The sequence below is a fragment of the Lepidochelys olivacea genome, assembly GCF_965140295.1.
Source record: "Lepidochelys olivacea isolate rLepOli2 genome assembly, chromosome: 8".
NCBI lineage: Eukaryota > Metazoa > Chordata > Testudines > Cheloniidae > Lepidochelys > Lepidochelys olivacea.
In genome coordinates this window covers 102232949-102290541 of record NC_140418.1, presented here as the reverse complement: position 1 = coordinate 102290541, position 57593 = coordinate 102232949, and the positions used below count along the sequence as shown (strand labels likewise).

General features: G+C 46.5%; 1 protein-coding gene across 1 annotated transcript; it reads right to left on the bottom strand.

Moving 5' to 3' along the window:
- Positions 1 to 18515: 18515 nt before the first annotated feature.
- Positions 18516 to 40820, bottom strand: PDZK1IP1 (PDZK1 interacting protein 1). The gene is made up of 4 exons (XM_084636493.1): positions 40567 to 40820; positions 28704 to 28812; positions 21551 to 21652; positions 18516 to 19354 (listed from the first exon to the last, which is right to left on the bottom strand). Exons 1-4 carry the CDS (start codon positions 40631 to 40633, stop codon positions 19282 to 19284), a joined length of 351 nt encoding a protein of 116 aa, XP_084492619.1. The 5' UTR covers positions 40634 to 40820; the 3' UTR covers positions 18516 to 19281.
- Between the last annotated feature and the right edge of the window lie 16773 nt (positions 40821 to 57593).

Here is a 57593-nt window from a genome sequence, read left to right as displayed (position 1 = left end):
ATACTGCAAAGCCCTCCTCTTGTCACTGAATTCAAAGTGATTGGGCTAATATTGCATAGTTCTATAATCATTCATTTGAATTGTTAAATCAATTCATTGTGGCCTTCTTCATACTCTTCTTGTGCTTGCTTATGTTGTCGGAGTATTTGTGTGACTGCATTTCAATAGCAGAAATCCTCTTGCAAATCAAAATGTCAACTCAGCTATCCTAATGTTCCCGGAGCATGCATTTAAAACTCACTCTTTCTCTCTGAACAGTCATATGAAAAACCCCATTAAAGAGTTAACCCATGTCCAGTCCAGGGAGAGAAACAATGCGTGCGGTTGATGCGCTGATCTAGGACTACAGTAGATCACAGCTCAAACACAAGCAATAAAAGTGTGGTGGGAAAATGTGGTATAATTCTGAACAGCGAATCGATCTGAGAAATTTGTGATCTGTTTGTGGCCATGAAGAGCAACGTTTGTTCCTCTGTGATGAGCCAGCGCAATGCCTTCTGTAACTTATTTCTTATTTGCATTTCAGTCTACCCGAAGAGCCCTGGGCATGGATCAGAACCCCATTGTGCTAGGTGCTGTACAAACACAGAACTAAAAGACAGGCCCTGCCCCAGAGATCTTACAATCTAAGTATAAGACAAGAGAGAACGGACGGAGGCAGACAGACAGGGCAGCAAAAGGAAACAATGAGACAATATTTATTAGCTTGGTAAGTGGTGATCGCAGTCAACACTTAAGGCCCATTTAAGCCCTCTGCACAGAGGTAAAGTTCACCCTCTGGGAAGAGAACGAGAGGTGAAATTCATGAGATAAATTATTCATTACAAATCATTCGCTCAGCTCAACTATTGACTCACCTCCCCTAGGGTGACCAGAGCTGATTGACCAAATGTTAAATTGCCACGAAAACCTTTGGATCCTCTTGGATTGTTTTTGAAAGCCAATTTTCTGGGTTTCAGAGTATCAGCCGTGTTAGTCTGTATCCGCAAAAAGAAAAGGAGGACTTGTGGCACCTTAGAGACTAACAAATTTATTTGAGCATAACCTTTCGTGAGCTACAGCTCACTTCATCGGATGTATTCAGTGGGTGAATTCAGTTACTCGAGAATGGGAAGCCCTGGAGACGGTTGCCCTTGGCTCAGCCACAGGACAGGTCAGGGGGAAGAGTAAAGCTTCCTCAGCTCAGACTCAGAAAATAAACCCTCCAAGGGCTTGTCCTCACCACAAAGTTACCATGAAGCTCTGGTGTTTCCATCATCTTGACCCTTGTCCAGACACAAAACTTCCCTCCCTTATGTGCAAGGGGGCCAACGCGAGGTGGCCGGGACGACCAACGGTACAAGGCACACCTCAGTTGGACTCACCTCATCAGCTGCTAACATAACTTCTCTGTAGTGTGGCCACAGGCTTGTGCCATGACCAGCAGTTGAAGGCTGCCAGTGTCTTCCCACAATTCTCCCAGGGCCTCTTCCCCAGGTCTTGTCTTGCTATCTACACCTATTCCCTGCTTCCAGACCAGAAATCACCTACCATTGGCTTATTTTACCTGCAAACCACACACACCCTCACCCCCCCACCCACACACATACATTCAGATGTAGCCTTCACTCCCATCACTTGATGGCATAGCAAGCTGCCCTTTAGGAAATCAAAGGAGACCACTAACTCATTACTCATATGCCATCAGGCAGCCATGGGATTTGTTACTCCCGTGTGCCAGCTCATTCAGTCTGGAGGTGAGATGTGCTGTATCTCGCGCCAATTCCCTGACCGGCTCTCACGATATCTGGTGTTTTTCCTGGAAGGCCCAACTCCTGGAGTCAGGTGCTTAACTGAGAACCTCAACTAAGCTTCTAGGCTTCATGGTTGTGGAGAAAGCCTTGAAAACACAACCCCGAAAGGGCCAGAAAACAGAAGGCGAATAAAGGGAGCCCTCAATGGAATAGTTCTGAAAAAAATCTCATGCATTTTAAGGCTCTCATGATTTTAGAACTTGAGGAGTTGGGATACTGGCCATGATCCTGAGCCCATTGAAGTCAATAACAAAATTCCCATCTACCGTGCACTCTAGCAAGGATCTTAGTGTGCTTTGCAGTGACTGATTCATTAAGCCTTAGAGCATCCCAAGGAGAGATAGGTACTAGAAGTATAATAGCCATTGCACGTCCAGGGAAACTGAGGCACAGAGAGGTCAATGATTTGACAAGGGTACACAGCTAGTGTTGCAGAGGGAGAGCTGGGAAGGAAACCCAAGAGGCCATATTTCCACTCCTTTGTTTTGACAGCACTACTACGTAGCACTTACCATGTTCAAATTGATGCTAAGCCATTGTCACCTTCACTACACTCTGGTGTAGCTAAGGAAAGTATTATCTGTTATCTTCATTGTACAAGTGAGGGAAACTGAGGCATGGAGCTGGGCAATGACTTGCTCAACGCCACACTGTGCAGAGCTGGGGATTTACTCCTCAGAAGTGCCTGACTCTCAGCCCACTGCTCCTTCCACTAGGTCACAAAGCCAATACATTGTTCTTATTCCAAGTATAAAGTTCTAACTGCAAAACGACAACTGGGTCTCTTTCCTTCAATCTATTTAGAGTGTCTTGGCCATTTCTGAGCTACCTATGCTTTAGTATGTCAGCGGCACACATGCAATGTATGTCTTTTTAAATTATTTTTTTGGTAGGGGATGGGGGGGCAGAATCTGCCTTTTAAGAGTCAAGCGTGGATTCTGATCTCTCTGACCCCAGCGTAAATCTGGAGTAGCTCCCCTAAAGTCCTGGAGGTTACGCTGGATCTCAGAGATTAGAATCTGGCCCTTCCCCCCCCCCCCCCCCCGTCTGCAGCCTGCAAAGCAAAGGAAGGTGTTTCCATGAGACCTTTTGCAATTTATTACCTATTCGTCCCCTTTGGCTTGAGACTCTTTTCTGTCTCCTCCACCCCTTTGCACCACCCAAGAGGCCGCCTCAGAGTGAGTCAGCTGTGCTGATAACATGGAAACGGTTTCCCTGATGGACTGCAAGACTCCTGTCTCAGTGGCTACGGCAGGCCCTCCCTCTCATCCTGGTTTCTTTTCATTTTACCCAACTCTCACAGCAGGGTGGATGGAATTAGATAAGGAGGGGTAGATTTTCAAAGGGCTCAATGATGAGCAGCAGGGGTGGCTGAACCAGCTACTGGAGGCCTTTGAAAATACATTACTGGGTCGCTGCTTTGAAAAAAGAAAAGGAGGACTTGTGGCACCTTAGAGACTAACCAATTTATTAGAGCATAAGCTTTCGTGAGCTACAGCTCACTTCCTCAGATGCATATCGTGGAAACTGCAGCAGGCTTTATATATACACAGAGAATATGAAACAATACCTATTCCCACCCCACTGTCCTGCTGGTAATAGCTTATCTAAAGTGATTTCCAGCACAAATCCAGGTTTTCTCACCCTCCACCCCCCCACACAAATTCACTCTCCTGCTGGTGATAGCCCATCCAAAGTGACAACTCTTTACACAATGTGCATGACAATCAAGCTGGGCTATTTCCTGCATAAATCCAGGTTCTCACATCCCCCCACCCCCATACACACAGAAACTCACTCTCCTGCTGGTAATAGCTCATCCAAACTGACCACTCTTCAAGTTAAAATCCAAGTTAAACCAGAACATCTGGGGGGGGGGGGTAGGAAAAAACAAGAGGAAACAGGCTACCTTGCATAATGACTTAGCCACTCCAAGTCTCTATTTAAGCCTAAATTAATAGTATCCAATTTGCAAATGAATTCCAATTCAGCAGTTTCTCGCTGGAGTCTGGATTTGAAGTTTTTTTGTTTTAAGATAGCGACCTTCATGTCTGTGATCGCGTGACCAGAGAGATTGAAGTGTTCTCCGACTGGTTTATGAATGTTACAATTCTTGACATCTGATTTGTGTCCATTTATTCTTTTACGTAGAGACTGTCCAGTTTGACCAATGTACATGGCAGAGGGGCATTGCTGGCACATGATGGCATATATCACATTGGTGGATGTGCAGGTGAACGAGCCTCTGATAGTGTGGCTGATGTTATTAGGCCCTGTGATGGTGTCCCCTGAATAGATATGTGGGCACAGTTGGCAACGGGCTTTGTTGCAAGGATAAGTTCCTGGGTTAGTGGTTCTGTTGTGTGGTATGTGGTTGTTGGTGAGTATTTGCTTCAGGTTGCGGGGCTGTCTGTAGGCAAGGACTGGCCTGTCTCCCAAGATTTGTGAGAGTGTTGGGTCATCCTTTAGGATAGGTTGTAGATCCTTAATAATGCGTTGGAGGGGTTTTAGTTGGGGGCTGAAGGTGACGGCTAGTGGCGTTCTGTTATTTTCTTTGTTAGGCCTGTCCTGTAGTAGGTAACTTCTGGGAACTCTTCTGGCTCTATCAATCTGTTTCTTTACTTCTGCAGGTGGGTATTGTAGTTGTAAGAAAGTTTGACAGAGATCTTGTAGGTGTTTGGTTAGTCTCTAAGGTGCCACAAGTCCTCCTTTTCTTTTTGCGAATACAGACTAACACGGCTGCTACTCTGAAACCTGTCATTATGCTTTGAAAAGATTTTCCCCTAAGGCATCTGGTCTGCTGTCCCCTATGGGACATGCAGCTGGGACTGTTGGGTAATTGGCATGAAGCAGAGTTTCTTCACACAGTAAATGGCAGAGCTTGTTGGATCCTGCAGAAACAGCATTCTGCCACCAGTTGGCTGTTTGATTTAACCATTTCACTGCTTGTTCTGCTTTGCTCTTGGGGAGCGTTCACACCCCCGGGTGTGTGATCACATGACTGTCTGGGAGAAAGGCCAGTCTTCACATTCACATCTACATTCACCCCAAACCAAGGGTGTTCATTCATGATCAACAGAATTCATCCTTCTGCAATCCTTGTTCCCAGAAATAAGGAGTTCCAGTCACCCAGTCAGGGCGCAGAAATAATATCATGCGACATAGATGACCAATCACACATCGCGAACAGCAGAGGATCAAAGTTATCAGCGTGAGAGCAGTTTACTGGCTCGGTCCAAATGGTTTGGTGAATAGTCACGAAGAAAAAACATTCACCCAAGTTGGGCTCAGTTTGTGATTGATTCACAAGCAGGCTGTCCTACACGGTTCACATCCAGGCGTAGGAATTGACGGGTGCAATTCCCTAGCCTGTGTCCTGCAGAAGGTGAGAGTAGATGGCCTAATGGTCCCTTCTGGCCTTTAACTTTCTGTATCTGGATCTGAGTGCCTCAGCAATCATCTCACTCCATCTCTGATTCCTACAAAAGGCATGAAACACACATCTCGCTGCAACAGCTGGCTACCTAATAGTGAGGAGCTAACTTCCAACAGCACAGTGATGCCCTGGGTTGATTTTAATGGCAAGAATCAGGAAGAATCTCCATTCTATATCCTCACCTAGAAGTACCACCTGGGACTACAGTGCCCCAACATCACCCTAGGTTTCTCTTCGAGGCTGCCCAGCCAAATACTGACCCAGTCTGAGCTGGAGGGTGTGTTTATATTTCACAATGACTCAGTGGCCTATCATGATCATTTGCAGTGTTTATTCAGAAAGGACCCAGGCTGAGGGATCTCTGGAGATGGGACAGACACCTTCCCTAACAGGTAGGTTAAAGAAATTGACAGTGAGCCTTTGTCCGGAAAGGAAGCGAAGTACAAATATGCAGCTCTGCTTGGGGATGGGGCATCTAGACTCCAGTCAGTAGTTAGCAGAGAGGAGGTTACCACTCTTTCTGAGCACAATAACTTAAACAGAGGCCTGCTGTCACTCGCAGAGATTACCATCTGTGTCCAGTGGAACAAGGGAAGAATAATGGGCCAGATCCTCAGCTGAAAATCTGGCTCCATAAAAGGACTCTTGTGGTTTGGGTTGATCTGGGTACCTACAGATATGGGGAAATGCTTGCTGTGACAGGCCCCTCTGCCATCATTTATTTAGGGTTGTTTTCCCTTCACTCAGCCATCAGCTTCTAACCCAGCCAGCCCCTTTAATATTCAGGAGCAACAGCTTGGTTTCAAATGTGAAAACTAAGATTAAAAGAGAGAACTAAGAACTTCCTCGCGGTTCTTTCAATGTGGGGATGAGCGTGCAGGGAGGGCATTGCTGTCTGGAGCGTAGAACAGGCGACTAGGAGTCACGGCTCTTGAGTTCTGTTCTTGACTCACTGTGTGAACGTGGGTTCTTCTTGGTGTGTCCGTATTATCTGGAAAACGGCCAGCACTTCGCTACCTCACAGCCATGCTATGGGGCTGAGTGGATGCCTGGTCGTGAAGCGCTTGGAGATCCTCGGATGACATGCGCTGTGCGCCAAGATTACCGTGTTAACTTTTGTTGTTGATTGTTATTTTCAATGCTGCCATTGCATCTCTCTGGCACTCTCCCCCAGCCTTTGGATTAAAGGCGTTATATATAGAAATAACAGGTAATAAGGAAAGCCGGTCAGAGAATATTTTGTTGCACAACAATTTCCATTTGTGATCAACATCTTGAAAGTTTCCAGCCCACTCTGGTAAGCAGTGCCAGGTGTTGTCATTACTGCGGAAGAGGCATGAGGTGAATACCTTTTTAAAAGCCGATTTACGGCCTTTTCCTGCAGCCAACGTGGACCAAACTTGCCTTGACTTGTAGATTTGCCTGCAGCAAGATCAGTGCTTCTGGCATGACCTCGAAAAACGCTAATGTCTGGTTCATTGATGGGCTCAATGGAGGGGCAACTGGATGAAATTCTCTGGCCTGGGCCATACAGGAGGTCTGATTAGATGAGCCTTTTTCTAGCCTTAAAGCTGTGGGCGTCTGGATGCCTGCATGTTCACATGACATTAAACAGCTCTTCATCTCTTTCTGAAACCAACGTTCAACGGCTTCTAGAGGAGAAGAAAACCAGGGTGAGAAGCGGTCAGCGTGGCGAGATAAAGATCTAATCGCTCAAGTGTTCACCCCAAATGACTCCCTCTAATATGATGACATTTCTGTACTTTCCCGGCACTCCCTCTGCATTGCCATGACTACGACGACTGCACAATCAAATGGCAATTTATTAATGGGGGTTACGGGGGGGGGGGGGGCTTGGTGCCATAAATCCAGTTAAAGACACAGATAGCGCCAGCTCTGATGGCATTAATGAGATGGTAACGCGGCACTTAGGGAAACCGGGCTGTGTGTTTAGTACCGAATATTCCCCTCTCTTTTTTTGTTTTGTTTTTGAACCGCAACCAGTGGAGCTAAAAGGTTAGGTATCAGCCCGATAATCGCAAAAGACGTGTCATTATTACGTGCCACACATTTATTATCTCCTCCTCCAGCCGTGTCACAGGCGGCTGGAGGAGGGCAGATAACTGGTTCCTCCATGCAGATGGTTTATTATCAGTGTGCTCCAGGAGGAGGTTTAAGACAGTTAGTGATGCTGTTTGCCGGTTAAAGATTAGAGACCCCAGAGAATAATTAACAATCCCAATACGCAGTTTTCTGCAGGATTCTTATGGTTTCTCTCCCCTCTTCCCCACCCCCTTTAATCTCTCCGTTCTAGCAGGTGTAATAAAGTGATAAGGAACGGCTCAGGGGATGTTTGTTTGACTGCTGTGGGTATACAAACCAACACTAGATGGGGTTTTACTGCTGGCTTTTCATTGGTTTGAACCGAGACCAAAAACTTTTTGAGCCACTTTGCCACACACACTCCTGCGCTGGCCCCAGATACCATCCGGCCACGGAGGACGTGCCCACCGTCAGGACATGGGGAACATATACCTCTTCCAAACAAGCTGCAATGCTCACCTCAGGTTGGTCCGGCCATCTGCCAGAATTGCAGCCATGCATGGAAGCCAGGGGCAGTGTGTGGGTTAAAAAACATGCGGCTCCATTTCTCTTCTCTTCCGCCCGTGGTTCGGATCCTCCGATTTTTTTCCCCCTTGGGGAATTCTTGCATGCGCATTATTATGACAAAACAAACTTTCCCCCATCTTTATGTGCATTTGACTCCCAAATAGCCTCTTGAGATACAAACCTCATATCCACCAAGGCCTCAAGGCACCGCGATTGTATGATCATCCCCCAAGCAACTTCCACACAATGCAAAGACTATAATGCAGGATACTCCACCCTAGCAGCAGTGAAAACCCATCTTCATTTTTACAATGACAGGACTGCGGAACAAAAAGTTGCTTACAGAGATCATCGATCTATTTCTTGCAATGATCATTGAAATACAAGGAAATGTTCTGGTCTGATTCTGTAATCTTTGAAAAGCCACATTCCAAATTTCTTTGGGGGCCGGATCCTCAGCTGGTATGGACCGGGGTTGTTTCACTGAAGGCTGCAGAGCTACACCAATTTGCATCGGTTGCTAATGCATTAGAGGCAATGGGGCATCACCAGTTTATACCAGCCAAGTACCCAGTCCTTAGTACCAAGCAACATTTAAGCTCTTTGGGGCGAGAACAATTTTTCTGGTCTGTTTGTGCAGCGCCTCGCACAGCGAGGTCCTGATCAACTACTGGGGTTCCTACCTGCAGGGTAAGACCAATAATAATAAAACCAGTGTCACTCCTATGATTTCACTGGGGTCACACCTTATGTACGCAGCAGTCAGAATCAATCCCCATTGGAAATCTTGCCACAGACTCCACTAGCAGGCCCTTAATGGCAGTCTCAAGAGGAGAGCAGACTCTTAGTGACTGTGGCTAGGATATGAATATTGCCAACTTCCATACAACCCAAAGGCAAACGGATTGCCGTGTCCATGGGCAGCATGCCAGGCAATCCTTTCATCCAAAAAGGGTAGGATGGAGGTAGGACCATGCAAAGGGACATGAGCGGAAAGGCAGGAATGGAGCGTGACATTGTTAGAGGTCACTGAGTGGTGACCAATTTCACATTTCAAATTAGAGCAGCCTGCTCAAGTTTACACCATCCACTTACGGGAGTTCTCGCCCATCAGCCAGCCAGAGACTAAGGGCGGTAGAGATTTATGCGAGACTCATCCCTTTTAAATCAGCCTCCTGGAACATCCACTTCAGGTCACGCCACCAGGCAGTGTGTGTGTAACTGCGACTATGCTGCTCAAGGGGACAAGCAGCTCATATTCAAACTGGGATAAGGCTTCACACCCACTCTGCACTGATCCTGCCTCTGCTCTGATGCCCCAAAATCACGACCCTCTGGCATTGGTGGCCTCCTGCAAGGACTAAAGCTGCTGATTTATGAAAACATACCTGCCGTTCCTGTTACCTCGTCCTCTATCCCATCCCATTTGTCTGCCCATTGTGTCACATCATCATCGTAGACGGTGAGCAATCCGGGGCAGGCACTGCCTTTGTCCAGACAGTGCCTAGCACACTGGGGTCCTGATTGGGTTCTCTTGGTTGTTGTTATTGTTTTACGCAGGTACAGCTGCTGAAGCATGCAGGTGTTTACTACATGCCTGTCTACAGATGCTGTCCCACACACAGTGCAGGTGATGGTCAAATGGCCATTAGCCAAGACATACAGTAATCGGAACTGTTAGGGATAGAAAAGATGGGCTAGGTCACCTAGAGGATTGACCCCCACCCCCGAGCCCTCACTTAGCCAGTGTAGAATTATACCATCCAATACACTCTCCAGTCTCCTGACAGCATTGAAATGAGCTTCCTGCTGCAGACAGCAATGCTGTGGTTTTCACACCACAACCTGCGCATTGCAGGAGGAAGAGATGTGCTAAGAATCGCCCGTGTTTCACCCCTGAGGTGGCTGCATTTCAGTGGCACTTGGCAGTGGTTCCAGTACATGTCTTCTGCAGAGTAACTTTCGCATCCTTCCGATGACAGCCGCCGGCCAGCTGTAGGACATCATGATCGTTCAGCTACTTTGAATAGAAATGGTGACCACAGTTAGAGCAGGAGGTGGGATGCCAGGTCCATAGGGGTTCTCTTGAAGGATCTGTCATTGCCAGGTCATCCTAACCTCTCTTCATTTCCATTTTCCCATCTGTAAGGTGGCAATTACAGCTGACATCCAAGGCCTGGGAGGGGGGCATGCTGAATTTCTAGTTGTTTAACCTTTATAGAGTGCTTTGGGATCCTCCCACAAGCCTCGCTATAAACTGTACAGACCATTAGTCCTGGAGCTGTGACTGTCTGGTCAGGGGTACAGCACCTGTACTGTGAGTGCCCCTTGGTCTGTAACTTCAAGCCATCGGGACACTGGCTTGATTCTCTACCAGTCCTGTGTCTTGTCATTGCGGTTACAGCTGTTCCAGTTAAACCTCTTACCTCTAGGGGGCAGCACTGACACTGCTTAAGGGACCTGTATGTCAGGGAGTAGTAGACACAAATATACCACTGTTATAGCCGCGCTGGTCGGATATTACAGACAGAAGGTGAGGTGGGTGAGGTAATCGCCTTGATTGGACCAAGTTCTGCTGGTGAGAGAGACAAGCTTTCGGGCTTGCACAAAGCTCTTCTGTAGACTGCAGTTTAGTGACTTTCTCCCCCCTCGCCTGTGGTCCTTAAATAAGTATAATTGTATTTTAAAATGAGTGCTTGGGAAAGGGCTCTGAGGCCTCTCTCTCGTCATTACCGCCCTCATTGGCCCTTCTCCCACCGTACACAAAGTCCTCCATGCTCATCCCACGGTGAAGATTTCACTGGGCCCATGGATCAAATTGTAACCTGGCTGAAACAGTTCTGATTCCTTCACCCCTTACATTTTGGTTCCCTGATGCTGCTAAAGCACAACTCTAGTACAGAGTCTGCTACCCCCCGCCCATTGTTATGTCAGTGTTACCCCACTGAGTTCACACTGGTGTAGAACTGGAGTGATGCAATGCTGAATTAGGTCCTAAAAGTGTGGTATCTGGACCTCAGCTCTTCTTCACCATCATGGGACCAGGCATTTACTTTTCATCATAGTAGGGAATTATCTGACTGGTTGAGGGTTAAAGACGTGCCCTGATACTGCGGTGATGGGCACCTTACAATCATGGGTAATAATAACAACAAACAATAACCCGCTCCCCTAATATCTTTGTCCAAAGGACAATCAGGAATGACAAGATGTCGACCAGTTCTGTTAACCTCCCCTTCCTGTGTGTGTGTGTGTGTTAGACCCAGACTGGGAGAAGAAGGGTGGATGTCACCTACAAGTGCCGTGCTGGTTGGGCCAATGTGATTGGGATTGGTAGCACCTATGGGCCACACCTCCTTGTTACAGAGGAGGGTGAGAGAGTGGGCTACTTTGTGGAACCTGTGTGGGAAGTAGAAGCCCATCCTCTGCAGAAGTATAACACAGCCACTTCTGATTTGTTGCCAGATGTTACTCTCAACTTACCCGCCATTGATTTCCCTGTTCAAGCCCGTGCGGTTACAGTGAGCATGGGCTGTGGCTCGTGGTTTGTTTCCGTGTAATTGATGTGGCCTTTGCTAACTCAGCCAAGAAGTAAGTATAGAACCAGAGGGCTGGAGATAATGTGTTAAAGGCCCAGCTCTGCTCAGGGGAAGCAGGGCGTGGTAGTTTGATCACCCTGCAGCAGAAGCGCTAGGAGGGAGCCAGCTCGAATTCCTCCGGACTGCGGCCAGGCCTCTGACACCCTCTAACAAGAGAGAGCCAGGCTCATGGGTCTGGATGACCCTGCAGAGAATTCTCCATGGGACAACCTCCCCTCAGCCTGTATGGTCACTCCAACATGGCCAGCCTTGGCCTACAGCATAAGGAGAAGCCAGCTCCCCCTTTGCATAGCCAGATTGCAATGATGCTGCCAACTCATTACCTCAGGATGGACATGAGGACCTTCACAGAGCCTGCTTATCACCCACTGTCAGAGCAAGGGGTCACCTCAATGTTATCAGGATCTCTGAGCCGTGGGCCACAGTTCACTGGGTGCTCGGCTTTGGATGGCATTAGTGCCTGGGCACAGTGAGAAGTCGCCATCCTGTTCAGAGTTGTCAGCACGGCATTTAAACAGCTTGCTGGCCCTATCAGCCAGAGATCAGATATCCTCATTATGGCAATACAGCCGAGAACCCATTCCCTATCAGCCAGCATAGCAAGGTAAACAAGAAATATAACAATGAACCCTTAACACGCATTAGCTGTGTCAGATAATACCTCACTTTTCTCTCTTTGGGGCTTAAAATCCAATTAAGATTTTCCAGCAATAGATTCCCTTTGTTCTTTGTAGGACTGTGCTCAGAAATGTCGGTGAGCCATCTGATCAGTTGCTAATGTGGATGGGTGACTTTCTGTCTCTATCTGTATCACCACAGCACCTCGGTTGAGATCAGGGCTCACTGCCCGCGACTGTGCCAGGTGCTGTACAGACATCCAGTGAGAGACAGACTCTGCACAGAAAAACTTTACAGTCTCAATAGACAAAGAGAAAATGGACACACAGAGAGGTGAAGTGACTTGCCCAGGGTCATACAGCAATTCGGTGGCAAAGCCAGGATTAACCTATGGCCACACTACCTCCCAAGCAAGCAGCTAGAAAGCAACCTCACAAGCATTAAGTCAGGCCATTTTCACTGGGCCACTGCAACAAGTGACTCAGGCAGGCAAAGTTTCACGAAGGAGTGTGGGAAGAGAAGAGGAGCTTCAAGTAAGATTCCCCGTGTTCTCCAGGCGAAATGTGCTTATGATTACTATCCTACAGAACAGATCTGAAAGCAATTTCACACACAGGCTGCACCAGGGTCATTCTCCTTTTGTGTGCGGTGGGCTCTCATCATTCATTCCAGATTACACCAGTTTCTGCTTCATTCTGCATCAAAACCATATACTAATGAATGGAGCAATCACTGTTCCACGCCCCCTTAGCAGCCCAGCATTTGAAGAGCTCTGCAGAAGCTCAAAAGCTGGGGTTTTTTCACCGACAGAAGCGGGTCCAATCGAAGCTACGACTCACCCCCTCTTTGCCTTTCTAATATCCTCAGACCAACAGGGCTACAACACTGCAGACAGCATGTGACTGGTGCTTGGCCCATGTGTGCAAAGATGAACCAGTGTTATGGTTACTCATTACAGACGTGGTGTTTATAAGTTATTTTGAAACCAAGAAGTAAAAGGAAGAGGACCCCTCCTTCCCCACAACCCCTCCTCCCCGCGGCCCATTAACGTGAGCTAAAATGCCTACGCAGTGTAAATGCTAACCTGATTTGGGCAATTAATTGATCTTTGACTATTAGTGGTAAATAGGCCTAATGGCCTGTGATGGGATGTTCAATGGGATGGGATCTGAGTTACTACAGAGAATTCTTTCCTGGGTGTCTGGCTGGTGAGTCTTGCCCATGTGCTCAGGGTTTAACTGATCCCCGTATTTGGGGTTGGGAAGGAATTTTCCTCCAGGGCAGATTGGCAGAGGCCCTGGAGATTTTTCACCTTCCCCTGCAACGTGGGGCACAGGTCACTTGCTGGAGGATTCTCTGCACCTTGAAGTCTTTAAACCATGATCTGAGGACTTCAATAGCTCAGACATAGGTGAGAGGTTTATTGCAGGAATGGGTGGGTGAGATTCCGTGGCCTGCGTTGTGCAGGAGGTCAGACTAGACGATCATAATGGTCCCTTAAAGTCTATGAGTCTAAATGACTAATCTGAGGTACAGTCCATTGAGCAAGGAGTTGTCAATAAACTCCAGGATCTGGTTTCTGAAGTCTACCTAGCATTCAGTGCTTACGCTGCAATCTGTGAGCATCCCTAGGCTAGGAATGCTTGGGAGAGCAGTTCAGACTAGGGGTAAGAGCCCGGGACTGGGAATCAGGAGTCTGCATTTCCATCTCCGTTCCTACCACGAATTCATTATATGATGTTAGGCATGGCACTTAATTTTTGTGCATGACTCTTGTCACCTGTAAAGTGGGGAGCTCACCTGCCTCACTGCAGTACTGGGACCCTTAAATCTTAAACAGAGAAATTGCCAGACTGGATCAGCCCAGGGTCCATCTAGCTCAGTAGACTGTCTCTGACAGCAGCCAGTTCCAGCTGCATCCAAAGAAGGTGCAAAACACCCTGCAATAGACAGTTATGGGATACAAAACTGCCCTCTGGGAAAGTTGCTTCCTGACCCCCAATAATCAGAAGCTGGCTTAGGTCCTAAGGCAGTAGGGTTCACTTTTCCAAAGCTCTTGGATTTTTAAAAAATCTTTTCTTTGTTATACTAGTACATGCTTTAAGATCTTCAGTGTGGTGTATTGAAAATGGTATTGAAATTGCAAACTGTCACTTTAAACGCACAGGGTGGCGGGCTTCCTGCTCCTGCTTGCAGGCTAGGGGGCTCTCTAGAGAAGCTTGCAATCTAGACTTCACAGCAGCGAGACTAGAGTAAGGTGGGAGAAGTCATGCCTCTCTGTTTTGGGGAGCAGCCTGTATTCTTTCTCTCTGTTTTGGAGAGCAGCCTAAATTCTCTCTGTTTTTGAGAGCAGCCTGTATTCTCTCTCTCTGGTTTAGGGTTATAGTGTGTTCTGGCTCTGATTTCCCAGAAATAAAGTTCTGTTATGCTGCGACCTTCAGCAAGAGTATTTTTAAGTTGTTGACTTCTCTGTTTGCATCCCATGAACATAACATTCAGATAAAGGGCACTTTATATATTATCAGAAGTAGTACTGTTCTCTTGACACTAGCTAGGCCATGTGTTTATATTCTATTTGGGCCCCTGGATTTCCTGGCTGCCACCTACTGAAGACATCAGCAGCATCACCTGGGTGAAAACATTTCCTAATTCCAGTAACATTAGGTTCTGGTTTCGATGTAAGCAGACAGTATACAGGGAGAGAAAACAAGGAGATTTCAAGTTTCCTGCTGTCATAGGCCACAGGGATAACACACACTAAAGCTTTCCCTTTCTGTGTATCTCTTGCTTCTTCACTTATCTTGGCATCAGAGGTGCTGTCAGGGTGGGGGAAAGCCTGTTACCTCTCCACTGCTGGACGATACACATCCTCTAGAATTGGTGAATAACAAAAAATATTTGGTCTCGCTACAGCTCTGTTTAGCCCTTTACAAACATTCAGTGGAGTCACTCTGTATTAATAATGGCGTAAATGAGACTACTGCTTGTCCCTTAGTAATTCATTCTGTCAACACCCCCCTAAAGAAGGTATGATCCCTGTTTTACAGATAGGCAAATGGAAGCACAAAGAGATAAAGTGACTGGCCCAAGTCAGCATCGGAGCCGGGAGTAGAACCTCAGTGTGCTCCCGTCCTAGTCCTTTGCCCTAGCCAGAAAACTCTGCTGTCTAGAAAAGGAGGTGTGATCTAGAAACAACATGCTTTGTTCCTTTTCTGACTCAGCCTCCAGGTAGATTGAATCGGCTGCTCACCGAACAAAAACTTCAAATCGCTCTTGAAATAATGGCGTGGGGCCATGTAGCTGTTTTTGTTCTTCTGAGAACTGCTCTGATGCTGTGGGAAGTGGGCCCCAGCCAAAATTTCAGAATCACAGAGCCCTAGACTGCAGAGCAATTTGGATCTGGCTCTGAACACCACAGATCTAGAGCCCTTCTTCACTTAAATAGACACAGCCAAAAGGCAAGAGAATTTTACACACCCATCCAGCTTCCCCCCATAGCTACATGTGCATTAGTGCTCCTATACTTGAAATTTGATCCAATACAAATGTTTCAAAGCTTGCTTGGCAAATCTGCGCAGCCAGCGGAACACCCATGAAGTTCTTCCAGGAAAGCCCTGCCTTTTCACACATGTGTATACAGCTCCTAGCGCCAAGAGGCTGCGATCTTGACTGAAGCTTTTGGGAACATCTCAGTGATTCAACAACAGAGGGGGCACGGGTGAGGAAGTCCGTTTGATTTACAAGCACTCCAGAGGTTTCCCCTCTTAAACCAGAGCAAGGAATATCACAATTGGTCTGAGGTGGGAAAGAAATATTTTGAGGGTGGCAGGAGAGACCGTGTAAGCAGAGGCAAAGAGCCCTGGGCAGTTTAAAAAACTTCTCCAAGCCTAAGCTCGGTGCATTAAGGGAGAGGATTTCATGAAGCTGGAGCGGAATGAGTATAAACTAAACTAGATGAGGCTAACCTGGCTGTAGGCTCTTGTCTTATCATTAGATTAACAGAAGTTTGAGGTAGGGACTCTCCTTGATATATGATTGTTCTGTTTGTGCAGCACGGTAGGATCCTGGCTAGGTACCACTATTACTGAACGATCGGTTACTCCAAACCAAATCACCTTTCCCTCCTATCCCCAACCCCAGAGCTAGTCAAACCCAGAGCCACCCAAAATCCCCTCTTATAGTCCTTCCTTAATGGCATAATTCCCTGCAGCTGAGTCCAGCCCCATTCCCCACCTGAACTGAAAGCATTCTTCTCCAGCAGAGAGAGGTAACCAGGCAGTGGTGAAGGCTATAAAGGCTTTGTCCCTAAAGGATTTTAAGTGTTAATGGCCCAGCCCTGCAAACACTTGCAACCCTGAGAGGGGCTACTCCTGGGCTAGATGTTTGTGTGCTCAGGTTCTTAAGTGGGTGGGGCTGGCATATTGTATTAGCCAAGCATGCTTGGCAGAGGGTGTTCGGAGCCTCTCATCTGCAGCTAATCTCCCCAGAGAGTATCTCAGCTTCAGCAAAACAACCCACGTCTCTCACGTAGGAATGAGAAGCGTTCTGGTTAATTAACAGCCCAGCAGGAAGAAATCATTCTAACCTGCAGCTAACAAGGAAAGTGCCAACACCAGGCACTCTCAGGGACCTGATCCAACTCCCGCTGGAGTCGATGGGAGTCTTTCCGGTCACCTGGAGGGGACCTGGGTCCAGCCTTAGGAATATTCACATTAGCAATAAGGGAACCAGTTTGATGTGGGGCAGAGGATAGGGCACTAGACTGGGGCTGAGGAGACCCCATGGATCTGCCACTGGCTGGCCTTGCCACAAGCCATTTGCATGCGGTGCCTCAGTTTCCCCATCTGTAAAACGAGGGTAATGCTATTTAACTCTTTTCTGAAGCACTTTAAGATCTATAGCTTTTTCATCTAAGTATTATTGCTCCATAAAAAGCCATCTCCCTTCCCCATTTCAGAACCGTCTCTCCGCCAGGTTTCCAACCAAACAGGCCCTGACATCTCTTGTTTTGTTACCTTACTTTATTATTCTCTTTCCCTCATCTCTGCACAAGCAATTTCTGGCCCATTCTAGAGAGCAGCGACCATCAGAACAGAAATAACAGTGAGGCCCATGGTCCTTAAATGCTGGAAAACCCACCAAACTGATATGCATCAATAGATTATTTCAATATTTCCCCTGTGGAGGGTGGTTCAGGCTGATGCACATTGAACCTCCTCCAGTTTAGTTCTTGCTTTAAACCACAATCTGGGTGACCTCATCCAGAAATCCTCCAGAAATCCTCCAGAGCTGAAATCCTCCAGAAAAGGCTAGGGCATGTGATTCCCTTTGCAGCCCATTATTATCAACAGTATACCAGCAGCCCCTAGAGGCTCCAACGGAGATCAGGGCCACATGATGCTCAGGGCCACATGATGCTCGGTGCTGTCCACACACATAGCAAGATGCAGTCCCTGCCCCACAGAGCATACAGTCTGAACAGACAAGACAGACAAACAGTGGGAGAAAGAACGACGTGTTATCCCCATTTTACCGATGGGGAATGGAGGCCCAGATCCCCCAAAGGCATTTTGGCTCCTAACTTACATTGAACTCAATGGACGTCAGGAGCCTAAAATATCTTGGCCAGAGAAACTAAGACCCAGATTCTCAAAGGTACGTTGAGGGGTTGCAAGCCTGAGGGGGGACATGATTTTCAACAGTTTTCAAGTACATAAAAGGTTGTTACAAGGAGGAGGGAGAAAAAATGTTCTCCTTAACCTCTGAGGATAGGACAAGACGCAATGGGCTTAAATTGCAGCAAGGGCAGTTTAGGTTGGACATTAGGAAAAACTTCCTAACTGTCGGGGCCGTAAAGCACTGGAATAAATTGCCCAGGGAGGTTGTGGAATCTCCATCATTGGAGATTTTTAAGAGCAGGTTAGACAAGCACCTGTCAGGGATGGTCTAGGTAATACTTAGTCCTGCCATGAGTGCAGGGGACTGGACTAGATGACCTCTCGAGGTCCCATCCAGTCCTATGGTTTTATGATTTCAGTGCCTAACTACCACTGAGGATCTGGGCCTAGTGACTTGACCAAGGTCACACAAGGATTCTGGGGCAGAGCCGGGAACTGCACCTCGATTTCCTGTGTCTCAATCCAGCGCCTCAGCCACAAAAACCATCCTTCTCTCTCTCTTCCATCAATGCTCTGCGTTAGATAGATCCCAATCCTATATTCCTCGCTCGCTCAAAACTCCCACTGAGGCTGAGCCTGTAGGCTAGCCAGGAATGTGTGAGAGACACCAGGACTGAAGGTCTGATCCTAGCCTTCCTGTGGCAATCTCAGGCTGGCCCTGCCTTCTGCATGTTGCCAGGAATGTCATTTTTCACCCCGCATGAAGTTCTTTCCTGTTTACGAAATTCTTTTGGGCATCTATGAAGATGCTTTGTGCCTTGTAACTCATTGGGTGCCACCGTGACATTAAAGAATAATTCTCTTTATTGCTACCAGGAAAAGATGTTCACAAGAGGAGATTTTGGATCCGGCAAATTCAACCAATTGGCTTTTGTTCACAAAGAGGAATAAAAAGGAAAAGGGGATACCTCACCCTCAAAAGGATGCCCAGTTTTGGCGATCAATAAATAACTAGCTCTTGAGGGAACGTGTGTAGAATATTTGAGCTTCTTTGGCTATAAAGAAAGGCTGTTACACTGCACAGGTGATTAACAGAAATGCTATTACACCGGGCTAGGACTAAGAAGAAGAGATGTCATAGGTGACATTATTTTAGGCAAAGAGAAGGAAGGGGCTTCTGTACAAACAGGGCAGCATTGCAATCTTACAGCCTAGCCTGGAACGGCTTGTGATTCTGGGAGTAACAGGCTGGTTCCTGCTTCTCTCTTGCTTCAGTTGGCGGGGGGGAGGGAATGGAGGGAAATCTGAACCAGACCTTTATTCTCCCTCTGCATTGTATCTGGTTCTGAGCCATTGGAGGGGATGGCCTCTCCCATTCCCTGCACACCAACAGGGAATGGGGAGTAAGAGGCAGCCGTGGCTGTTGTCCTTCCCACCCTGCCCAGGTTTGGGTGATGCTGGGAGCAAACTTCATCTTCCGGGGCGTGGGTGAATCCAGGTGCAATGACTCCAGGCTATCGAGCTGACCACCGCACAGGGATGCCAAGTTAGAATTGGAGAGGAGCGAAAAAGGATGGCACGAAATGAGCGATCCTTGAAGGCGGCTCTTACATCAGAGTAGTGATGACTTTCCCCTCGTACTCAATGATATTTTCGTAGGCATGCTGGGTTTCTTTGGACCTGAAATGTTACAGGAAAGCCATCAGTTACTGTTACATTCACAGCATACACACAGAGAAGTAAATAAAAACATAAATACTCTTGCTGGAAGGTTGCAATGTAACATGACTTCATTGCTTAGAATTCCAAACAATAACACACAAGAACCCAAAACCAGAGAGAGAGAAAACAGGCTGCTCCTAAAACAGACCAGAACAACTCACCCCACCTTACTCGAGGCTGGATGGCTGCAGACTGACTGCTGCTAGACTCAGAATGCATGCTTCCCTATACAGCGCCCTAACCCACAAGAAACCCCCCTGAAATTTAAAGTGACAGCCTACAATTTTAACCAAGTTTTCAGTACACCACACTTACCATGACAGTAAAGGAAGGATTTATGGTTAGGCTTTTAATTCAATATTACTTAGTTTGAATGGAGCTAGAGGAATGGCCCGTGTGGTATTGTTGTGAACTGGTTTGTGTATATGTGAACCATTGTCCTCTACTGGATGAAGTCAAAACTGCTCGAACGTGTGTAACTTTTGCTTTCATGGAAATCATGAGATAAATCCATGCTGCAATTTTTCCAGCAGCGGGAGGTGGTGGCTACTCATAGAGGATTAGCAGGCCCATCCCAGAGGGGGGCGGGGAGGAGGCAGCAGGTCCTATCACAGGAAATGTGGGGAGTAGGGTGGCGTGGGCTAGTGGGCAGTGTCTCATTCATGGCCAGAGATTCTGGCCACTGCTGCTTATTCCTGTCCAGCCACCAGGGAGAGGGAGGCAGCACTGACAATGCACTGATTAGGAGCCTTGGCTTAGCCCTGGAGAAGCACCCCTAGGACCAGGGGAGACACCCCAGCACTGGCTGGCAAGGAGCAGAGGCATTATTAGCGCTGACCCCCCACCTCGCCCCATCAGCCAGACCGGAAGCAGCAGTGGCATCCTGGGATCCTGTCCGTTGGGGAGACACTGCCTTCCCGCCAGCCTGCCCCTAACCCCACTGTCTGGGACAGGGCTGACAGCTTCCACCTCCTCGCTGTTGGAAGAATCACAGCAGTTTGGGGAGAGGGACGGGGGAGACTCGGCAGCCGTGCAGACGCCATGAAATTCAAACATTTCCCTGGGACGTTACCGTACATTAACTATGTGTCATAGGGCCTGTAATGCTAACAGCTAATGCTCAGGTAGCAGCTTCTGGAATTCTGGATGGTGGAACCAGGACTTTCAGACTAACCAGGGCAAATCCATAACAGAATTTTACGATCTAGTGAAAATGCCTCAGCTCGGCCTGCACTAATGTCTACGCTGCTGCTGCCATCAATTATGGTTTGTCAGAGGTGGGAATTGCCAAAATGAGTGTACGGGAGGCCCCGATCCTGCAAAGACGTATGCCCCTGCTTAACTTTACGCTTCCTTGGGACTCCTCATAGCACATAAAGTTATGCAGGTGCATGAGCCCTGCAGGATCAGGCCCTATCTTTGCTAACCTGTAAGCCAGCCCTAGAAAGCCTAGCCTGGCCAGAAACAAAAGTGAAACTGACCGGTTTGCTGATCCAAGTGGGCTGAAGAACCTGGCAGCATTAAGGGTGAACACATCCGTTTGATTTTAAAAATCCACTTTTGTTTTCATAAACTGTTATTAGGGGAAAAGGGGAGACTTGTTCTGACCTTGTAATGTTTGTCACCTGGCAATCTCCCTGTTTTATGAAGGCAGATGTGGGCCCCTACACACATGTAGAGAGGAAAAGGACCAGAGGAAAAATTCTTCCAGTGCAAGCGTACAGTACAGCCAAAACTGACAAGAGCAGGGAGGAAAAGGGGGGACAATTGTACTGTGGCCCTGAGCTCAGGCCCCCCCTCTAATCGTTTGTAACTGGGCTGTAATAGGGGTGGGGCCCCAGCAAACATGATGTACCAGGGCCCTAAATTTTAATCTCAGTAGGCCTGCGCAGAGCCACCATAAGCAGCCCTGTGCTGTCCGCTCCTCCCAAGACTCGGCATAGGAGGTGTCCTGGGGGCAGAGGTAGGACTAGGGGCAGGTCTGGGCATGAGAGGAGGAGCTGCCCTACTTTACACTGGAGATTATTTTGGTGACCCGAACCCAGATGCTGAATGGCCCAAGTGTGACATCAAACCATTTCTGCCCCGCTCCTGGCATAGCACAGAAGGGATCCACTTCGGATGAACTCGAAAGTTCTTGAACGCCTGGCTCACCTAAAATCAGCCGCGGTGATCGAATACCTCCCCTCAGTCCCGTTGGATACGACATCCTCTTCCTTCTTGTCTCCTATGGTGACCACCGACTCCATATTTTCCCTAACAAAAGAAGCACATTTGAAAGAATTTAAGATAGAACCATGGAAGGACCATTGGCTGCATTGTATTTCTGCCTCTTTGGCTGACACACAAGTGAGCAACAGAGTTTCAGCTCAAATGATTTCACACTCTGTAAAGCTCAGGTATCATTTGAACAGTAACCCGAAGCTTTCATACCACTTATCAAGCCGTTGAGAGAGAGAAAAGGGGGGTGTGGCAATATCTTTGGAACATGCTTTTGAGCTGCACAGAGCTCTTCCTCAGGTCTGGAGAAGGTAACCAGAGCATCCAAACTAAATACAAGGTAGGACCGATTGTTAAGCATAAGGAGATCACAAGTTGTTGGAGAACTCTCACACTGGACGGTCACAATGTGCGCCTTCTGGCCTTAACAATCTGTGCATGAAATCTATCTATAAGGTGATCAGTGAAGTTCTTTTTCTTATGGTTCCTCCCTTGCTTTTTGTCTCAAGTGTGCGTCCTCCTGTAATGGAGTCCCACCAAGCTGTTTTTTTGATTTTCACAGTGTTGCCAACTCTCATGAGTCGCATGATAATTATTGGCTTTCTTAAAGCCCCAGCTCCTGGAGTCACATGACTCTGTGATGACTTCAGCCTTCATTCTTAAAGAAAAACTGAGAGTCTATCCCTCATGGCTGTGGAGAAAGCTTCCATATGCGACCCCATAGTGCACCCTAAAGGTCCAAAAAGCAGAAGGCCAATAGAAAGACCACCACATCTATGTTTACATCACCTCCTGATTAAGCCAATCTCATGATTTTTGGGGAGCCTGACTCCTGGTGTTTGAACATGTGGGGTTGGCAATGTTGTTTTCAACCAATGAATCCTTTCGTGCTCCCCTCACAAGCAAACGAGTGAACCTCAAACGGACCTGAGATGCGGTTCGCTTAATATCCACACACCAGACTATGAATGCTTGTCCAAGCTCCTGATAATCATCATCATTTTTCACCACAGATCTCAAAGCACTTTACAAAGGAGGTCAGGATTATTCTCTCCGTCATAGACAGGGGGGACAACTGTGGCAGAAAAAGAGACAATATGAGGACTAGAACCCTGAGCTCCATGCTAGGGAGCTAGCCACCGGACCACACTGCCTCCTTGCCACCATCAGGCAACATGACCCAGGGACAGTGTTGCAGACCAGGAGTCAGGCACATCAGCTGGTGTAAACTGATAGCCCCCTGAAGTCAGCGGAGGTCTGATCAGGTACACCAGCTGAGATGCCGCCCCAGGGCTCTATTCCCAATCCTGAAAGCACTTCACAAACAGTAACTTCTCAGCACCCCCGGGTCCTCATCCTTCTTTTCCAGAGGGGGAAACTGAGGTACCAAGCATAATTAAGGCCCAGCTCCTCAGAGGTATTTCAGCATCTAACTCATGACCTTGGCCTAAGTAATTTGCCCAAAAGCACAGAGTCTGTGATACAGCCAGGAACTGGTCAGCTAAACCAGGGTGAAGATTTCAGGATGAGAGGTTTTCTCACAAGTTGTTTAGTACTATGTGTTTCTCGTCAGGCTGGGACAACAACACCAACTCATGGCATTTCACTTCTTCCTCTGCCAGCTGCACCCCAGAATTGCAAAGATGCCGGAGAATAAAGTGGTTTGATGATCCCAGATGGCTGCTGGGGATCTTGACAGAGGTAAGTAGAGAGTTATTTCTCCAGGCTTCAAAACTAGTCCACAGCAGCTACTCTAGGCAGGGGTGTGGAACAGGGGAGGCCAGGGGTCCCTGGCCTTCCCACTTTTTACCGGCCATAAGGGCAAGTGATGGGGGGAAGAGGGCAGAGAAAAATGAGCGGGGGGGGAGGTCTTGGGGGAAGGCGGCACGAGGGCGGGGCTTTAGGGGGAAGGGGTGGTGCTTGGGGCGGGGCCACAGTTTGGGCACCAGTGGCCCTCCACTTTTAGGAAGCTTCTGCTACCCCTGACTCGAGTTACCCTGCGTGACCCTCAAATCCTTCCTAGGACTAGTTGGTTCTCCACCAGCCTCTCGCCTCATGCCCCAGTCCCCTTGCCAATCACCCGGGCTGTATCCAGCTCAGTTCCTTGAATCTTACACATTCAGCTCTCCACTGCAGATCACAGTGCTGACCACTCCCTGGTCATCGATCCTCCAGGACCTGCTGCAGCAGCTGCCACTAGCGAGCATTATGGGACAAGTGATCTTACTCTTGAGGGCACCAGGCTACTTGCTGCAGAGGTGGAGGTGGGACAGTTGGAACGAAGGGCTCCTCCTAACGAGGGAGATGAGAGGGCTCAGGAGGTGGTTTCATGGCCTATCTTTACAAAGGGGAACAAGGAAGACCTGGGAAATTAAAGGACAATCAGCCTCACTTCAATACCTGGTTTGTAAGCACCTGGAGGATAATAGGGTTATAAGAACTAGTCACCACGGATTTGTCAAGAACAAATCATGCCATACCAGCTTAATTTCCTTCTTCGATAGGGTTACTGACCTAATGGATGGGGGGAAGCAGTAGATGTGATATATCTTGATTTTAGTATGGCTTTTGACACAGTGCGGCAAGACATTCTCATAAGTAAACTAGGGAAATGCGATCTAGATGAAATTACTGTAAGGTGGATGCACAAATGGTTGAAAGACCTTACTCAGAGAGTAGTTATCAATGGTTTGCTGTCAAATTGGGAGGGCGGATTCAGTGGGGCCTGCGGGGGTCCAGTGCTATTCAGTATTTGCATTCATGACGTGGATAATGGAGTGGAGAGAATGCTTTCTAAAATGTGCAGATGACGCCAGGCTGGAAGAGGTGGGAAGCACTTTGGAGGACAGATTTAAAATTCAAAACGACCTTGACAAATTGGAGAATCAGTCTGAATTCAACAAGTCGAAATTCAGTAGAGACAAGTGCAAAGGGCGTCACCGAGGAAGGAAAAATCACGGGCACAATTACAAAATGGGGAATAACTCGCTGGTGGTAGCACTGCGGAAAAAGATCTGGGGGTTACAGTGGGTCACAAATTCAACACGGTCCAGCAATGGGATGCAGCTGCAAAGCAGGCGAATATGATTCGGGGGTGTGCTAACAGGAGTGTCGTACATAAGACACACGAGGTCATTGTCCCACTCTCCTCAGCACCGGTGAGGCCCCAGCTGGAGGACTGTGTCCAATTCTGGGCACCGCGCTTGAGGAAAGATGTGGACGACTTGGAGAGAGTCCACAGGAGAGCCACAAAAATGATAAACGGTTTAGATAACCTGACCTATGTGGAAAGCTTCAAAACCCTGGGCCTGTTTAGTCTTGAGAAAAGATTTGGAGGGATGGGGGACCTGATAACAGGCTTGTGATATGTTAAGGGCTGTTATAAAGAGGCCGTGTGATCCATTGTTCTCCATGTCCACTGAAGGCAGGGCAAGAAGTAATGGGCTTAATCAGCAGCCAGGGAGATTTAGGTTAGATCTTGGGGAAAACTCTCTCAGAGGAGTTAAGCTCGGGAACGGGCTTCCAAGGGAGGTTGTGGAGTCCCCATCACTGGAAGTTTTTAAAAAGATATTGGCCAAACACCTGCCACAGAGGGTCTGGGTTTACATGGTCCTGCCAGAGCTCAGGGGGCTGGACTTGCTGACTTCTCAAGGTCCCTTCCAGCCCTACATGTCTATGATTCTATGGCTGATAGACCAGCGATTGACCCAGCGACCTCCAGAGCCAAAAAGCTCCCACAGCTTGACCTTACTAGGGTGATAACAGACTCATTGCCTCTGCGGACTGGGTACAAAGAAGGATCTGTAACATACACACTTACCAGTAGGTTATACATGTACTGAATTGTTCACGAGCTTTGTCTACTTTCTGCAGCCAGAATGTTAATAACTACAGCTCAAAAAGTCCCTGCTCAGGGACTTTGCCTGAACATAATCACTAAGGGTTGCAGGATTTTGCCCTCTGGGATTTCTGGTGGGTCAGTCATTCTTTAACTGCTCCTTCTGCCTAGATAGCAAATCCTACATCCCTGCAGTTGGCCCTTCCTGCTGCACAGTAACATCAGTGCCAGGTCTGCAGCATTGGGTGAGACTAATTTGTCAGACCTTTGAATTGTTTTCTGCTGCTAACTGGTTTTTCCAGTCAGTCTCTGAATGGGCTGTTGCAAAATACTTTGCAATGTTCTTTTTATTTCAACAGTAGAAGAGACTCTGCCTCAAATGGTGTCTTGGAGTCTGCCTCTGAGAAGGTGTGTTTGTGTGTGTCCGTGTCCCAAGCTGATGGTGCCAATTGGACAGGCTGTTCTGGGTCAGCCTATCATACAGCTAGACGTGAGCCAAAGAAGTTTAGACCTGGAGCCAGATCCAGCACTGTGCCCTCCCCTGAGGGAGGTTTGGATCTACTGCTCTGACTCCGCTCCGTTGAAGGTGCATGTCTCCAATTCCCTTCCGTCCTTGCTGGCGGGTGAGGTCTGGGGCTTGCACAAGAAATGTAAAGGCAGAAACAGGCAGGGATTAAGCTGCTAACTGCAGCCACAGTGACAGAACCAGGGCTGGAAATGCTGCCAGGTTGCTACGCCTCCACAGCGTCTTTCCTGGTTGAGAGGCAAAATGGGCTTCTAGCCTTCCCAGCCCTAGCCGGCAGATTCTAACACGAGACAGGACACCGAGGAGCAATGTTTGAGCCAGAGACAAAACTAGGCTCCTGGGGAGAGGGGGTCAGATGTGACACGAGTAGTGCTGGCTCCATCACCAAACAGCTGTGCAACGGGGCCTCTTTCCTGACTCTTACTAGACACCATTAGGGAGCATCCAATTTGATGTAAAAATCAAAGCATGTACTTTAGCCCAAGGGTAGCCTGTGCTCTGTGTTAAGGAGAGAAGGGCATGCCCAGAAGCTAGGAGGGTATGGGACCTGATCCTCAGCTATCCTAAGACCCATTTATGCCACTCTGGCAGTGTAAAGGGGATGTAAAGTGCCAGAAATGGACCCTTGAAAATGCCCCTGCACTAGGGGCTTCCTACTTTGTGTAGGTCTGCCCTACTGAGGAGTAGGGAGTGGATCAGGGATGTGGCCAGGTCACACTGTGCTACAGCTATTTTCTGCCTCTCAGGGCCCACGGGGGCACAGGAAAGCAGCATTGAAGTTAGAGCAGCCCTGAGGCAGCTCTAGCTTACACTGGAGCCAGACAGACCCCTGCAGGATCCCAACGGCGGTTTAAAGCCAGAGACCTTAATCCCCTCTTTCACAGACTCAGACTTCAAGGTCAGAAGGGACCATCGTGATCATCTAGTCTGACCTCCTGCACATCACAGGCCACAAAACCACACCCACCTACTCCTGTAATAGACCCTCTGGTTGAGTTAGTGAACTCCGCAACTCATGATTTAAAGACCACAAGTTACAGAGAATTCACCATGTATTCTAGTTCAACCAGCAAGTAACCCATGCTTCAGAGGATGGTGAAACCTCCCAGGGTATCTTTCAACTCTTCCCCAAATACAGAAACAGAGTAACTGAGAACCAGGCCCATATTGTCTACTGTATTTCTCTCTTCATTCAGCTTTTCTCGTTCTTCTTCTCTAACCCTTTTCTACCCCTTTCTGTTTAGCTTTCACTTAGCCTGCTCTCTCTCCTTGCTCCCCATTTCACCATAGTTTTTCATTAGAATTTTTCTCTCTGCTTCATTTCTCCCCTCCCCCCAGCCTCACGAGCCCAGAATGGTCCTGGCTTGAGTCAAACTTTCAACCCTGGAATGCTTGGGTTTGACATGAAACCAAGCAAGTCAACCCATCTCGAGGGTGGTGACCTCAGCAGCATCGCACAACCTGTCTATCTGTGGTCTGTGTTTAGCAAGTTAAATCTTAATATATTAAACCATTCATCAGAAGTACACATATGGCCTCCATCAACGTATTATCTGAGCAACCACTGGTCTTTAATATCTTCATCCTCACAACACCCCTGGGAGGTAGGGAATGGCAAATCTCCCTACTGCACTGATGGGTTCATGAGCAGCTAGAATCCACATTAGCCTGCCACACTCTGTCTGTGTGGACCCTGCTGACCTGCACTAACAGTCCATTAATGTGCTTTGATCTACTCCTCTTTGAAACTGGACTAGATCAAAGCGCACTAAGGAACTCTTAGTGTGCATCAGCAGGGTCCACATGGATGAGGTTGGCTAGTGCAGGGGAGATTTACACCCCTGCCGCAAAGTAAACGTCCAGGGAAACAAACCCTGAGGCCCAGATCTCAAAGGTAGTTGGGTATTTAACTCCCATTGAAATCACTGGGAGTTAGGCGTGTAAATACTTTGAGAATCTGGGCTTAACTAACTTGCCCAGGGCCATACAGGAAGTCTGTAGCAGAGCAGAGACTTCAACCCAGACCTCCCAAGTCTTACTGACCATCCTTCCTCTCTGGCCAGATCCCCAAAATATGTCAATGAACATAACATCACTGATCTCCATAGGCCAGATTTTCAGCAGCTATAATTTTTGGTACCACTCTTTAAGTCAATCAAACATGGCCCTCTGAGACTGGCTAGTCAGTCGTCCTTTGAACTGCCCCGTATCCCTTGGTGGCACCATGTAAGTGGTGAAACATGCATCATTTCAGCTGGCCTTCCCTGATACCGAGTAACAGCTGGGCCAAGGAGCAGTGTCTATTCTAAATGCCACCCGACTGAAGGGACTGGAGCGATGAACATTTCGATGAGCTCAGGGTCTGGAACTTCAGCCCTTTCGCTTCCTGAGTTTGGAACTTGTACATTTGCCACTTTAATGTCTCGGTAACAAGGCTTTGGCATTTTAAGCACCATTTCTGGATCCTGTCAGGGACAGGAAGTGAAAGTGCCACCACAAGGCTGTGGAGTTACACAGTACGACCATCGCCTTGTGCGGTGTTGTCCACGGTCCCTGTAAACCGATACCATTAAGAGGATCAGAAAAGATTCCCTGTTTTTATCCGCTTTGTGCAGTGATCACATTGTGCCCCACGCAGATAAAACTCGAAACGCCCTGCTTTTGGAGTTGCTCTGGCAACAATGAAGCCCAAATCAAATGGAACGAGGAAAACTCGCACTTACTCTTTTTCCTGACACCAAAACTTATTGACCACAAAAGCAATTGCCACCAGGACTAGGAAAACAGCCACTGCAATAACCCCTTGCATCCATGGCTGGAGATTTCCCCGGGCTGCAGAGAAAGGGTGGAGACAAACGTTAGAGATATTTTTAGCTTCACCTGTTCTGTTTAGGTTCTTCAACTGCCTCTATTAATATAGTGTCAAGTATCAGGGGGTAGCCGTGTTAGTCTATATCCACAAAAACAACAAGGAGTCCGATGGCACCTTAAACACTAAAAGCTTGTGCCCAGTTAAATCTGTTAGCCTTTAAGGTGCCACTGGATTCCTTGTTGCTTTTCCATTAATATAGGATCTCAGGGCTCAATCATGCTGAGCTTTCTGGTCCCAAGCCAGCCAAGCACTAAACCCATGCTTGAATTTAAGCACCTGGAAAACCCATTGAAGTCCATGTAAGCACAAGTTTAAGGACCTTGCAGGATTGAGTCAAAAGTGCCTTGTGAGGCTCAGTCAGCGATTGTGATTGACAGCATGGGGTAGCGCTGGGAAAGTGAACCCAGAGTTCTTCAGCCATAAGCTGGGTCTTGACCTCAAGACCACTCTGCTTTAGTAAGGATCCGGGGAGCTGGTTGCTCTGTGGTCTGAGCCTTGCAGACCCAAACAGGCAAAGAAACAGGATTGTCATTAAAAATCCGCATGCCATCACCACCAACAGCCCGTCCATCCCCCACCACATCAATACCATCCCATGCCTCATGCAGACTAATGGGGACAGGACTTTAGCCTTGCACTGTGGGATGGACTTTGGCACTGAGCACAGTGTGCCAAAGTAGCAGCCCCTCCTTTTGTACTTGAGAGTTGTACCAGGGCCCCATCAGATGAGTCAACCCTTTCCTCTCCCCCTGTCCCTCATTTCCATTGGAGAGGGGCCCAAACCAAAGCCTTGAGTCCAAAGGCTCTCCCAGTGATGAGTGGTTAAAAATCTGGATCTAAATTTTGCATCTCAGACCCATCTCTAATGTTATATTTCCCCTTGTAGAACTAAAATAAGCCCCATGTATTTGGGGAAAGGACAGTCTTTTCATTATCCATTTGTACAGCACCCAGCGCAGAGGTCCCATTCCTAGGTTGGGGCCTTTCGACATAACCACAGTATAAATAAGTAATAGTAGCAATATAGCCCTCATTCAAAATGCCATTTGTTTCAGAGAGAGAAAAACAAGAAAAAAATGAATATAAAGTCTCCCTGAGAAACAGAGAGAGAGAGAGAGAGAGCGCATAATGTGACTAACTAGGCAACGTTCTGCATCTGACAGGAAAAACAAATTGGCACCTGAGAGAAAGGGTGAGCCAGTGACTAGGTGCTAACCTAAGACTTGTCAAGTCGTGTGTTTAAGCCTTTGTTCTGCTGTTGGCTTGGGAAAGTCCCTTACAGTTGGGTTTTTGGAGGTGCCTAAATGCTTTTAAAAATCAGCCCTTTTTTGTTCTGTGCCTGAGTTCCCCATCTGTAAAGTGGGGATAACATCACAACCCTGCCTCAGAGTGGTGCTGTGTCAATAAACACATTAAAGAGTTTGAGGTGCTCAGAAGCTGTTATAATGGGAACCATCTAAGACCCTTTGATAGATGGCTTACCTGATGTAGGCTACAATGATCTCCATTTTACAGATAGAGAAAAGAATCATAGAGAGTCTAAGTGATTTGCCCAAGGCCACAGAGGAAGTCTGTACCAGTTGTATACAGAGCAGGGTACTGAACCCATGTCTCCAGAGTAGCGCCTTAACTAGTGGACCCTTCTGCCTCTCAGAACTCAAGATAACACACAAGAACCCAAAACCAGAGAGAGAAAAAACAGGCTGCTTCCTAAGGCAGCCAGGTACAGCTCACCCTACTTTGCTTTAAGATGGCTTTTTCCAGATTGGCTCTGAGAACACACTTCCCTACAGAGCCCTCTAGCTTGCGAACAGGCAATGGTGTCCCTAGCCTTTGTTTGCCAGAAGCTGGGAATGGGCAACAGGGGATGGATCACTTGATGATTCCCTGTTCTGTTCATTCCTTCTGGGGCACCTGGCACTGGCCACTGTCGGACGACAGGATAGTGGGCTAGATGGCCCATTCTTATGTTCTTATGAACATGAGCAGAACCCCTTTCCCCCTTAAGGTGACAACTTGAAAGTCCAACACAGTCCTCAATTTACTATATCTATGGGGCTTTTTCAGAATCTCTGTGTAGTCGGCAGGATGGTCTCTCTGGCTATTATGTGGATGTGCAGGGAACGGGCTGCAGAGAGCACTCTGTGCAGGGACTAGGGATAATCCAAGTCCCTGGATTTGCGGGAATGCAGGGACTGTTCCCTCCATATGCTCCCAAGGATGTACATCGCCCTGATAGGATGGTGCGGTCTGTGCACCATTCCTATGCACTGGGGTGCGCCTTGATGACCAATCGCTCGCTGAGCTGCCCTGGGGGGAAATGTGACTCCATGTTGCCCACAAACCAAGGCTGTGATTAAATGCCTCAACCCAGTTCTGTACCTGCACCTTTATCTTCGCAAGCACACGCTGCTCCACCCAACCCCTCTTTCCCGAACCGAAAGCCTCCATCCATCCGCTCACACTGAGGAGTGCCATGTTTTCCTGAGCCTGTAATCCGTCACTAATTATTATGATGTTGTAAAGCGGATTATGGTGGGTCCATTAGCATAACAAACCTGGCAAAGGAGGTACCAGCATGTTCGGTGTGACACCCCGCTGGCTGGCGGCTGCTCGTTTGGAGTGTGATCACCTTCCAAGTTTTGGGGGAGGGACAGGGCTGGAGGGGGGCCAGTCAGCAGCAGAGGGAACCAGTTGCAAGCTGGGGTGATGCATTCAGGAGAATGCAGGGAAACAACGCCCATGACAACTCGATAAGTCAGAACAAAAGCGCATGCGGTTCTAATTCCCCCGACTCCTTTGCCAAGCCACACAGAGGTTTCCCAACTCTGCTAAGCCGTAGAGCTACTCACTAGCTGGCTCTGTGGTGGGAAGCGGGGGAAGAGAGCATTAAAGGCTTCCATGTTAATAGCAAGGATGAACTTGGGGTTAAGTCTTGGGACTCAGGAGATCTGGCTTTAGTTCCTAGCTCTGCAACAGACTTCATGTGTGTCACTTAAGCCCAGATGCTCCAAGTATTCCGGTGCCTAACTCCTATTGAAATCAATGGGAGTTAGGTAGTCAGAACACCTTTGCGGATCTGGGCTTCAGCTCCCCATCTGCACAAGGGGGATAATAATCCTTTACTTTGCCTGGCTTGTCTATTTAGATTGCAAACTCTTTCGGGTCAGAACCGAGACTTGCTATACAAATGGGCCCTCACGGTATTCCTTGAATACAATAATAATAATAATGGGACTTTCTGCTTCCGAGCTAATCTTTGAGCTGTCTGCCCCTTCCCAGGAAGGTCTCTGGAATTTCTGCCTCTGACTTGGACAGAATGGGTTTCAAACATCTGAAAGGTCAACAGGAAGGGAACTAGTCTGGCTGTGTTAATGCTGCATTAGGGTGAATGAAGTGGAGAGAATCAAATCTTGTTGTGTCCCCTGCCATATCACCCATCCCAAAAACATCCCTACATCTCTGGACCTTCTCTCTAGCAAAGAAACCCTGGTTACTGTGGCAACCTACTTGGAAGGAGAAACTGTACCCTGGTCCATGCATGACTCATTATAGACTCATAGACATTAGGGCCAGAAGGGACCATCATGATCATATACTCTGACCTCCTGCACATCGCAGACCACAGAACCTCACCCGCCCACTCCCTTATTCAATCTGGGGCAATTATGATTCATTATTTTTAAGTAAAAGAGAGACAAGGTGGGTGAGGTAAGCCCTTTTATTGGGGCAACTTCTGTGGGTGAGAGAGACAGGCTTTCGAGCTCCACAGAGCATTTCTTCAGGTCCTGAAGAAGAGCCCTAACGGAGAGCTGCGTGGAGCTCAAAAGCTTGTCTCTTTCACCAACAGAATTTGGTTCCAAATAAATACTTCACCCACCTTGTCTCTCGCTTATCCTGGGACCAACATGGCTACTGCAACACTGCAAACAACTTATGAAAAATGGCATTTTGAAGCGCTGCCCCCACCCCACTCTTTTCACCCCAAAGGATCCCAGCATGCCAACCAGGGGTCAGATTCACTGGCGGGTCACACAGATATCAACCCTGCTGCAGATTCCTGCGCATGGCAGCTTTGCCCCAGGAGTGTGTTATGTCAGGACAAAGCAGATGCAGCTCTGCTTAAGGGGAAGGGGCCAAAATGTGAGCATCGCTCGCTGAAAACGAGTCATGGCCAGAGCAACCAAAGAGTCAGTCCCCCCACTCAAAGGCTGTTCCAAGTGGCGGAGCTCTGATAGATCTCTGGCAGTTTGAAAGCAGCTTTCCCCAGCCCTTATCGAAGCCACAAGCCTTGAATCTCCCCTTGGATGGCCAGGGCATTGCTGCACCAGCTGGGTTGGATCTAGCCCTGTGTGTATTTAAGGATCACATCACCCCTTGGAGCAATGCAGCCATCTTCTTGATAGAACCAGGGCACAGGACCAGTGCTGAACAGCAGCGAGGGCGGTTTAGGTTGGACATTAGAAAAAACTTCCTAACTGTCAGAGTGGTTAAGCACTGGAATAAATTGCCTAGGGAGGTTGTGGAATCTCTATCATTGGGGATTTTTAAGAGCAGGTTAGACAAGCACCTGTCAGGGATGGTCTAGGTAATACTTAGTCCTGCCATGAGTGCAGGGGACTGGACTAGATGACCTCTCGAGGTCCCTTCCAGTCCTACGATTCTATGATTCTATGAAGGAAAGTGACTGCTTTTAAGCATTGGGAAGGAAACTAAAAATGGCTTCACTCCCAGGAGGAAAGAAGTTTATGTAAAAGGGAAAGACACAAAGAATGCTGCCGGATGGGTCCTGGCCCAGATGAACTTTAACAATGTTTTTCAAGAACGGGGCTGGCTGGTAAAATGTTTACCTTAGATTAGCAGCACAGCCGAAGTTTCAACAATGGTCCCTAAAGGGCTCGCTCAGACAATGGTCTCTCTGTTTATTTGCTAATCCATTTCAATAATCAGTGCCTAGGTAGGGACACCGTAGAGTGAGGTCAGCATTTGCATTAATAACTCCTGTTGACATGTATTTGGGCAAGGAGGCTGGGAATATCCTCTGGGGGGCAAGGAAGGGGGCACTCAGAAGCTAACCAAGATCCCAGATGATCAGGACTTTGTCTTTCAACAGGAAATTGAAAGGCAAGCTGGTTAGAACAACAGTAAAATCCTACCCTACCTAGCATATAGGCAATGGGCCAAATTCAGGAGTGAGGTGCCTGGTGGTGGTAAGTTACACATCAGGTGTAAATGGGTATTTACTGGCATCCAATATGTGCATATAATGAGTGTAACTCATGCCAAATAGATCAGAGGTCCCAAACTGTGTGGCGTGCCACACAACTACCATCAAACAACTACCATTTCCTGGTAGCACTCAGCCAAGGGCCGCAGCTGCAAAGCATCCAATCCTACACTGGATGGTGTTTGGATCCAGGGATCTAGATATCTCTCAACTATTTACATGCCCCCCCATTACCATTATATCTGGGCACTTCACAGTCTTCAGGGTCCTTATCTTCACAGTGCCCTGTGGGGTAGGTCAGTGCTGTTATCCGCATTGTGCAGAGGGAAACCGAGGCACAGAGAGACTAAGTGACACAGGGGAATTGAACCCAGGCCTCCCAAATCCCTAACTATCCTCCCTCCATGGCTCAGGGCCTGGTTCTTTTTGTGGTTTTACTCCTTGCTCGAGTACCTGCTCCCCGAAATGGCCCTGTATGTAGGACCCAGCTCAGTGTTTTCTTAGTCTGGTTTCATTGTTTTGTCCCCCTTCTTTACAGACTTTGATCACTTGAGAGGGTTGCTGCTCAGAGGAACTTGACTGCCTGGTGGTGGGTAAGTGGAAGTCTAGGCTCATCCTTTCCAGGCCTGCTGCCTGTTCCCACCCTGCTTGTTCTCCCTCACCCCAAAAGCCTTTCCTGGCAGCCCAACGCCCCTCCCCAAACCAAAAGTCTCCTTCACACACCCCTGATGTCCCACCAAAGTCATCCTTCTGCTGAGACAGACCCTGCTAAGGCTGTCTTGTCTTTTCCACTTTGCAAACCTAGTGGAAATGCTTCCGTGGGCTTCCGCCCAGCACTTGACTCTGCCGGAAGCCCAGCCAGTGGGCCAATTTCTCTTGCCAGCAGATAAGTTTTCCCTCCTGGGCATCTCATTTATTCTGAAGGCTGGGCTAGCCACAGCCCCGCCGAGAAACGAGGTGGTGTAGCACGGGCTGCCAGATCGAGATGGGATTCCCTCCAGCGTCACTGGAAGGAATATGCCAACACAAGCCTGCAATAAGGGCAAAAATGCAAAGCCATAGACAGCAGAAATCCAGAGACAATCAAGTACGTGTCACGACTGAGCATTCAGTTGTTGCTGTTTCCGACAGCATCTGATGCACGCATCTGATGCATGTTATTTAGGAGGCATGGCTCCTAAGACAGCTTCTAAATTTGCAGCCGAGAGTCCCCAGCGGGGGCCGAACCCAGCACCCTCAACTCAGACCACTACTACTTCAAGTACCACTCTTAGATCTGTCCTTTTTTTATCTTCTATACAGACCCCTCCTCAGCAGGAGGGAAAAACACACTGTAGGAGCAGGGTCTGTGGGCCCCCAGAATTTGGGAGCATGCAAAATCCCCCACCGTTGCTTGTTGAAGCCCTGCGATTACACATCTCATCATCTGATCAGCACCCACAGCTGCAATGTGTACATGCAAAAGCAGGGATTCGCGTGGGCAACATTGCAGGCACAACTGAAAAGACTCGGTTGAAAAACTTGGCTCCTTGAGTCTGCATTTGAACTGCACCAAGGCAGAATTACAACCCCTTGGGAGCTATTTATTTCTTTGCTGATCTTCTTGACAGAAAAAAAAATAAATGCACATCTCAAGCCTAACAAAGCCCTGTCCAACAGCCCTTCCAGTTGTTTGAAAGGGCTTTCCATAGGAAGAGACATAAGATCAGGCTAAAACTCCAGCCCTGAAACTATCCCACAATCTCTGGGAAAGTTTGGATTCAGACTGAAATCTGGATCCGCCTTTCACAGCTCCATGTGTAAATGCAGCAAATGAGCAAGGCCTGTGTGTCAGCTGCGGTGATTCACGGTTTGTCATCTGCTTATGTGCCCAGGTGTAAAATCCCCTCCTTAGCAGGAGGGACACAGTGTCATTAGCGATATTGCACAAGCACAAATAGGTTTCCCAGGTTACAAGATCACTGAGTGCATTAATCACCCCTGGCTCCTTAAGGCTTTTAATAACGCACATGATTTGCATATGGGTATGTGGCAGGGCTGGGAGAAGAAGGAAAGGACACTGCCTGCCTCTGGAGTTGAAACACCTGTGTCCCTGCGCATTTGCTATAAAACCGGGAGGTGAATATTTCCGCGAGTTCCCATGGCCCACGGTGGTGCTGGGGAACTCTTACAAAGAAAGAGCTGTAAACAAAACACAGAGATGGAACTACACACATATACCCCAGCTCAGGATCTGGCCCAGGAAGTGTGAGCAAAGATGCCATGGTCTAGGTCCTCAGCTGGTGTAAATATATGTAGCTCCTTAGACTCCAGTAGGACTCTGACAATTTACTCCAGCCAAGCATCTGGCCCACATAATGACAAAACTAATGTCTATTTTTTAGTGGCTGTAAACGTGCTTTGCATACACCCATATTTATAAAGCAGAGTCATCTGCAGTTGGCTATGAACTAGACTCAGTGTTGTCAATTCTCTTGATTGTACCATGAGTCTTGTCATATTTGGTGTGTTCTTTAAGCCCCAGCTCCTGGAATCGTGTGATTATAGGAGACTCTCTGTTCTTGTTTTAAAAATAGTAAGTTTCTAGACCTCATGTCTGTGGAGAAAATTATGAGGCAAGTGCAACCCTAAATGTTCAGTAAATAGAAGGCAAATATAAAGACCCTCAAATGTATGATTCTTTTTAAAATCTCATGTTTTTTTTAGCCAAGCTCATGATTATGGGAGGATCTGATTTAGGATTTTTGAATGCCCAGGACTGGCAGTACTGTAAACTTAGCAACGAAACAGAACAATCCCAGCAGTACAAGAGGCAAAAGCGTCCAGCCCTAACTTAGCACAAGGCTGTAGGTTGAGGACAGTTTGTTCTGTATGCTAAAAGATTGATGCCCAAAATCACCTCTAAGGAAAGTAAACACTTGCCTAACTTTCAACAGAAGACTGGTCCCACTGATGCAATGGGATTACTCATGTGTTCAAAGATTTGCCGAAGCCGGGATCCAGAAACACAAGAGCAGCCTCGCTGACTTTCACAGAGGTGTGTAAATAGAGTAGGATTTGGCCCCACTGCTGGCATTTCCCCATAGGTCATAAACAAGAGGGCTTAACTCCTTGCTCCCAGTGCCACCCATGGGGTTGGGCAGGTCTAGCTGTGGACAGAGTTTAGTCCTAGGAATGTGTCATCATCCCAAATAATCCTGAAGCCTGGACTGCTTCATTTCCTTCTCTGATTCATCCCTCTGCTGTTGGATTCTTTTTATTACTGTGTTGGTTTTTTCCTGGTCGGTGGGTGAGCATTAGCGGTGCTGGACGTGACCCAGGGAAGTGATGTTCACATCCAGATCCAGATGAGGCTTGGGCCCGTGTTAGCAGCTCAAGGGCGAACTTGGGTTCAGGCAAGTTGTTTTCATGACATTTCAGCCCCAAAGACTGAAATTTCATCCGTTCATCTCTTCCCAAGAGGTTTCCACCATCTTGGGCCAAGATCTTGCTCCAAGAGCTGTTTTCACAAGATTTCAGCAGCATCCAAACCTGATCAGGAAAATGGGCCCTCTATGGTTTTGAATCAGCACTGACCAGCATTGACTAGGATGAGATGTGCCCCTTACCCTATCCAAATTCACACACTACTCCCCTCTCCCCACAAGGGCACCATGTCCCCTTTCTGTGTCAGTTCAGAAAGTTTTCCATGTTTCTGCTTTGACTTCTGTAATGGGCACCTTTAGTTCCCTACATGCCCCAGCATCCTTTGCATCAAAGGAGATGGCGCAAAGGTCAGTGCAGGGCCATGAAGGTACCAGCAGCACATGGACAAGGCAGAGACTGGAGAGTAAGTGGAGACAAGAGGGAAGGGGTGACTGGTGGTTGGTGAGTGGCCATTCTCAGTGCCGGGTTTACAATGGCTCCAGAGGCTCCATGGAGCTGGGCCCATGCTCAGAAGGGGCCCCGGCCTGCTCCGGTTGCCCTGTGTCCCAAGACCCCACTGACTCCCCCGCCCACCACTTGCTCCTCTCGGCCTGCCTGCCAGCTGGCTGAGGGCTCCTCTCCACCCCTTGGCCGCACCCGCCGGCTCCTCTCAGCCCCCTGGCTGGACCCCTCCGGCTCTGGGCAGTGTCTGCTTCCCACCACCTGTGGGGCCCCACCTGTCTCCCCAGAGCGGAGCTGCCTGGGACTGGTGCAGAAGCCTGGCCAGTCTCAGCCGGCGGGGGAACAGTGTGGAGGGCTTGGCTGGGCCCCTCCAGGCAAGTGCGTCTTGAGGGACCCCGGCCGGGGCAGGTCTTGGCCTGGCTGATTGCGCCATTCCCGAGGGGATGGAGCGATTCTCGGCCCTGAAGGTGCGGGGGGGCTGCCAATGCACATAGCCCTTGCACATGCTGTTACCTGCTTTGCACAAATCAGCCTATATGGGCACATACACATTGGATGGATTCTGGGGAAAGGGTGCATCTTTCTGGGGTGCTTTGAAAATGTGGCTGTTTGTGAGCTTTGGCCATATCTGAAACGTCATATAGGTCCCTAAATCCAGAAAAGCGTCATTAAAAGGACCAGTCCTGCTTCCATTTAAGTCAATGGCAACACTCACTTTGACTGAGTGGTGCAGGATTGGACCCTAATAACTGGGAGATCCATGGCAGTTAAATTCTGAGAACAAGCAAGTAAACAAACAAAACAATAAAGGATGGAGCAACACAAAGTGCGGGGGGGTGTGGTGCAGGGCAGGGGTTCAAGAACATTGAAAAGACAAGATTAGCTTTAATTATTCATCAGAACACTTTATAATACTATTAAATGTCCTGTTGTATTTAATAAAACCAAATGATGTCACAGTAGCAGGAGGCCTCTGTGACATTAAGTCTTCTGAAAAGTGGGTGAAGCCATCGATTTGGGGGAGATTTTTTGGCAAGCATGATCAAAATTGCAGATTCACAACATGAGAATTAGGGAGATCTCATTGCATGAGCAATGGTTTTCAATCAGGGGTACACATACCCCTGAGGGTATACAGAGGTCTTCCAGGGGGCACACCAACTCATCTAGATATTTGTAAAAAGAACAGGAGGACTTGTGGCACCTTAGAGACTAACAAATTTATTAGAGCATAAGCTTTTGTGGGCTACAGCCCACTTCATTGGATGAATAGAATGAAATATATAGTAAGAAGATATATATATATATATATACACATACAGAGAAGGTGGAAGTTGCCATACAAAGTGTAAGAGGCTAATTAAGATGAGCTATTATCAGCAGGCGAAAAAAACTTTTGTATAATAGCTCATCTTAATTAATTAGCCTCTTACTCCACTTTTTCATGTTCTCTCTTTCTATATATATATAGAGAGAGAGAGAGAGAGATCTTCTTACTATATGTTCCATTCTACGCATCTGATGAAGTGGGCTAAGCTTATGCTCAAATAAATGGATTAGTCTGTAAGGTGCCACAAATACTCCTGTTCTTTTTACAGATACCTAGATGAGTTGAGGTGCCCCCTGGAAGACCCCTTTGTACCCTGAGGGGTATGTGTACCCCTGGTTGAGAACCATTGCTCATGCAATGAGATCTCCCTAATTCTCATGTTGTGAATCTGCAATTTTGATCACGCTTGCCAAAAAATCTCCCCCAAGTTTTACAACAGGCTACATATAAAGCATTAGCAAAGCCAGTACAAACTAAAATCTCATACAGATACTGACTTGTTTACACTGCTCTATATACACTATACATTGAAATGTAAGTACAATATTTATCTTCCAGTGGATTTATTTTATAATTATATAGTAAAAATGAGAAAGTCAGCAATGTTTCAGTAACAGTGTGCTGGGACACTTTGTATGTTTATGTCTGATTTTGTAAGCAAGCAGTTTTTAAGTGAGGTGAAACTTGAGGGTACACAAGACAAATCAGACTCCGGAAAGGGGTACAGTCATCTGGAAAGGTCGAGAGCCACTGTCCTAGAGTAACTAAAAACCTAGCACTATGTCTTCACTGCAAAAAAACCCTGGGTCTTTATATCAAAAGAGCAATCTCTGTGTCAGATCTTAGTGGAGGTAAGGCACAGGTCGATTACCTCAATGGAGTTAAACACCGGATTGGAGGTGTATAATATTGTGCTCAGTGAGCTACACAGGGTAAAACACTACCTGTGTCTTTCTTGTCTCCACTAGATTTCACAGCAAGACAGCGAACATGCCTTGTTTTTTTTGTTTTGTTTTGTTTTGTTGTTGTTGTTTTTTTGCAGTGAAGACAAAGCTTCAGATGAAATGCTTTGTTTTCAAACTCTCAGCAATTCATTTGTGACGCAGACGGAGCATCTCCTAAAGGGCACTGCAGTCCCATCTCCTTCACCTGGCTAAAAAGAAAGTTCTCTGTCGTTGCTCCTTAGCTGACTTAAAGACTAACCCCTTCATGGATCAGCTGTTTCACTCAGAACCAGAAACTTTCAAGACTCAACCAGTTCCACTCCGAAAAGTAGGAAATCACACTCACCTTGCTGGCAATTCACTGGCTCCAGAGCCATTAAAAGGCACAGGGCAGCAACCTGGAGAGCCTGCATGACTGGAGAGCAGTTGTTTTGTTGCTCAGTGTGGAGGGTTCTTTGCTTTGTGAGAGGAACAATGAGCCCTGCTCCCTCTCAGAAGCTTTTGAGAGAGCCGAATGTGAAATCTGAAGACCCAGAGCACACTTAAACACGGCTGACTCCGATGGAAATGAGCCTGGTAAATTGTCAGTGACATTAATCAGTGGCTTTTAAATGGAGGAGGTACAGATGGATTTGCATACCTGCTTCCTCTTTGAGCCAGGTGAATAAGTAACGTCTAAGATTGTTTGGGAGTTGGCAGACATGCGGTTTGAATAATTGGCAGTTATTGTAGAGCCTAAAGGAATTTCAGGGGAGACAATGAACCGTGTTTGTTTATTTACTTACAATGGGGATTGTGGGGAACCGATACTAAGATCAACACATTCTTTCTTGAAAGGAGCACCCTGGTGCAGCACGTTTGCATGATACCAGAAAATGCAACAGCACCAAAACCAGAGAACCAAATCAAATGAAAGCCCCCAAAATCTAGCATTTGTAAAACTAAGCCTTCAAACTCTGACTGGTAGAAACAGTTGCACAGAAAATAATATACTCTACTGGCTAGTGGGCTATGCCGTTGCCCTAGGGAGGATGGAATCAGAACAGTAGGTCATAGAACCTGTACAGCTTTGGGTGACTCTTTTTTAGCTGGAGTGGTAGGAGCTTGTGGTAATGTAGGATCTGAGTTCTATCTCAGTTCCAAGTGACCATGGTGTGGAACATAGTGATAACCATGGGGAAATAGTTTTATTTTGTGTAATGACACATCCACTCCCAGTCTCTATTCAAGCCTAAGTGAATTGTATCCAGTTTGCAAATGAATTCCAATTCAGCAGTCTCTCGTGGGAGTCTGTTTTTGAACTTTTTTTGTTGAAGAATTGCCACGTTTAGGTCTGTAATCAAATGACCAAAGAGATTGAAGTGTTCTCTGACTGGTTTTTGAATGTTATAATTCTTGACGTCTGATTTGTGTCCATTTATTCTTTTAGGTAGAGACTGTCCAGTTTGACCAATGTACATGGCAGAGGGGCATTGCTGGCACATGATGGCATAGATCACATTGGTAGATGTGCAGGTGAACGAGCCTCTGATAGTGTGGCTGATGTGATTAGGCCCTAGGATGGTGTCCCCTGTATAGATATGTGGACACAGTTGGCAACGGGCTTTGTTGCAAGGATAGGTTCCTGGGTTAGTGGTTCTGTTGTGTGGTGTGTGGTTGCTGGCAAGTATTTGCTTCAGGTTGGGGGGCTGTCTGTAAGCAAGGACTGGCCTGTCTCCCAAGATCTGTGAGAGTGATGGGTCGTCCTTCAGGATAGGTTGTGGATCCTTGATGATGCGTTGGAGAGGTTTTAGTTGGGGGCTGAAGGTGACGGCTAGTGGCGTTCTGTTATTTTCTTCGTTGGGCCTGTCCTGTAGTAGGTGACTTCTGGGTACTCTTCTGGCTCTGTCAATCTGTTTCTTCACTTCAGCAGGTGGTATTGTAGTTGTAGTGATAACCATGGAAGCTTTAGACCTGCAAAAATATACTTACACAGATTGAAGTTCCAATGAACTCTACTTAAAAAACAAAAACAAATAAACATTCTCCTATTGTGCCTGTGATCCAGACATCTCAGCACTGATCTGCTGCTTAAATTGCAAGCTCTTTGGGGCAGGGACTATCTTACAGGCACAGAAGCACATTCTGGGTGCTGCTGGAAGATAAACAATATGTAATAACAAGGTGAAACTGACTATAAACAAAACTGAAATTGTCCTGTCTGGTGTCATTGTCTTGGCTGAGAAAAAGGAAAATAATAAACCCAAAGTAAACAAGCAGTACAAAGTAAATTAGATTCTTTAATTTTCCGTTATCTAAGATGTTATTAATAACATAGGAAAAGAAATTTGTGATTTAAAAATAGTTGTCTATGAGCCAGATGCATTATTGACGACCCTAATCATTCAAAACTCATGTCACCCCCTCCCCGAATCATGAGATTGTCCGAAAACTTGTAAGATTCTAAAAATAATAAATATGTGGTTTTTTACTTGAGCTCTGACATTTTCAACTTTTATGCCCCCATAAGGACTAGAAACTTTCCTTTTTAAAAGTAAAAGCTGAGATTTCCCTAGAACCATCTGACTCCAGGAACTGGGGCTTTAAGGAAAACACCAACTATCATGTTTCAGAGTAGCAGCCGTGTTAGTCTGTATTCGCAAAAAGAAAAGGAGGACTTGTGGCACCTTAGAGACTAACCAATTTATTTGAGCATGAGCTTTCGTACAGCTCACGAAAGCTCATGCTCAAATAAATTGGTTAGTCTCTAAGGTGCCACAAGTCCTCCTTTTCTTTTCACCAACTATCATGAGGCTCATGATAAAATCACGAGATGTGGCAACACAGCAGATAGTGTCCCCTCAAAACCCAGCCTTCCGAAAGTTTTGTCTGAGTTTACCACACACTCGGAAGAGCTAACCTCAATTCCTGACTCTGCCACAGCCACCCTGGGTGACCTTGGGTGAGTCCCTTCATCTCTTTGTGCCTCAGGTCCCCATCTGCAAAATGGGAATACCAATATTTTGTTTCTCCCAGCCTTTATCCATCTTGTCCATTTAAATTTCAAACTCTTAAGACTCACTGTGTGTCTGCAGAGTACCTAGCAGTGCATAGTGGGGCTTAGCCAGTCAGCCCTTCTAGTGCTACTGTAAGAGAAATAATAAATAATGGGCAAGTACTTGGGTTGTGAAGACGTAAAAATGAAAGTTAGTTTTGACTCCTTTATGAGCTTTACCTCAGTTACATTCAAAACATATTGCTGGTCTCGGTTTGTTATTTTTAGGCTTGTCAGAATTCCAGTTTTTTTAATATATAATTTTGATGGATATCAATATCTATTTTTAAGCATTTTTTTAGGTTTTTTTAGTGACGTAAATTTTCCCAGTTGTGCAAAATTATGGGGGTCTGGGGGGAGGAAGGCACTTATTTAATGACCATAGATGATGAGGTTCAAAAAGTTAACTCTTTATAAACCGTGACAACAGAAATTGTCAGCAGTGCTTGGCAAAATACACAAAGTGAATATCCTTAAATCAACAAGTCGTACCTGTTTTTGCTGTTCATTCCCTAGTCTATCTGTAACAGGGCTCCTTCTAAAGTCTACTCACTGGATTTTGACTCTGCGTTCCCGAGCAGCATTTTTATTACTTTGCCTATCTATAAATTTTGATGATCATTGATGGAACTATTTTTCACCTGTTCATGTGTGTTCGGTGAAATCAACATGTACCAACATTTACTGATAAAAATCGAATCCTTCCAAGCCTAGTTGTTTTCCAGTTTCACTCACCAGTTCACCTCTAAGTAGAATTCGCTGTAATAAATGTCCAAAGTGGAGGCATTTATCACAAGACCAAAGGCCCTGGAAGAACCAGCAGTAAGATATCCCATCCTACTGGCTCCATGTAGAAGTCTAGGAGTACTTGTGGCACCTTAGAGACTAACCAATTTATTTGAGCATGAGCTTTCGTGAGCTACAGCTCACTGTAGCTCACGAAAGCTCATGCTCAAATAAATTGGTTAGTCTCTAAGGCGCCACAAGTACTCCTTTTCTTTTTGCGAATACAGACTAACATGGCTGTTACTCTGAAACATGTAGAAGTCTGTATCTCTGCGGTGGCTGGCGTCCGCTTAAGCCACAGGCTATCAAAATATTGATTTGTGAACGTCCTATCTCAGTGCTCATGAAAAAGGTCCGATTTGCCCCAAGCAATTTTATCCACTTGCATAGAAAAATGGAAATAGAATTCTATTTGCTTCTTAAGACCAAACAGCACTTTATCACCACTGGTTCCTCCGTTTACAAGTGTTTTAGGTAAACATTTGTATGCTTTCCTTGCTTCAGAGTCTACCGAACAAATTATCTGCTTATTTTGATGTTTTAATGCATCTGCTCTGTTCTCTGATAGCCATTGGAAAGGTTTTAGCTATTGCCGAGCTTCGGATATTACAGGTTTGTCAATATATTGACTCTTAGGCACATCAGATTTCTCATTTTTACCATGTGCTTTGTTTTTTTTAGCATTGCCTTCCCACTGACTTGTAACTGCAGCTTTGTCTGACAACAGATGCGTTTTATAGCTCTGCTTCCCCGAGCATGTAAAAGAACTGCCTAGCCCATTAGATTTTTTGTCTGTGTTTTGTGACATTTTGCATAGTTTGCTGTGAAGATTACACAACTCAGGGGCCTAGTGAACAAGCATTCACCGTTTTGCCTCTAGATTACTGCCGCTGATCCAGCCCAGGGCCCAAACCCTGCAATCAGATCCACGCGGACAGACTCTTGTATCACCTGGAGTTGCACTGACTTCAGAGGGATTCTACATGCACATCAGGCTCTACTCATGAGGATCAGACGACAGGCCAGAGGCCCAGATTGGTAGCGAGCAAAATCTACAGCTCATGACTCTCCAATGGCAGTTCCCAGCTCATGACTCTCCAATGGCCTGTGGGAAATGGATTGATGCTGGGCTCAGTCGGTCCCCTGTGAACAGGAAACCATGTTTCAGAAATATCCACTGACACTGATATTAACCGGCCCCCCCCTTGGTGAGCGTTCTGCTAAGGAAGCGAAGGGATGAATAGCGATATAGACTGAACTCCCCTTTCACCTTTAGAGGGCCTCTCTCCAGGTCAGGACTGAGGCTCATTGGCAGGACATGCCCTACTGCCCCTCACGCTGTAGCAGTTCAGCAGATAAAGGGCTTATTCCAGAGCCCACTGAAATCAGTGGAAAGGTTCCCCTTGACTTCAATGGGCTTTGGATCAGACCCAGAGAGATTTCAGAGTAGCAGCCGTGTTAGTCTGTATTCGCAAAAAGAAAAGGAGGACTTGTGGCACCTTAGAGACTAACCAATTTATTTGAGCATAAGCTTTCGTGAGCTACAGCTCACTTCATCGGATGCATTCTGTCTCCCTGGCTGTCAGTCTGGCCTCTTTCCCAAGCACCAAGTGTAGTTTAAAAAGAATTATAGAGCACTTTAAGCATCTACATGTATTTGATTCCTTAGCTACAGAGTGTCAGCATGCAGAGATCAGGTGGGGCCCAGCCAACATCCATTAAAGTCAGTAGAAAGATTCCCACTGACTTCAGCAGGAGATGGATCAAACCCGTTTTCCCAGCAATCCTCTGCCTGGCTTATGTAGCCACTGACAGCATAGTATCTGAGCACCTACCCGTCATTAATGTATTCATCCATGCAACACCCCTGTAAGAAAGGGCAACGCTGTTATCCCCATTGTAGATATGGGAAACTGAGGCACAGAGAAACTAAGTGACTTGGCCGAGGTCACATGGAAAGTCAATAGCAGAGCAGAGAATTGAATCCAGGTCTTCCAAGTCTTTTGCTAGTGCCCTAACCACTGGGACATCCTTTCCCCTCAGCTTTTAGCTGGAGAGTTATGGAAAAGCTGGGTATTCTCTGTACAGTTTAGTTTATGTTACATTGGACATTTTAAAAACCATTTTGTTTCATGGCTCTCTACAAAGGTGACTTGCAATTTTGCAGCACCTGAGCAGTGTCGCAAGTAAGACCAAGCTCCCTGTCAAGTCAACCAGTACAAGGGCCATTGTAAATCCTCCATCATTCACAGTCTTTAAAATAAAACGGGCCTTGATTTCTAAAAGGCGCATGGTAGTTCAACCACAAGCCATTGGGCTCAATGCAAGAATTGCTGGGTGAAATTCTACGGCCTGCATTTGACTGGGTAATGAGAACTACCAGAGTTACAATGGTTCTGGAAGGGATATAAAACCTCCTGCTTCAGGGCATAAGCCAACCATTGTCAGGTGATATGAGGAAACTTTCCCTGAGGGCAGGTTATCCCCTCACTGTCGCTTGTACCTTTCTCTGAAGCAGCCCATGCTGGCCACTGTCAGAGACAGGATCTGGGATGAGGATCCTGGTTTAATCTCGTCCAGCAACTCTTATGCTCTGGTGCAGCACATCGGACCAGCTGCTCAGCAAGTTTCCTTCAGGCTTTACAACCTATGGTTCTGTGAGGAAGGGCTTGTGGAGATTTTATTTAAGGTAAGGATGTCAGAGATGTGACGTATAGCATGTCTTTGTTCAATCACAACAAGGAGTCCGGTGGCACCTTAAAGACTAACAGATTTATTTGAGCATAAGCTTTCGTGGGTAAAAACCCCACTTCTTCAGATGCATGGAGTGAAAGTTACAGATGCAGACATAAATATACTGACATGTGAAGAGAAGGGAGTTACCTCACAAGTGGAGAACCAGTGCTGACAGGGCCAATTGGACAAGGATGGATGTAGTCCACTCCCAACAATAGATGAAGAGGTGTCAATTCCAGGAGAGGCAAAACTGCTTCTGTAATGAGCCAGCCACTCCCAGATCAAGCCCAAATTAATGGTGTTAAATTTGCAAATGAATTTGAGCTCTGCTGTTTCTCTTTGAAGTCTGGGAAAGCTTATGCTCAAATAAATCTGTCAGTCTTTAAGGTGCCACCGGACTCCTTGTTGTTTTTGTGGATACAGACTAACACAGCTACCCCCGATACTATTTTCAATCAGTCCGTCTGTGGACAGGAAGTGGAAAATGGCTAAAATAGCAGGAAACGTACCAGAGAAGATGTAATAAATTTCAACAGATTAAATCTTGCTTTGCAGTTTGATTTATGATTTCATAATTCTTTCCACGGCAACCCATGGCCTCTGATCCAGCAGATAAGAGAAACTGCCAGCTTTCACTGAATACAGTTCAGAGATTTGGGGAAATCTTATTTTCTCTGGTTTCAGAGTAACAGCCGTGTTAGTCTGTATTCGCAAAAAGAAAAGGAGGACTTGTGGCACCTTAGAGACTAACCAATTTATTTGAGCATGAGCTTTCGTGAGCTACAGCTCACTTCATCGGATGCATACCGTGGAAACTGCAGCAGACATTATATACACACAGAGATCATGAAACAATACCTCCTCCCACCCCACTGTCCTGCTGGGAATAGCATATTAAATGTCACAACAGCTGAGAGTGAAGTTTTGGTATGCCCACTTTACAGGTGGGAAACTGAGGCACAGATAGGGGATGTGACTTCACACAGTGAGTCAGTGGTAGACTGGTTCCAGAATCCAGGCCTCTCAGGTCCCAAACCAGAGCTTGTGAGTCCATTTTGCAACCTCCCAGTGAATTTAGATTATTCATTGTCCCTTTGTCAAGTATTGTGAACAATCAGCTGCTGGCATTTTAGAATTTCCACTAATCTGCATGAACATTTTTCATCAGACTTACTTTGACGAAAAATGGCTTTTTAACCAAAATTAAATTTTTCACAGTGAATTTTCATTTCGGTTAAAAAAAGAGAACTATTTCCAATTAAAAGTTTCAAAAGGAAAATCATTTAATTTTGGGGGGCATTTTTAAGGTTTTCATTTTATGGGTTCTCCCACCCCTTATTCTCCCAATTTTACTTTTTCAACCCTGGAAGAGAGGGAAGAGAGGAATAAAACTAAAAGGGATAAACATGGCGGGAGGGACACAAAAACCTTTAAATGTGTGGGTGTGTGGGGGGGTTCCCCCTAAAAGAAATGTACATTTTGTTTCATTTCAAATTTTGTTGAAAAATATTACAAAAAACTTGCAAACAAAACAAAACTTGTTCATTTATTTTGCAGTGTTTCATGACATTAAATATTCTGACCCCGCCCCCAGCCCTACCACCAAATTTCTTGACCGCTTTCTCTTTAGATGATTTAGTTGGGGATTGGTCCTGCTTTGAGCAGGGGGTTGGACTAGATGACCTCCTGAGGTCCCTTCCAACCCCGATATTCTATTATTCTATGATTCTACAGCACTGACTCTCAAGTGTTTAAAAATCCCATGGTTCCTCTTCAGAGACAGCCTAGAACTGTATCCTTGATGAGACAAAAGCCTCTGTTTTGTGCAGTGTACCCATCTGCGCAGAGCAGTGGTTCTCAATCAGGGGTACATGTACCCCCTGGGGGTGTGCAGAGGTCTTCCAGGGGGTACATTAACTCATCTAGCTATTTGCCTAGTTTTACAACAGGCTACATAAAAAGCACTAGTGAAGTCAATACAAACTAAAATTTCTTACAGACAATGACTTGTTTATACTGTTTTATAAACTATACACTGAAATGTAAGGACAATATTTATATTCCAATTGATTTGTTTTATAATTATATGCTAAAAATGAGAAAGTCAGCAATTTTTCAGTAATTATATGCTGTGACATTTCTGTATTTTTGTCCGATTTTATAAGCAAATAGTTATTAAGTGAGGTGAAACTTGAAGGTGCACAAGACAAATCAGACTCCTGAAAGGGGTGCAGTCGTCTGGAAAGGTTGAGAACCAGAGGCATAGAGCACTAGTGAAACCTGGATTTTATTCCCCACTCTGCCGCAGTCTAAAGATCACCCAGCAATCAAGTTACGTCCCCTTTTATGACTCAGTTTCCCCCTGTGTAAAATGGGGATAATGACACTGACGTCCTTTATAAAAGGCTTTGAGATCTACGGATGAAAACTGCTATATAAGAGCTAGGCATTATTATTGTGGGACTGCCTGGATCTGACAGCGTCTCCAATTTTCGAGGTATTCTGTTTACACAGGGAATAAAAGTGGATGTTTGAAAGAAAATTCTGTTTCTGCCCAGCTGAAATCCTGCCTCCTTGTGCAGTTAGACAAGCAGCCTCTCACTGGGAGAGATTTGCTTCCCCACAGCACACACACACACAAAAGAGAGGGAAGAAAGAGGCTCCTCTTGCATTTTGCTTCTCACTTCATGAGCCGCCTGAGGGCTGGTGCTAATTAGACACATTTCTACACAAGAGGCCTTTCTTTTGGAAGCAGGCCTGGAGTCATCCAAGCAGAGGAAAGCTTTGAAAAGAGGGCATGGCTACAGATTGCCTGGATAAACAGCGGCGGGTGGGGGGTGAAGACTATTTGCTAACACACACTAGATGTCAGGACAGGGCAAGTGTTTGTGTTTGTTTGTTCATTCCCCTGCAGTTGGAGGCCTGCAGATACCTCCTCTGGGCTACTCAGAACTGACCCGGCCAGACCGACATGTGACTGAGGCTGCTACTCGTCCTCTTGGGATGGTGATAGAATCATAGAAGCATACAATATCAGGGTTGGAAGGGACCTCAGGAGGTCATCTAGTCCAACCCCCTGCTCAAAGCAGGACTAATCCCCCATAGTTGCCCCAGATCCTCCTCAAGGATTGAACTCACAACTCTGGGTTTAGCAGGCCAATGCTCAAACCACTGAGCTATCCCTCCCACCCCGATGGCCGGTGAGTGTCGGTGTTTAGCATGGTGATGGCTAAAGGCCAACGTTGGAATGATGACGCCTGTCACTTATCCCAGTGCCTAGCCCGAGGGATTGCAATGCCTAGCAGAGGAGTGGCTACAGCGGGCCAGCCCCCCCCCCCCCCCCCCCCGCAGATCCATAGGGTGGCTATGCCCAGCTTGGTGCTGCTCGGGAATGGAGTGATGGTGCCAATCAATCACAACGATGCCTAGCCCCAAGATATTGCACTGCCTAGCAAAGCAGGGCCCAGAGGGAGCCAGTACCCACCACAGCAGATCCACAGGGTGCCTAGCCCCGGCAGAGCACAATGCCCAGCATAGCACTTTCCAGGGGATGCTAACGCCATGTTACCCACAGCAATTCACTAGAAGTGGCAATGTACATCATGGCAATGCTCAGAGGATAACGAGATGAGGGCACAACGGCACTCATGGAGTGCCAGGCCTCTGTAGGGCAGAAAACAGCCCAAATCAATGTTGTGACCTATAAACCCCATGGCTGAAGGGGTGCCCCACCTGCAACCCAGCCCAGGGCTCTGTGTGCACGGGACTCAGAGCTGCCTGGGATGGGGGGGGACTCAGTGTGCTCCTCCCTGGGCAAAGGGCCAGCTAATTGGGCCTTCCCTCTCCTTCTAAAGGTGACATAGTAGCTTTCGTCTCTGCCCCAGCTCCACTCCTCCCATCCCAGCCACAGTGGGGCCAGCTGAGAAAAGCGTGAGGGGGGACAGAGGTGGAAGGATCGGCTGGAGAAGGACCTGCTGCATTCCACCCCCCTGCTACCGCTACCCTCCTTCTGCAACCACACCCCCTCAGGAACTGGCCTGTCCCAAACAATTGAAGCCCCGTAGGCTCAGCCAGTGTCCCAAGCAGCTCACCCTGTTATTTTTCTGATGCCTTCTGCAGTAAGATGAGGTCCTGAAACATAAGTCTTCGTATCCGAGGCCTGGTATGACGCCTAAGGCCTGAACTAAAGTAATGGTCAAGACTTTGCTAACATAAAGCAAAGTTAAGCTGTGAGCCAGAGGCAGGCCCTGCTCACAGAAGCTGGCAAGAAGAAGGCTGATGTTGCAAATGTACATATACCTAAAAGGTACTAAGCACTAGTAATATAAACACGTGCCAGGATGGTACCAGAACAGTTCGGTACGAGCACATTTCACAGAGAAAACAAGGAACAGGCTGACCCATCCTAAAGACGGGGGCAGGAGGGTAATACTACAGAAGGGATGTGGACAAATTGGAGAGAGTCCAGCGGAGGGCAATGAAAATGATTAGAGGGCTGGGGCACATGACTTTTACGAGGAGAGGCTGAGGGAACTGGGGTGATTTAGTCTGCAGAAGAGAAGAATGAGTGGGGATTTGATGGCAGTCTTCAACTACCTAAAAGGGGGTTCCAAAGAGGATGGATCTCGACTGTTCTCAGTGGTGGCAGATGTCAGAACAAGGATCAATGGTGTCAAGTTGCAGTGGGGGAGGTCTAGGTTGGATATTAGGAAAAACTATTTCACTAGGAGGGTGGTGAGGCACTGGAACGGGTTACCTAGGGAGGTGGTGGAATCTCCATCCTTAGAGGTTTTTAAGGCCCGGCTTGACAAAGCTTGGCTGGGATGATTTAGTTGGGCTTGGTCCTGGTTTGAGCAGGGGGTTGGACTAGATGACCTCCTGACGTCTCTTCCAACCCTGATGTTCTATGATTCTGTGGTGGAGAGAGTTGTTTTGTTTGAACCAACATGTGCAAGATGAGAGGCAGCACCCTAACACGTAGAGGGGTTGCACCTCTGTACATCGGAGTCATGTGTAACCTGTTTGTACCTGTGTAGAACGGATCAATGAAATTGTTTTTAATTGTTCACTTTATTAATATAACTTCATAAGCAAAGTTTTATGAATGAAACAACATTCATTCATAAAACCGGTTACCCCAATAACTGGCTAATTGAGTTTCATTTCAATCCAATTGCTGCTTAAATCGCTGAAACGTACACTGTTTCAACACTGTAACTTCTGCTCACTGTTTGTCATTCATTATACTTGTCTATATTGTAACTTCTGTTCACTGTTTGCCATTCCTTACCCTTGTCCATATTGTAACTCAAACTCCATTTTAACTTGTCCCCAACTCAATTTTAAAATGCTCACTCCATTTTGTAAAAGCTTGCTGCAACCTTCATTTTTGCAAAACCCTGCTGTACTCTTATTAGTTTGGTTTAGATGTGTGAATGAGGTAAGTATGAATGGTAGAATCAACCTCCAGCCCCAGCCTGTCCTGATGAAATAAAGTGTAAACACCAACGGCAGCAGATGCAGACAACAGCCCTGACAAAGCAAGAAGAGACCACCCTAAAAAGAAAAGAACAAAAGTACAACTGAAGAAACATTAAAGCCAGGTCCTAGGCTGAAAGTCATGTCTGCAATTGATGGGTGACCAATCACACCAAATCCAGAGGCAGCCTGACACAGCAAGACCTATAGACTCTGAATTCAAACTAAAGCCTACAAAAAAGGATGGATGAGATGGAAGATTTTGGAGGGTAACATTCTGCTGCCAACATGGAAGGGCATCGGTGCGTGCCCGACAGAGACCCAGCCCTTCCTTGTGCCCGGCTTTCCTGGCCAGTTAGCCGCCACAAGTTACAAACCCAAGCCATGAACTCAAGCTACATTCAGGACTGGTAACTATCCAGCAGCTACAGAACATTTGACGTGCATGTGTGTGTGTGTATACATAGGTCGTAGATATTAGTTACTGGTCATAAATCAAATTGTGTCACAATAAATGTGGCATTTTGCCTTATCCCCTTTAATAAGATCCTGCTGGTTTTTATTTTATTGGTATAACACCTGTGTATAAAAGTGTACCCCTGGGGCGGTGTCTTTGTCTGTCCTAGAGGGCAGTGGAGAATCCCGCCACGGACTGAGCTGGTCCATTGTCAGGGGGCACATATTCGTCGTATGTCCTGTAGCGTCTGCAGGAAACTAGTACTGTGCTTCGTTTGACAATAAACCTGGCTGGGTGCCTTCGTACCTTATCAGAGTCTGTGGTCATTGGGGATTCTCTCGGGGCCTGCTGTGCCAGCGATCTGCACAGAGCTGGGGCAGCACACAGAGGGAACACACGGACATAGCCAACTGTTATCAACATTGAACAGAGCAGAGCACCACACCGGTGACATCTGACAACATTGGTGACCCCGACCGCTGATCTGGTGAGTAAGTGAGCTGTCCGCTGTAGGAATCACAATCTAACATGACAGAAAGCCACGAGCTACGGAACCCCCTTATCCCCTTCCTTTCACTCCCCACAGAGTTTGATAACTCGTGGACCCCCTGCGTTGCTAGCAAAAGAGGTCCATATGAATTTAAAAAATATAGTGGAGAAGAAACATGGAATGAAATTTGTAAGGCTAGGGCAGAAACTGCAGCCTTGCAATGTAGAATATTGCAAACTATAACCATGGCTGTTAAATGGTTAAGACCAACATGCCACAAAATTGGCGGGGCAAGTAACAGAAACAAAGAAAGTATTAAAAGAATCCAGAGGATGCTACAAAGCCCTGGCCTGCTCTCACTCTCCTTGTGGGGTGGCAAGTAGCCCACAGACAGCAAGCACAGGAACAGAATAAAACCAGCTGTAAGAAACCTACTGTTAGGGGGCTTATTCCTTCACCCACTTATTGCCCTGGTCCTTCTCGCAGGAACACAGAGCAACAATACCCGAAGTCCAAAGGTGCAAACAATTCGATGTTTATTGGGGTGAACTTCCAGCAAGCTTGATTCCAGTTTCCTTCCTTAGTGTCCTCCTTCCCAGCTCTGACACCACAGAGCCTTACACCTGTGTCCCTGTTCCCATTTCCCCCTTTAGCAAAACATGATTCCAATTTTCTTACCCCCATTCCCTGTTCCCATTTCCCCCTTTAGCAAAACATGATTCCAATTTTCTTACCCCCATTCCCTGCTCCCATTTCCCACGCCCACATGCCCATGCCCACCCCCACCCACCCCCAGTCACTTCCTCACTGACTACAGATTATATAGTAAAACTTGAGTTCTGCTTAGCTATACCTTAACCAATCATTTTCCTGAAATTTAACTAACCAATCCTAACATATTATAACATGATTATGTAACCAATTATATCCCACCACCTTAATTAGTTTACACCCAGCAAAATTAATTATACAGCAGACAGGAACAATCACAGAACCAGACAGAGATTATACAGACAAACAATAGCAAAGTGGGAACTACAATGACAAGACAACACAGAAGTGAGGATTTCACATCCCAGCTATTGATAAGTGAGTTCTTGCCAGACAGGATGCCAGCCGAATAGCACCTTCTTTCAATGTGACTAGTTTGGAATGTGAGGAGGGGACCGGTCGCTTCCCAGCTTATGGCTGCCTCTGCTGCTTAGCCAAAGGCCTGAGCCTAAGCACAGGGCCACAAACTGTCACAGTAAGAGAAGGCCCTTACACTGGCAGACAGTGGTTTTGATTCTTTCTTTTATACCTCTATCACTAGCCAAGTGATAAGAATACACCTAAATTCTTAGAGTATAGGCCTTTACAGACAGGCCTGAATATCTATATCCTAACACCTACAAAAAAGAGATGGGCCGTCCCCTGTTATAGAGATCTGTGATCAACAGTAGGCTTCAGGTAGCTCCCCTGTGCCTGAAGAATGGGGACAGAAATGGAAAAAGGCAGCCCTACCAAAATTAAAAGAGGAAACGGAGTCCACTGCATTGCACCCACCACCTTATAATAAAAGCCAAGTTCCGGTTAAACTTAAACTGAGACCTAGACTGGTGCCTGTCAGAATGGGAGAAGTAAGTGCACAGAAGGAAAGAGTAGCACACAATACTGTCACTGAATTGGTAAATCCGATGAAGGAAAAAATGGAACAGTTCACAGAGCACATTAGGAGACAGGAGTGCGACTCGATTGCAGGGGAATGAATAAAAAAGAATTTCAAAGAAAAAAACCGAAATGAAGCAGGTTAACATCTAGAATTGATGCGTTAACGCATGGAGTTGCCCAAAAACAGTCACCTGCAGCAAAAAAGGGCACTCCCACCATCCATTTGGTACCACACTATTTTAATATTATGGTTGGAGTATAACCATCGTAATATTATTAATACCGGGTTTTTTTCAAAGTTCAACAAGGTCTCAGTTATAAATATAAGTACAAATATTTCTGTCTCAACAAATAATGCTATCGCAAACCAAAAGAATACTCTTTTATTAATCACAGTTTTGTTTTTTTCTTTTTATTCAAAGAAATAAAAAGGTGGGAAAATCTCAACTTTAAGATTAAGGTAATATTAACAAAATGTCTATTTCTTGTTTGGGCTTTTTATAAACTTGTTTGCACTTTTGAATATAGTTATAAGACTGTCATAACAAAAATGTTTTAAAATAACAATTTATGCACACAGCTAAACAAATAATTTCAACAGGTTTCCACCTTTTCAACAGGTTTCCACCATTGTCTCTCAAGCATCCTAAAAGTACAGTACCCTCAAAGTATTTGCATAGACCTGTATTTAAAATTTATTTTGGTTTAATTTTTATTTTCTTTTATAGTATGTTAAAGGGAAGTAGTGGTTGTTAAAGTTTGTGCTTCTAAACAGTTAACAAAAGTGGAATTGGTATCACAAGTAAATTAAATCTAAAAAGCTTGGTAAAAAATCTGTTATTAACTCTTTTGCTAAAACAGAGTGCTCAGCAAGGGAAAGCAATACACCTTCTCACAGAAGACTGTGAGCATCTATTTTAGTGGTTAAGCATTTTATTTAGTATAAAATATTAGTAATGCACTGCAAATGAAAATCAATGTCTATACAACAATTGCAAAAGTATAGCTTGTGTTATAAAAGACTTGGTCCCCATCACATCGTAAACAAACTACGTTCATCAGTGTATTAAATTTGGATGACTGAAAACAAGAAGAGATGTCAAACAAACAAAAAACTTCATTATGTTAACTAACTAGCTGCTTAAGGTTACATCCCACAGACCAAAGACACCAGAACATACCACACCAAAGACACCAGAAGATATCACACCACAAAAACACCAGCTTATATCAGTATACAGTGAAGAAACCCCCCAAGTATCAAGAAAAGAAAAATGAAGTGCTTTATAAATAAGAGACTGGTCAAATACACTTCAATCTACCATATATGAACAAGCAAGTTGGCCATCAGCTGGAAATCAGTCAGTTCATTTGAATTTGGCTACTGTGTAAAAGCCGCTATTATTGCTTTATTACTCAGGGGCCCCCAGAGGATTCTGGGAGCCTGGGGTCTTCGGCGGCGGGAGTCCTTCCGCTCCGGGTCTTCGGGGCACTTCTCCAAAGACACGGAACGGAAGGACCCCCGCTGCCGAATTGCTGCCGAAGACCCCGAGCAGAAGAAGCAGCAGCGGGTCCTTCACTCCAGGTGTGTTCAGCGGCACTGAAGGACCCGCCGCCAAAACACCGCCGAAAATTCTCCCGAGGACCCCTGAGAACTCTCCTGGGGGCCCCTGTGGGGCCCGGGGCCTGGGGCAAATTGCCCCCATCCCCGGGCGGCCCTGGTATTACTGTATTATTGTTGTAGTGTTGTGTTATTGTTGCATTTCTGTATTATTGCTCTATATCATTTACAATGTGCATAACATTACTAAACTGTTTAACCAACACACAGGTAAAAATCAACAAAGAAATGGCAGAAAACAACATGAAGGCAAGGAAAAAACAAACTGGTTAAGAAATTAAGTTACACAGTAACTACAAATTGGGTAAACAGTCATAATTTGGGTTACTGACACTGCAGCCTAACTAAGGCACGTTATTCAAAACAATCTTGTTCAGTGTCTGGTTGCCAATATTGAATCCTGACACAGCAATATTTGATAAATTGGTTACTGTCCATTCAGTAGGTTATCTGGAAGACAGCAGCCATAAGAAACAACTGGATCTAGGTCAACTAAATCACAGAGCAGTTCAACCAATGGAACAGAGAAGCTCGCCACGTCTGTTTCCTGCCCAGTGAAGCTTACCAGAGGGTGACAACCAGCAGTAAGGGTAATCTATAACATGGATGGACAGTACTGGGTAGTAACTATTTGCAATATATTTACAATACAACTATTTACAATATATATATAGGCCTCAGTGGTGGTTTCGCTGCTCCAAATTTCTGTTTTACTTCTCATATACATAGCACTGCGGGACACCTTATCACAATCCCTAGCCCAGTATTTCAAAACACTCCGCCTACTGCTAATAATGATACAGATGGTAACTGTAACTGCCCTCATAAAAGTGGGTTGCTATCTTCAGTACCACAAGGGCCAAACTGCACCACCAGATTGGAAAAGGATTGTTATGCTTGGATATAAAGTGCTGTTATATGTAGACATACATACTATACATATATGCCCATTTACACTACAAATATATATCCCATATCCATATTACTTACATATATTAATTATCTGGGAGGGCCCCTAAGACTCAATTATAAAACTACCTTCCTCAGGCGAGGTCTCGGGCCTAACATTTCCAGGCCCACCATAAGGGACTAAATATAATTGGATAATAAAAACCGTCTCA

What these genes read in the sequence shown, in the direction of transcription:
- PDZK1IP1 (XM_084636493.1), bottom strand. Translation starts at nt 40,633, where the DNA reads ATGCAGGCTCTCCAGGTTGCTGCCCTGTGCCTTTTAATGGCTCTGGAG. An exon ending in GCCAGTGAATTGCCAGCAAG is followed by an intron (nt 28,813 to 40,566) that starts GTGAGTGTGATT and finishes CTTTCTCTGCAG; the next exon opens with CCCGGGGAAATCTCCAGCCA. An exon ending in ATCACCGCGGCTGATTTTAG is followed by an intron (nt 19,355 to 21,550) that starts GTGAGCCAGGCG and finishes GTAACATTTCAG; the next exon opens with GTCCAAAGAAACCCAGCATG.